The sequence below is a fragment of the Pteropus medius genome, unplaced genomic scaffold (assembly GCF_902729225.1).
Source record: "Pteropus medius unplaced genomic scaffold, Ma_sr-lr_union100, whole genome shotgun sequence".
NCBI classification, from domain to species: Eukaryota; Metazoa; Chordata; class Mammalia; order Chiroptera; family Pteropodidae; genus Pteropus; species Pteropus medius.
In genome coordinates, this window is record NW_024348533.1 from 5,977,580 (window position 1) to 6,040,905 (window position 63,326).

Here is a 63,326-nt window from a genome sequence, read left to right on the forward strand (position 1 = left end):
AGCCATATTTTCTTGTGTCTTGCTCGCTAGGCCAAGGTTTCATGACTTCGGCACTGCTGACATCTCATGTTCTATAATTTTCTGTTTGGAGCTGTCCCACGCAGGGGTGTGTCCCAGCTAGTGCCTGCAAATGCCAGTAGCACCCGCCCCCTCCGGACATTGCCAAGTGTCCCCAGGGGCAAAATTGCCCTCAGTCGAGAACTGCTGCAGTAGACTGTTGGGGGAGGAAACTTGCAGGAAGTTTTCCCATGTTTAGCCAACTCCTGGCTCATACCAGATTCTCGGGGCATATTAATTCAAGGTAGAATAAATGGCTAAGCGACAGGAGAGGAAATGAAACCTTCCCTCCTGTCCCAAGAGGCCAACCAAGGGGCCAGGGAGAAGGCGGTCACTCTCTCTGGCCTCTTACCCTTCTGTGTCTAGCTCGGGACTGGCTTGGGTACCCTGCCCTATTCTCTACCCTGTCAGAGTGGTGGAGAAAACTGGGCTGAAGATGCCAGTGAACCTGCCCCTCCGCAGCCCCTGGAGAGACCACACTGCTCCAATGAGCCCCCTCAAACTCTTGTCCTCAGGGTCCCAGTTCACCAAGTATGGCTGTCGCCGGAGGCTGGACCTCAAGATGGTACATCGAGGCTTCTGTGACACCCTCGTGAAACCCAAAGCCATCCGCCGGGCTTGCAACCCCCAGGAGTGCTCCCAGCCCGTGTGAGTGCCCATGGCTGTCTAGGGCCCCCGAGTGGTTCTGAGCCTCACACCTCCCGAGATGTTCGATGGGTTCTTTCTCGCTCACCACATTGCGTGGAGTCTAACATGATGCAGGCTGTATGCTACACCCCTGCTTCTGAGCTGCAAAACTGAAACAACACGGTGCACCTTAGAAATGGCAAGCGGTAATGCTCGGAAACTGAGGGGAAATTAAGGCCCAAGGAGTGCAGGGCTGGCTTCTGGTCCTATGGGAGACATTTCCCAGACAGTTCACTATAGCAGCTGCATCCTTGTCCCCCAGCCCCAGGGGTTGGCAGGGCTGTATTTCCAGACTCTGAACGGGGAAGATGGCTGGTAACTCTATGGGGGCATTTAGGGATGAGTGATGATGGAGTTCTCACTGCTGCCCGGAAGGATGGTGGTCATGTCAGCAGAAGCTGAGGCCAGAGGGCAGAGACACAGAAGGGACAGAGGCCAGCAGAGTCTCTCGGGCCTGGGTTGTCTGTGGCTACCCCCTCTAGGTCCCCAGCAGTGGACATGCATGGGGTCCCTCACCTCCAGGACCTTGGGCGGGGGTGTGGCAGGCCTACGGGGCACCTTCGTGCGCACAAGGAAGGCGGCACCTGGGGAAGCAGGCCGCCTTTGCTCTGTCCACCTGGGCCACAGGGGGACTGACGGTGTCATTCCGCCCTGGCAGGTGGGTCACGGGCGAATGGGAGCCATGCAGTCGGAGCTGTGGGCGGACGGGCACGCAGGCTCGCTGGGTGCGCTGCATTCAGAGGCTGCACAACAACACTACTCGCTCTGTGCACTCCAAGCACTGCAACGATGCCCGGCCTGAGGGCCGCCGGGCCTGCAACCGCGAGCTCTGTCCTGGGCAGTGGCGGGCCGGACCCTGGTCCCAGGTAAGTTGTTCCCCTAACCCCTGTGTTCTCGGCCCCCAAACTGAGCTTGGGCGAAACAGTGGTGGCCAGGGTGCCCCACCTTTATCTGGACTCAGTTCCTGCCCTGGGCCACATCTGGTAGTTCTTAGGGCACCAGAGCTGCTATGGGGTCAGTGCTCTGTGCGGAAACCCAGTGGAATGTGTGTCTTCACTTCTCAGGGCCAGGCTCTCACATGCTGCAGGGACCTGGGATCCCGAGAAACGCAGGGCAGCCTAGGGTCCAGGACCCAAGGGACAGCCTGGGTTTCCACTTCTGAGGGAGGAGGTGTGGTCTGGAAGGCTGGCCAAGCTTGCAGGAGGGGACACGAGCAAGGGCGGACTTGGACTGGGCTGGAAAGGGTGGTGAGGATGGTCTCAGGGACCAGAGGGGCAGTTTTGGGGACAGGGCAGAGCGGAAGTGACACATTCAGCTGCAGCCAAGAGCAGCCATGGGCTCCATGATTCGCTGGAAGGATCACAGGGCTCAGCAGTTGTGGCCCAGTCCAGAGGAAGCCGGGCACATGCCTCCAGGTGTCCCCTGGAGTAGAAGTCACCAGGGGTGTGCTTAATTCTCCCAACAATGATGTATGACAACACACATGAAGTGCTGCCAACCAGGGAGCACCCGAGCCTGGATGTCCAGGTTTTCTCTGGGGATCAGTCGTGTAGGCATAGATGCTTGCGTGGGTGATAACATCCGGTACTGAAGCTCCAGGCTTCCGGTGGGAAAGCAGGCGCTCATCAGAAATCACAGTGTTCCTGTAAACCGACTGGTGCAGTGTGACTCAGGCCTCAGGCATGAAAACCACTCATCCCAGACAGAACATCCCATAACTTGGTTGCCGGCTGCCGCCGAAGGGTCAGTCCCCAAAACAGGCATTTCCTGAGACTGGGGGGTTTGAGCAACCGCATCTGCTGAGTCAACGCTTTCCCACGCACAGGGTGAGGTTGTGGGAATTACCCTTAGGCAGGGCTGGGCCAGTTGTGAGCTAAGTCTGGGCGTGACTGCTTCTGCTGCCCCCTGGCCACCCCCCCGTCCCCGGTGGGTAAGGCAGAGGGGGCCGGGCTGGAGGGGCCAGCGAGGGTGCTGTTGATTTAGAGCCTTGTGGGAGGTTCAGGGGGAGAGGTCCTCTGCCAGAGCCTCCTGGGCTCACTTAGAACCTCCCCAGTGGCCCAGTGCACAGCAGGTTTCCCTGGGCCTTGGGCCACCTCCAGCCAGAGCACCCAGAAGTGCCAGGCCCTGTGTAGCTTCTCTCTTTAACTCACAGTGACTCAGAGACATAAGCATGTGTGTCCCCTCTTCAGAGCCCCAGGACATCGAGGCAGCCTCCCAAGGCTGAGGCAAGGCCGGACAGGCTTGTAGCCCACAGTGTCCCCTCTGCCCATTACCACCTCGCACGTGTTAGGGGGTCACATGCATGGGAGGTCTTCCAGGCCCAAACCAGCGTGAGAGGTGGCCCCTGACTACTGACTCTCCACCTGCAGTGCTCGGTGACCTGTGGGGACGGCATCCAGGAGCGGCCGGTGCTTTGCCGTACCGCGGACGACAGCTTCGGGGTCTGTCGGGAGGAGCGACCTGAGACGGCGAGGATCTGCGAGCTTGGCCCATGTCCCGGTAAGCCCTCTGCTGCCCTTCCCCCGGGCCGCAGCATGCGAGCCCCAGGACCAAGGGCAGGGCCAGGCCAATGCAGCTCTTCCCACAAGAGGCCGACTCAGCATCCCTAAGCTTGAAGGAGAAGCTGAGCCCTCTTAGGCCAGGTTGGGCCGTTCCTAGCAGGAGACGCAGGGCACTGCTCATCGCTGTCAGGCCAGGTCCATCCCTGCCTTCCTGACATCCCCTGTTGCTCTGGGAGATGGAACCAGACGCCCAGTGACAGCACAGAGGGGCTCAGCCAAACAGGCACCTGTGCCCAGCCCTGCCCAGAAAACAACTAGAACACTGGCTACATGCAGAGACACCTTGGCAAGTACCAAGCATGTGACCTCTTTGGTCCCCAAAACAGCTCAAGACATAGACCCCACTACAAGTGCTATCTACAGCAGGGATCCCCAACTGTGGCCTGTTAGGAACCAGGCCGCACAGCAAGAAGTGAGTGGTGGGCGAGAGAGCGAGCTTCATCTGTATTTACAGCCGCTCCCCAGGGCTAGCATCACCGCCTCAGCTCCACCTCAGATCCTTGGGCATTAGATTCTCATAGGAGCACTGGATCCTGATGCCAAAAAGGTTGAGGAGCAGTGGTCTACAGAGAAGGGAGATTGGGGTCGGGTGTGCCTGCCCCCTCAGCTGGGGGTTAGATCCAGGGTTCCCTTGGTCCCTGTGTTCCTGGAGAGGGCGGTGGGTGCCCTGCTCGGTAGGCCTAGGATGAGGTGTAGAAGAGCATCACACAGATCAGAGCTGTAGCTGCGCCGCAGCTGACACCCAGGATGCACGGTGCGGGGAGGCAGGAGGCTGGGGTCCACCTGTCACGAGGGAGAGCCTTGAGCAGCACGCTGAGAAGTTGGGCCCCTCCGTGGCCCCTTCCAGGATGCAGGGGCTGTAGAGCAGGGGCAGGGGCCTCGCCTGCTGCCCCAGCAGCCACAGCCCCCTTTCTCTTTTCTCTAGGAAACGTGTCTGACCCCTCCAAGAAGAGCTACGTGGTGCAGTGGCTGTCCCGACAGGACCCCGACTCGCCGGTCCAGACCTCGTCAAGTAACCGGCCCGTTTATAACTCTGCCTCTGCCCTCCAGTGCATGCCCTGCGCCCTGTGGAGCTTGCCGTGGGCTCCCCTCCTCTCTTTCTATGGAAAACTCCCCTGACTCCTCCTGAGGGCTCTTGGTTGAATCTGTTTTCTCTGGGCCTCTGTGCTCGACCATCTCCTTTGGAGCCACCTGGCTTACCTGGCCGGGAGGGCCAGCCTTGCAGAGGCATTGCCCGGGCATTCGCCTCTTGTGGGAGGCCAGGACCTGGTTGGTGATAGCTTGTAAAGGGTCAAAGATCTGTCATGGTGCTGGAGGGGCCAGAGGCCAAAGTGCAAATGTGACCACTTAGTGACCTGTTCGCGGGGCCACATCCCTCCAGGCTGGAGCTGCAGGTCGGAAGTTGAGGGGAAGCCTGCCCATCCCCTTTCAGACGCGCCCACCCCGAGGCAAGCGAGGCCACGGTGGTCTCCGGCATGCGGTTCTGCGCCGCCAAGCTAGGTGGCACAGTGCCGGGTGTCCAGCGGTGCATCGGGGGTTCCCGCTGCCTCTGCTGCTGCTGCTGCTGCTGCTGACCCTGTGCTGAGTGTGTCCTCCTGACTCGTGCTTCCTGTGGCCTTTGTGTCCTACTTACACAGCCCAAGCCCCCATGCCTGTCTCCTCGGGGAGTTCAGGTCAAATGGAGGAGGATGTATCCCTCCAGTGGGACATAGGGATACTCTACCACTCCCACTCTCTGTCCTTTAGCTCCAATGGCCTTTCCTCATTGTGTGCACCTGACCCCATCCAGGTGAGAGAGAGAGAGAGAGAGAGAGAGAGAGAGAGATTGAGAGAGAGATAGAGAGAGAGACTGTGATGTGGGTGCAGCCGCCTTCCAGTGTGAACAACTACAGAATTACCTCAATTTTTATTGCTTTTTTGCTTAGACAAAATTATGTAGAAAATGCCTTAAAGTTGAAAGGTAACAGAATTGGCTGCTAACTCCAGCTTCAGAGGGGGACTTGATCCAGGTAAGAGGCCGGTAGTGCAGGTCTAGGCAGGGGCGGTCCGAGTCACCCACCTCTGGCCAAGGATAAGGTTTCCCAATCACGTGGCTTGGCTCCCTGAGCCCCTTGGTCTGTGTGGTGACCAAGGCACTCTCTAGCCACCTGTGCAGTAAGATCGGTGACCAGTGGGCGCTGACTGTTGCAGGAGCCCTTGGAGGCTCCCACAGCACTGCCTTACACCAGAGGGCACATGCCTGGCCCCTCAAGTGACCTGTGTAGCACCCTGCGTCACTCCCACCACCTGCCCCAGTCCTATCCACCTGTGAATAGCATCCCTGCCAACTGCGCCAGCCTCCGGCACTAATTACTGTTATGTAAATACTTGGTGTGTAACACATACTAATTCTCATGACTGTTAACTTCCAACTTTGACGAGGCCATGTGAGTGACACGAGTGACTCTGGGAAGGTGCAATATGCTCTGGGCGTTGTGCTCTGTCTATATGCACTTTGGTTTATCAGGGATATTTTATTAGTGTTTTGTATGTATTTATGACGTATTATATAGGTTCCATTGTTGTCGCTTTTCTGGTTTTTTTTTTTATGAGACGTTAGTGTGTGCCAAAGTGACTGTGAAAATGATCTTTTATTCTTATTAACGCTGGAAAGACTTCCTGTCATGCAGCCCACAAATAAACTCAATAAAAGTTCAGTGAAACTGGGTGCTTGGGTTTCGCACGCTGCTGGCTGGCTCCTTCTCTTCACCTCCGTGGCTGACGGCACTGTGGACCCATGGGTGCCCTTCTGTCGCATTAGTTCCTTAGTTTCTAATTCAAATGACTTTACTGCCCCTCTTCCCCCTGCTCAACGTAGATGTTTAGGGTCCTTTCCCCACGGAGACATATACCACCTCCCCAGGCATTTTTCAAAATGTGACAGCAGCCTGAAGACAGTCCATCAGGATTTTGAGTTCTGAACCGTTCGTGCTAAACGAGCCGCTCCGGGAATGTCTGTTTCCCCGCCTGGTTGGAGGTTTTAATAGGAAAGGGGCCCAGGTGGATTTCTCCTATGGGGTGAGAATGTGGGGTCAGTATCCGAGACAGTGCTGGTCCAGGTCCCTCTACCCTGAACTGCCACCAGGCTGCTGCACTGGTGCTTGAGACAGCTGTCTGCTCCCTGTTCAGGGAGAGGAGGTGCCTATGTGCCCCAGGAGAGTCTGGGTCAGCAGAAGGGCAAAGGCAGCAGTGGTTCTGGGCACCTGGCCTGAGACATTCACAGGTGTATGCTCAGCCGAGCCTGCCCTCAGGAGCCACAGGGCCTGTGCATTTGCTCACCTTGCTAACAAGGACCAGACAGAAGGTCAGGGTCCAGCAGGGACCTCCTGATATGGGGCCTGAGAGGCGTTCTGTGGTGGGCATCTCCTTTTTCCCTTTCCTGGAAAGAGGTCCCATGCCAGGGAGGAGGGAGATCATGAGAAAGGATGGCACGGGGCCACCCTGCGTCATGGCTATGGGCTCCAGGGCACAGTACCATGCCCAGGTGTCGGTCAGTGGGGTGGGGGTCACGGTAGCTGCGGCTGAGTCCAGCCTGCCCAGAGCTCTGATCATTCAAGAATTCCAGCCCAAGACAGACAAGGAGACCAAGGCAACTTGTGTCTGACAGACCTGCATCCATCCAGCCCCTTCCCAGGAGAGGTCTCACCCAAAGGGCTCCTTGCTATGTGCTTGGGAACAGCCAAGGCAACAGAGGGTGCGTGGGTGGACAAGGGATGCCGACCTATCAAAGGCACAATGGCAAATGACGCTTGGCCAAGAAGAGAGAATGAAGTTTTCTTCACCCCGGTCCTTTCCAAAGTGTGGGGATGGAGGTGACTTAAGTGGCTCCTAAACGTGGCCTGAGTGCTACCGAGCAGCCCCTTCCTGTCTCGTTCTCCATCACGAGCGCCTGGGAAGGAAGCCTCGCTCCATGCGAGTTCTGGCATCTCTCTCACGCTTGCTCATATCTCTCCAGCTCAAATCTGTGCGGGCTGGGGTATCGCTCTCGAATTTGAGGAATTAAAATTGGACTTACAAATTGACATAAGAGGACTTAAACCTGTTCTTTGTATTCGTGTTTTGGGTCACCTTATTACTACATGAGTTTTCCAGGAACGGTAGTAGTATAAAATTTTCATCTAAAATAAATTTTAAGTTAAAAAAAAAAAGAGTTATAGGAAGAAACTATTAAGCAAATAGTAACATGGGTGGTGGTCAGATATAGCCATGATTGTGGGGATGGCACACAGACGACTTCAACTTATAAAATATGAGTTTACTGTCAATGGTCTGTTCATGAAAGGCAATAAATAGGTATTGCCCAGAGTTAATTGCTGCTGGAAATGGCTGAAGATCAAGTATTGTGAAACAGAAGTTTTTATCTTGGTAGAGAACCTGGGCCCATCAGCGCCTTAGGACGCATCGCTATCTCGGGCGGCTCTCTGCTTAGTGATACTACTAAAAAGTACACAACCTTTGACCTCTTTTTAAGAGTGGTGGTTAATGATTATTTTGAAATTTTTCTGGGCTGATATTAGCATAGCCAAGCTCTCGGTCAGTAACTTTCTCGATTATTTATTCATTCATGGAATTAATTTTTAAAAACCTTAAAGCAATGCAGTCCAATCAGACCCATATGTATGCCAGGTGAGGGGAGGGACCCTGGAGAAGGGAGGCTGGCCACAGGCTGTGGCCCGCCTGTCTGTGACACGAAGAAGGACTGCTCCTCACAATTCTTCCATTTGCTTAGCAACATGTGCCAAGTGCTGTCTGTGTCAAGCTCTGATCCAGGCACTGGGGACACTGCCAAGCACCTGACTGGAAGTCGGCAAACTTTTTCTCTCAAGGGCGACATAGTAAATGCTTTAGGTGTCAGGGGCCACGTAGCCTCCGTTACAACTACTCAGCTCTGCCTTTGTGATGGGAAAGCAGCAAGTACAATCTTACTTACAGAACTGGGTGGGGACCTACTTGGCCTGAGAGCATTGTTGGCTGACCCTCTGCCCTAGGCCACAGTGAGGGGTGCTCCTCAGCCAGGTAGGAGACAGTGAGGGAGGTGTTTAATACCCTTCTTGTTACGCTTGAAGGAAAAGGCTCAGGTGACAGGTGACAGGAGAGGGCGAAGCTATGTGGCAGGGGCTGCCCTCCTCCCATCAGCACTGCTAGGCAGGCTCTGCCCTGTTCTGTGCCGTTGCTCCTAGCAAGAGCACCCTTGCGTCAACCTGAGATCTGTGACCATTGGTTTTCACCCAGCTCGCCTCCGTGGCTGACAGTAAAGGAGGAGGGCCCAGGAATGGGGAAGGGAGCGTGGGGGCAGTTCTGAGCAACCCCACCTCCACCAGCTTCAAACAGGACTGTTCAGATTCCATCTGTCATATACTTTGGGCATCTGTGTCAGTTTTCATCTACCAGTTTTCAAACCCTGAAAGCCACATCTCTGGATCTGCCAGCTTGACTTCTGGATTCGGCCCTTGGCTCTCAGCTGCCTGCCCGCCCGCCTCTCTCCCCCAACGTCGTGAGCCTGTGGCTTGTTCTCAAGGTCAGGAAAACCAGGGCTTGTCCCGAACAGCCTGCTGGTGTTCATCTCTTCGAACCATGGGTCCTGCAGCCAGTCACACCTCCACCTGATTTTAGAAGCTCAGAGCCAAAGCCGAGTCCACCTCTGGTGGTAGGTGCGCCTCCGTGTGTTCTGGCCGGTGACGTTGCTATTTTAAAATCCACGATTTCCGTGTTTGTTATTCACATTTATATTTTTCATGTTTATTAATTTATGTGTTCTTTGATTCACTGTTTTAGGCTCTGAGGATAGAGGGAGGGTCCAAATATAGCTTGGGGCTCTGCCCTTCGGAGCTTTCAGAATAATGAAAAGTCAGGCATTAGTCACCTTATCCGACAATTAAATGTGAACCTGCCAACTGGGATGAAGTGCCGAGAAGGGGAGACACGTGGCAGCAGGTGGCCACATCCTGGTGGGATTGAATGTCCTGAGAGGGGTCAAGGAGTGTCTACCTGAGGAAAGCGTGTTTCAGCTGAGCCTGGAGGATGAGATGCGAGTGGCTGAGGAAGAAGGGAGGCACAGAATGTGCAAAGTCCCTGTGGCCAGCAGGAGCACAGTGCAGAGCATGTCCGAGACCTGTATGTGGCTGTTGAGGTGATGGGACAGGTCTTCCTTCTGAAAACAACAAGAGGTAATGCAAGGGCTTCAATCAGGACAGTGATGTGGTCACATCTCCAGCTGAAAAGCCACATTCTGACTGGAGCAGCATAGCTAGACAAGGAGGAAGGATGGAGATAGGCAGGCAGAGAGGAGGCTCTTAGCACAGTGCAGCCAAGACGCAAGGCAACTTGAGCCCGTGGGAGAGGATGTGGACGTATCTGGGAGGATCCAGGAGGACAAGCTGATGGACTTAGAGGTGACTGGATAGGGGATGCTGGGGTCTGGTGTGTGCACCTGAAAGGCTGTCCTCGGAGACACGTAGTGGCAGCACGAGTCACACCTGAGGAGAGTGAGGGAAAAGGAGGGTGCAGTGGAGGTTTGTGTGGGAGGTTTGGGGCCCTCCCTGTGGAGAGCAGTGTCAGACAAGAAACAGCAGGCAGAGCTGGGCCTGTGGAGACTGGGGATTGGGAATTTATAATCGACTAAATATCTCTGTTATGTGGCTCATTCTTTCATGCTGAATGAATTTTTGTACATCATCTAAGTGTTTGTATTGTGTATAGAATGAGGTGGTGGGGAAAACGGAAGAGGAATGGAAATTTGGGAAGACAATAGAGCGAAGCGGGGAGTGGGGGCAAGAGGATCTGGGTGGGTGGGATTAACACAGGTGCAGACAGAGTCGAGACAGCCTGGGAGAAGGCAGCCATGCGGAGAGAGAGCGGCAACGAGGGCTTCTGAGGAGAAAGTCAGGGCTCTCCATGTAAGCTGACCATGAATGACAATTTCTTGGGTGGGAAGGAGGTGGGGAATGCTGGGCACAATGGTTAGCCTATGTGAAGCTGTCAAGCTATGCAGCGGTTGGCTGGGAAACAGCTAGATGCTCAGATGGCAGGGCATGGGGCTCTCGGGTAAGTTGAAGCAAGTGGAAGAAAGCCCGGCCAAGCTCAGGTCATTTTTAATTTCCCTTAAGGCACTTTTCAGAAACGAAAATCACCTGGGCAGTGCGAGTGAGGACAGAAAGAAAACATGAAGGGTGTGGTGAGGACACAGCCGAGGCTCTGGAATCTGCTCCATTGGGTTTTAGGATTTGGTTCTTTTAGGTATAATTTTGTTCTAGTTACCGATTGTAGATTACTATAATCCAACTCTGCTACACAATTTCATTGGGGTTACCACGGGAATGTCTCATGTAAAGACCTGACGAAGTCCCATTTCTTAAGATGAGCTTGGAATCACAGACGGGCCTCGCTTCTGTCTCAAACTTTGAAAGATACCAAAAAATATGGACTCAGCTGGGGCCTGCTTGAGGCGGGGAGCACTGCTCACGGCTTGCACTCCAGGGCAAGGCTCCCAGGCGCCGCTGACAAGAAAGCCACACAGACTTATCGCGTGAGCTCGCTTGCCTCTGTGCTGTCTCTGGGCTCTTTCCAATGCCACCTGCAGCAAGCCACTCCTTGTGGGGGAAAAGAGTCCCCCTTACCTTGTCCTTTGGTTATTTGTCCCACTTTTCTCTTTCAGAGGGCCGCTGCCAAGGCGACAAGTCATTGTTCTGTAGGATGGAAGTCTTATCTCGCTATTGCTCCATCCCAGACTACAACAAGCTGTGCTGCAAGTCCTGTAACCTGCATGACAACCTCACTGATGTGGATGACAGGGCAGAGCCACCTCCTGGAAAGCATAACGACATCGAAGAGCTCACGCCCACCCTCCCCATACCCACTCTAGTCATGGAGGTGCAGCCTCAACCAGGCCCGCCCCTGGAGGTGCCTCTCAATGCCTCCAGCACCAATGCCACCAAGGACCATCCGGAAACCAACGCCGTGGATGTCCCCTACAAGATCCACAGCCTGGATGACGAAGTCCAGCCACCCAACCTAATCCCTCGACGGCCGAGCCGATATGAAAAGACCAGAAACCAAAGAATCCAAGAGCTCATGGATGAGATGAGGAAGAAGAAGATGCTCGGATAGTTGTAATAAAATGGAAAGGCAGCATCCATAGCAGTTTGTTCTTGCTTGTAGAGATATTCCATGGGATGGCGAATCCTGTGTCATGGAGATGAAGTCAAAATTTCTGATTCCAAAGGTTTTGAGAAAACAGAGGGAGGATGACATAAAAAATATATGTATATATATGGTCGTGAGCATGTGGCAACAAGGTGAGCACATGGGTCTCCCAGTCCTAGAATGTTCTAAGTCTCGTCCTGGGGCTTGGCATGGGCGGGATGGCCCACAACTCCCGGCAGTGTGGGTGGGCAGGAGGGCTAACTCGGAGAGCGAGAAACCATTGGCCTCAAGTTTCTGAGCAGTGACTGGGGATCTTCCTTTCCTCAGTGGTGACAACCGAGGACATTTCCTTCCAATCCCTGGGCCAAGGCACAAGCCTCATGGGGACTTGTAGGCGAAATGGTGACGTATTTACTAACTAATCAGTCACTAAGATGAGCAGAGTGATGCTGTGAACTCCAGTGCCCTTGAGAGCCAGGCAGGTGGCAAGGATGAGTGTGGTGGCCAGCTGGGTAACGGGACAACCTGAGAGCTTTGACTGTCAGCTCCAGCATTGCTGCCTTCGTGATAGCTGGGCCCTGTTACCAGATAACATGCTTTTCTGTAGAAGTCTAGATTTTTGTCTAAAAATTCTCAGTCCTTAAAGGTCACTTCTAAATATTAGAAGGAGGGCTAGGAGTCTGCTAGGGTCGAAGCCTCTGGTCCCCAGACTTGGCCTGACACGGGCTTGCAAGTTAAGGACTCGGGGAAAGCTCCGGCTGTGCTGAGCATCTCAGCCAGGTCTGTGCTGGAAAGCTGTCCACTTCTTCTGAGAAAGTACCGAGAACCCTGTAAGTGGGGCTTGAAGGTAGACCTGAACACTGGGCCACATTTCCTGCGGGAGGAGAAGTGGCCGGGTGCTCCAGGCCTTGTTCCTCTCCACAAACCGGCCATGCTTGTCCCCTCTGGCCAGCCTGGCCTCAGCCCTGCAGCTTCCCAAAGAGGCTCTCTCCTCTCCGAGTGCATCGGAAGGAGAGGCCTGCGCTCTGCTGGAAAGCCCAGTGAGTGATCAAGGCCCTGACTGTCCCAGAGGGGTGGGACTGAAGCCACCAGGGTGGCCACATCCAAAGGACCTGCGAAGGGGCTTGTGGTGGGTTTGCCCTGCCCCTACTTCCATCCTTTAGAAGTTTCAGCAGTGAGCCACAAGACCGTCCTCCGATGGGAGGCACCAGGTGGGGGTGGGGAGAGCTTGCTCTGTCTTTTGTTCTTTCCAAACTGTACTGACTTCTCTTTATGGCAGAATGGTGCTTTGTGAGCAAGATGTGAATGAGAGAGAAATAGGAAGGGAGTGGGGGTGGATGAGAAGACGATGGCTGATTTTTACCTCTTCCTGCATGGAGAGTAACAGGCCCCTTAAACATCTCCAAATTACAAGACCCGGGGGCACATTTGCTCCTTAGCTGGGCCTACCCTGACGCATAATTCTTGAGCTTTTCAGAAAAGTTCTAAAGCCTTTTTATTCTTGCCAGTCATAGATCTTAGAGAACTCTTTCTTATTTAAATCCCCGCTACATGGACAAGAATACTGAGGCTCAGGATGACACCGTGACAGCTACTTTATATCGAGTTTTGCGGTGCTAAATCTCTGTCTGAATCTGTGCATGTGTGTGGGTGTGTCTCTGTGTGTGGTCTAAGGGACAAAGTGAGGGTGTGGGACATAGTGAAAACCATCTCTGGAATGAGGCTTAATCTTCCAGCTGGGTGATACCCAGCACCTCCTCCCCTGGCATACCTGCCTCCCTCCCCTCTGCCTCCACGTCAAACACGTGCTCTTACGTGCTCCAGGGTCTCAAAAAACTTGCTGGCTCCTAAGAACCAAATCAGCTCCTTTTGGAAAAAACATTTTTGAACATTTCTCACAGTAGCACTCCTTCCTTAATAAGACGTGGTCAAAGCACTTTTACAAACCTGCCTCTATAATGAGGTACGGGTCTCTCTGCTTTCCCTCTTCATTTGAGCCCCTGACAACTGGTGCTATTCACAGCCTGAAGGACTGGCGGCTCTTGCTTGGGTCCGTCCTAGAATGTAAAAAAGTCCGGGTGACAAACCCTGGCCAGAGAGTACCACTCAGTTTACCCAGCCTGGGGGCATTGGGATGGGAACACGCCATTCCCCAATCCCTGCAAAACAGGGCTGCGTGTCTGGGGCTGGAGGTCTTCGGGAAACCCCAGGGAGACGTTGCCAGGGGTACCTGTCATTTGCTGGAGGAAGAGAGATGCCCTCTTGGAGCTGTAGGCCAGTGTGGCTATAGCCCCACATGCCATACTCTGTGCCTTGGACCATACAGCCGTAGAACTCTCCAGAACTAGACGGTCCTCAGAGGTCTATCTGTCCTAGGAACACAGTGCTCACCCCGCTCCGAGGAGCTACAAGCCTCCACTGAGCTTGGTACAATGGAGAGCAGACTTAACAGCAGTCCTGAGCTTCCAGACACAGCACTTGTCCGTGTCCCTGGGCTCCTGCCTCCTGGGGGGCGGCACAAGCACACGAGACTCAGATGTTATCTGTCCACACTTCTGATAAAATCAGCCAAGATGCCTGAGAGTCACTTTATGTTCATGGGGAGACTTGTGCCAGAGTTTAGGGACATGGCTCTCTGATCTGCTCCTTTTGGAAAACCAATGGAATCTCACACATAAGCCTTTCATTTGTATTTTAAGGGTTTTTGTTTGCTTCTTTGTTTGGAGTCTATAAATGGTGCTCAATAGCAAAGTCTTTATCAGATGAAGCATTATGACTATGCACTCCTGGATGACAGGCGGCCACCACAGGAATCACCATGGTGCTGGAATCAAATTACACTTTATCTTACTGATCGCAGCAATCAATACATTTATTTTCTGTATAGTAAAATTTGGTTCCTTGATTTTATAACTTATTAAAGTCAAACGTCTGTGTTTTAGCACATTATGCCTGTGTTTATGTTCTTACCTCGACTGCACTCATCCCCCATCCCAACTCGAACTTGAGCAGATGAAAGGATGCACTGCCCTCATGAGGCCAGGGGAGGGGGCACCAGTAGGCACTGAGCAAGGACCCTGTAAAAAGTGAGAGGTACCCGGAAAGACCCAGCCCTCTCCTAGCTACTCATGGAGCTGGCTCTCCACGTGACTGACTCAGCCCACAGCTCCCAAGGAAACCTTTAGTTCAGAGAGGATATGAAGAATCTCCAGGCACTTCCTCTTCCTCCCTGGTGACAATTCTCTTCCAGAGTTAGGGCTTCTGAAAAAAATACTAGTGCTGAGTTTAATTTTAATTTCAGAGAAACGACAAAAAGTTTTTTAGTATAAGTATGTCTTGTTTTTATACTAAAAGGTTTTTTGTTGTTTCTCCGAAATTCAAATCTAACTAAGAATCTTGTATTTTTCTTTGCTAAATTTGGTAACCCTACCCATAATCGGTGTTTCGCTTTTAAAGACAAGTCCATTCACTCTGGCCCTCTTTGATATTAGTGGGTGCTGGGAAAGAGGGAGCTTGAGGTTGGAGGAGGAGATGTCTCCTGTTACCCCAGGCTGAGGAGGAGGCAGATGCTGTGTCAGTGCTGGAGAAAAGGAACAATCAGAAATCTTACTCATTTGTACGGAGACTGGAGGTGGCTTGGGAATGCACTGGATCTTTCATCTTATTCATGGTAATTTGTTTTGACTTCATCTTTATAACACAGTTAGTTCTTAACAACGGAGGAAAGGAAGTTGGAATAGGTGTGTGTGAGTCTGTGTATTCGGAGTTGGGGAGGGAGTGCAGCTTGGTAAGCAGAACCGGCTTGAGATGAAATATTTGCAAAGGTCATTCATAACTGAATAGTCTGGATAGGTTATTTCAGAAAACAGGCCTGGGTTATAGAGGAAGTAGGAAGGAAGCCCCAACCTGTGCTTTCTGAAGAATGTGGATAAATGGTTAAGAGGAGCCAAATGATGTAATTACAGAGGTTGTGGCTACCATGCCCTCCTCTGTGTATTTTGTAAGTTCCTGAACAGTCACACCATGATCATACCCATTAGCTTATACCCCATCCCAGGGGAACACAATACACTCCTATCCTTAGAGGCCACGGGGCCACTTCCTTCTGTACCTCATGGCCCCACACAGTTGTTTCTTTTCTTGTGATATTAGATATTGCTAAGCCATACTCCCATTACTGTACATTCAAATACTTGTCTGCACACCCCAAATCATGCATGTCTTAGAGGGTCTTTTCTTACACTCTTAACTTTCGCACATAGGAGCTTTCACATTCATGACCAAGTGGAGACTGGATAAGAAGTGCTTGCCTGTCAGAGTAAGACTTCCATATCGTTCCCTGTGTGTGTGTGTGGGGGGGCCACCCCAGGACTGTTGAAGCTCAAGTACATATAAAGATACACAAAACAGTGTGTGACTCCCCATGGTGCATTGAAGCTACCAATGCCTTGGTTCAACTAAGGTTCTTCTAGTTTCTTTAAGTGAACACTTAGATCACTGATTTTCAACCTTTTTAGTTCTATGCATTTGTGGCTATAAATTTCCCTCTAAGCACTGCTTTAGCTATACCCCCTCCCCAATTTTGATATTTCACATATTTATTATCATTCCATTCTAAATATTTTCCTACTTTCCTTGTGACTTCTTCTTTGACCTGAGGATCATTTTAAAGATGTTACTTAATTTCCAAACGTTAGGGGATTTTCTAGTTATGAATTGTTACAGATTTCTAGCTTAGTATATTGTGGTCAGAAAACATTTTCTGAAAGATTTCAACCTTTTGAAATTTGTTGTAGCTGGATTTATGGTCCAGCAGGTGGTCAATTTTTGTAAGTATTGTGCGTTGCTTGAAAAGAATATTGGCAATTATTGGTTATACTATCTTATTCATTATTTCGAGTTTGTTAATTCGTTATTCAAATCTTTTATATCTTGATTTTTGTGTCTTCTTGTTCTATTAATCTGATAAAAAGTAATTTTAATACCTCCCACTGATTGTGGGTTTTTCTACTCCTTGCAGTTTTATATTTTCCAATCTTAAAAAAAAAAAAAAAAGCTATTTTACTATTTTGAGGCCATATTAATGGGAGCATACAAATTTCTAATTATATCTTTCTTGGTAATATTATTATTTTACATTTATGAATTAACCAATTTTATTTGCAGAAATAATTTGTCTTGAAACATTTCTCCCTGTTAATATAGCTATATCAGCTGTATCAGTTTTCTTTCGGTTAATGGCTTCACAATATAACATCTTCCATTCCTTTACTTTCAAATTGTCTATGTCCTATGTGTTCTATTTGTAGTTTGTAAACATAATATTTAATATAGTCTAACATTTTAATATTTTGATTAGATCATTTAGTCCATTACATTTACTATCATCACTGATACTGGTGCTCTTATATCTACCTTTTTCTGTGCTGTTTATCCTGACTATTCTGTATGGTTTTTTTCCTCATCTTTCTTGCTTTCTTTTGGATTGGGTGCTTTTTTCCCCATTCTATTTTAGCCCTCAGTTAGTTTCGAAGCCACATAGTGCTTTTCTCTTATTTCAATGAGTACTCAAGAAATTTCAACATGCATTCTTAACTTATCAAAATCTATCATGACTCTTAAAGTAACCATCTCTCCAATAATGCAACAGAATAGTCTTCTCAAACTATCTGTACTAAAATAAACTTTTAACATTTTCATTTCATTGTGGACTAATAAAATATAAAAGAATTAATAGATTAATAAAGCAGAAAAGCAAAGACATACAAAATACACACTAGAAAACAGAAACTTAATCATAAGATTATAGAATGCTTCCCCTCCCCAACACCTGACCACCACAGCAACAAGGCTCCAGGATGAAAGCAGTGGATTACAACTAAGAGAGCTGTAAGACAAAACTATTTAAAAAGGAATTCTTAGGTAACCCAAAGACAATAGGAAAGTGAAAAACTAATTCACACATACACACACAGAGAAATGAGAGGAAAGCGAAGCTTCTGGCACCTATGGCTACAACAAACATTAAACACTGCCCAAGTCTTAAAGATTAATACGAAAGCTCACAGTCAAAGCCTGAGTACCCCACTTCCTGTGACCAGATACATCACGTTCAGCTTTCAAAAAAATGTTACAAGGCCTGCTAAAAAGTAAGGAAAAGACACTGCGAAGAGACAAAGCAAGCATCAGAATCTGACTCAGATATAACACCAAGTTATCAGATAGGGAATTTAAAACAACTCCGATTAGTATGTTAAGGGCTCTAACGGACAGTAGACAACATGCATTAATATAAGCAGATATATGGAAAGTCTAAAAAGAGAATAAAAGGAAGTGCTGAAATCGAAACCACTGCAACAGAAATGAAGAATGCCTTTGATGGGCTCATCAGTAGACTGGACGGAGCCAACAATGATATGTGATCCTGAAGCTACGTCAATAGAAACTTCCAAACTGAAATGCAAAGGAAAAAAAGAACGAAAAAGATGGGATAAGTTTTGCATCTCCATTGCCCCAAGATTCCTGTCTAATGGTACTTATTCAAGAAAGTACATTCTGACCTCATATGTGCCCTGGAGTAGTTACAACTCTTTGATCAATGATTTTGTGATTGTCTAATTTTCTTTGATAACATTTACCAAAATTGTACTTTAAGAATTTTTTCTGTACATGAACACCACCATCCATAATTAAGAAAGTGTTAATAAACTAGCCTTTCTGAGGTAAAGAAACCATATATCTACAAAATTATTTTTTTTTTCAGATTTTGGACAACAGACAACACACAACTCTAATTCCTGAGTGAAAATAACAAAAGTGAGTCCTTAATACCTCAACTTTCTACCTGGAGGCACTTTACAGAACATGGTTAAGAAAAGAGGAGCCCAGTCAGAACACAACAGTCTTTCTGAGGTGAAAAGACATAAATCAAAGTTTGCAGCTGCTGGAATGTCTGGAATGTCTGGTACAAACTACAAGAATAGAAGGTAGCTGCTCAGAGAAGTAGCTCTGGAAATCTGCAGGATTATCCTTGAATTTTAGGCTGAATAAACTGCAAATATGCAGTGAAAAAAGTGTCTGTGGAAGGGCAAAGAACAAATATCTGGGAACTGTGAAAAGAACAAAGATTCTAGAGTTGACACGAGGTTGAACGCACTGAAGTTCCAGACAGTCAGAGGGAAGAGATCTTTATGAGGGCCCAAGCCTTCAGGTGATGGCCTAGAAAGGCTACACCTAAGGAGGCAGGTACTCCTAGTCCTGGAGTAAATGGTACTCTACATCTACATGCCTATAGATTAAACGTTTGTGTCCCCCAAAATTCATGTTGAAATCTCGTCCCCAATGTGACAGTATTTTTGGAAGTATGTAAGTAATCCCTAATGAATGGGATTCATGCCCTTTCATGAAGAGGTCCCAGAGAGCTTCCCTATCCCCTTCTACTATATGAGGACATATCAAGAAGATTGCCATTAATGAGCCAGAAAGTGGGCCCTTACCAGACGCTGAAGCTGCTGGTAACTTGATCTTGGGCTCTCAGTCACTAGAATTGTGAGGAATAAATTTCTACTGTTTATAAGCCCCCCAGTCTATGATATTTTGTTATAGCAGCTCGGATAGACTAAGGCACACACTAACAGAGCTTGAAAACAAACCTCTCTAAAGGACAGAGGCATAAATCAATGGACTAGCATGGGGTCCAGAAATAGAACCACATATACATAATCAACTGGTTTTTTTTTAAAGATGAAAAAGCGAGTCAATGTAGAAAGGATGGTCCTTTTCAAAGAATGGTGCTGAAACAGCTGGATGTCCACATGCAAAAAAGAAAAACTAAACTAAACTAAACTAAAAAATAATAAAGCAAAAGACAAACAAAAGAAGCCTTATCCTATACTTCACACCTTATACGAAAATTAACTCGAGGTGGATCATAGATTTAAATGCAAAACATATAATTTAAAAACTTCCAGAAGAAAGCATAGGTGAAAATCTTTGTAGTATTGGGTTAGGCAAAGATTTCTTAGACATGATCTATAAAATCTTTTTAAAAAATTAATGGACTTCTAATATCAGCTCCATATTTACCACATAGCACAATACATTTTAGATTCTGAAGTATTAGAGAGCATGTTTATTATCAATTCTTATGGATTTTTGGAATATTTAGGCATACACACACAGTGGATTACTTTTGTTTTCTAAAGACACTGTTAAAACATAGGAAGTGAAGCCACATAACTGGGGCAAGATATTTTCAAATTACTTAGTTCACAAGAGACTTGTATACAGACTGCATAAAAACTCTTGAGTCTCAGCAATAAACAAAGAAACCCCTTCCCTCAAACAGTTGAAGATTTGAACAGACACTTCACTAAAGAAAATGAGTGAATGGCAAGTAAGCACATGAAAGATGATCAAAATCACTAGTCATTGGAAAAATGCTTTTTAAAACCACAATGGGATAACATTACTAACCTGTTATTATGATTAAAGTGGAAAACAAACAGATAATCAAAATAAACCTTGACAACACCAAGTGCTGGTAAGGACACAGAGCAAGGGGAACTCTGACATACTGTTCCTGGTAATAAAAATTGGAACAAACAGTTTGACAAACAGTTGGACAGCATCCCACAAACTTAAAAATTTACTTTCCATGCGACCCAGCAATCCTATTCTGAAGATTTACCCAATAAAAATAAAAATAAACACATACACAAATGGAACAGGAGATCTAAGACAAAAAGTTTGATATGTCATAATGGGAATACCAGAAGAAGAAAGAATGGAGCAGAAGAAATATTTGAAGTAGTAATGGCTGAGAATTTTCCAAAATCAAATAACCAATACCAAATCACAGTCCAAGGAAGCTCAGAGAACAATAAACAGGATCAATACCCTCAAAATGAACAAACTGCAAAAAAAAAAAAAAGAGAAAAATTTTAAAAAGATGCCAAAAGGGAAAAAAAAAACTTACTTATCCAGGAACAATAAAATTTATGTCAAACTTCTCATAACAAACCGTGCAAGCAAGAAGAGTTGAGTGAAATATTAAAAATGTTAAAAGAAAAAAATCCCACCAACCTTATCCTTTACAAGTGAAGCAGTCTTTTTCATAACAGGTTTGCCGCCAGAACACAGGTGTCGTAAATATCAATGCTATGTCTAAGCCAAAATGAGAAAAGAAAAGACTCATATCACATCACTGTCATTGGACACATAGATTCCGGCAAGTCTACCACAAATGGTCACCTGATTTACAAATATGGTGGGATTGACAAAAGAACCATAGAAAAATTTGAGAAGGAGGCTGCTGAGGTGGGGAAGGGCTCCTTCAAGTATGCCTGGGTCTTGGATAAATTAAAAGCTGAATGTGAGTGTGGTACCACCATTGATATCTCCCTGTGGAAATTCAAGACCAGAAAGTATTATGTAACCATCATTGATGCCCCAGGACACAAAGACTTAATCAAAAACATGATTACAGGCACATTACAGGCTGACTGTGCTGTCCTGATTATTGCTGCCGATGTTGGTGAATTTGAAGCAGGTAACTCCAAGAACAGGCAAACCCATGGGGTATGCCCTTCTGGCTTATACACTGGGTGCGAAACAACTAATTGTTGGTGTTAAGATGGATTCCACTGACCCGCCTTACAGCCAGAAGAGATACAAGGAAATCATTAACGAAGTCAGCACCTACATTAAGAAAATTGGCCACAACTCTGACACAGCAGCATCTGTGCCAATTTCTGGTTGGAATAGTGACAATATGCTAGAGCCAAGTGCTAATATGCCTTGGTTCAAGGGATGGAAAGTCACCAGTAAAGATGGCAGTGCAAGTGGAACCACACTGCTTAAAGCTCTGGATTGTATCTTGCCACCAACTCATCAACTGACAAGCCTTTGCATCTGCCACTCTAGGATGTCTACAAAATTGGTGATATAGGTACTGTCCCTGTGGGCCGAATGGAGACTGGTGTTCTCAAACCCAGCATGGTGATCACTTTTGCTCCAGTCAATGGAACAACTGAAGTAAAATCTGTTGAAATGCACATGAAGCTTTGAGTGAAGCTCTTCCTGGGGAAAATGTGGGCTTCACTGTCAAGAATATGTCTGTCAAAGACATATTCATTGTGGCAATGTTGCTGGCGACAGCAAAAATGACCCATCATCAAAGGAAGCAGCTGGCTTCACTGCTCAGGTGATTATCCTGAGCCACCCAGGCCAAATCAATGCCGGATATGCACCTGTGCTGGATTGTCACACAGTTCATATAGCTTGCAAATTTGTTGAGCTTAAAGAGAAGATTGATTGTTGTTCTGGGAAAAACCTAGAAGATGTCCCGAAGTTTTGAAATCTGGTCATGCTGCCATCGTTGACATGGTTCCTGGCAAGCTCGTGTGTGTTAAGAGCTTCTCTGACTATCCTCCTCTGGGCTGTTTTACTGTTCATGACATGAGACAGACAGTTGCTGTGGGTGTCATCAAAGCAGTGGACAAGAAGGCAGCTGGAGCTGGCAAGGTCACCAAGTCTGCCCAGAAAGCTCAGAAGGCTAAATGAATATTACCCCCAAAACCTGCCCCAGACTTAATCAATGGTGGAAGAACGTTCTCAGAACTATTTGTCTCAATTGGCCATTTAAGTTTAATAGTAAGTTAATGGTAATAGTTAATGATCACAATGCATCATAAAACCTTCAGAAGGAAAGGAGAATGTTTGTGGACCATTTTGTGTGTGTGTGTGTGTGTGTGTGTGTGTGTGTCAGTTTTTAAGTTATTAGTTTTTAAAATCAGTACTTTTTAAAGGAAACAACTTGACCAAAAATCTGTCACAGCATTTCGAGACCCCATTAAAACAAAGTTTAATGAGAAAAAAAAGTGAAGGAGAAATACAGACTTTCTCAGACAAATAAAAATTGAGGGGATCTTGGGGGTGGCTCCATAGTGTAGTGGTTGGCACGTCTGCTTTGCACGCAGAAGGTCCTGGGTTCGCACCCCAGGTGGAGCCATGGGTCATACCCCGGGTGCACCAGGCCCCTGGTGCACCAGGCCGGGGTGCATGCCTCGAGCGTGTGGGAGGGGATGCCCTGCCTCCAGAGATCCAGTTCTTAAGGGGCAACAGCAACATCTATGGGTCAAGGGTGGAAGTGTGTGTGGGGGGAAATAAATAAATAAATAAAAGCTATTTTTAAAAATATTGAGGGGTTATGTCCTCAGGAAATCTGCCTTGCACAGAATGTTAAAAGAAGTTCTCCAGAGAGAAGGAAGATGATATAGGTCAGAAACTCTAAACTACATAACAAAAGGCAGAGCCTCAAAGAAGAAATAAATGACAGTAAAATAAAATTTCTTATTTTTCTTATTCTTAATTAATCTAATAGATAACTAATTGTCCAAAGTAACAAGAGCAACAATGTATTGAGTGGTTATTGCCTCTGAATAAGTAAAATAAATGGCAGCAATGCAATAAGGGGTGGGAAGGAAGAATTGAGAAGACTCTTTTTTAAGGTCCCTGTACTACATGTGAAGCAGTATAGTATTATTTGAAAGTGGACATAGATTAGTTGTAAATGTATATTGCCAACTCTGGGGCAAGCACTAAAATTTTTTTAAAAGAAATATATTGATATGCCAAGAGAGGAGAAAATGGAATCATATCAAATTCTCAATTAAAATCAGAGAAGACAGAAAAAGAGGGAAAATAAGGAATAAAGAACAAGTACAACGAATAGCAAGTAGTTATAAACCTGGTAGATATTAACCTAGTGGTATCAATAATCACTTTCAATGGGAATAGTCTAAATACACTAATTAAAAGATAGAAACTGCATAATGGATAAAAAACAAGACCCACCTATATATTGTCTACAAGAAACCCACTTTAATTATAAACACACAGATCGATTAAAAATAAAAGAATGCAGTAAGATATATCATGCTAGCGCTAATCAGAAGAGCTGGAGTAACTATATTAATTTCAGACAAAGTATACTTCAGAACAAAGAAAATTATCAGAAATACAGAGAGGCATTACATGATAAAGGGGTCGAGTCTCAAAGCAAACACAACAATCCTTAATGTGTATACACTTAACAATAAGAGCTTCAAAATAGTTGAAGCAAAACATGATAGAACAGCAAAGAGAAATAGACAAATACACTATTAATAGCTGCAGATTTAACCTCTCTTGTCAGTGACAGACCCAGCAGACAGAAATCCAGTCGGCACACAGCTGAATACAGCAGAACCACCAATCCAATGAGCTAGCTGACATAAAAGGTTTCATTCAAAAACAGCAGAATATGTTTCATTCAAAAACATATTCTTTTCAAGCTCACATAAAATATTCACCAAGATAGACCACATTCTAGCCATAAAACAGACCTTAACAAATTTAAAAGAATAGAAATCATATAAAGTATGTAGTCAGACTAAACTGAATTACTCTAGAAATTCATCATAGAAATATAGATGGGAATTCCCCCAAATATTGGAAATTAAACAACATACTTTTAAATAACACAGGGTCAAAGAAAAAGTCTCAAGAGAAACTAAAAATATTTTTAATTCAATGAAAATACGATTTATCAAAATCTCTGGGATGCAGTAAAAGAAGCGTTTGGAGGGAAATTTATAGCATTCCATGCAAAAATTAGAAAAGAAGAAGAACCTAAAATCAATAATTCAAGGTCTTACCATAGGAAACTGGAGAATGAAGAACAATATAAATCTATATTGCAGAAGGAAAAAATAAGTAAAATAAACAATAAAAATTGGAGCATAAGTCAATAAAATTGAAAATAGCAAATCAGTAAAGAAAATAAACAAAACCAAAAGCTGGTTCTTTGAAAAGATCAATAAAATTGAACTTCTAGCAAGGCTAAGCAAGAAAAAAGAAAGAAGACACAGTATCCCTGCTCACAGGTAAACAATAGAGAGAAAATTTGGAAAATATAAAATGGAATTTCTCATCATAGCATAATTCACAATAATTAAAAACTTAAAACAAGGCTACAACCAAAGTAAGTTTCTGAGTGCATCACTTGTTGGCTAAGCAAGGAAATCTGTTTACTGATGGTAAATTAATTGTGTTTGACAGCAGCAGCCAAAGGAATACATTCAGAGAAAATAAATTTACCTTTCAATGAGAACAATTGTTCCAAGAGTTGAGGGCATTGTGAGCAATATCAAGTCATTGAAGAATAAGGCAGATGATTTGAAATGGTTTTCCTTGGCTTTCGATGAATAAACAGATGTTAATAATAGCATTCAGTTGTTGTTTATTGATGAGTCAATATCCACTTTAAAATGACTTAAAAATTAGCCTTTATAAATATCCTGTATGGAACAACTACAAACAAAAATATTTTTAAGGAAGTTGAAATAACACTCAGTATAACCCGAAGTGGAACCTGCTAAGATGTGTTTCAACAGATGGTAAAAATATGTAGAGAGCCGAAGAGGCTTAGTTGAACGACGTACAAAGCTTGTGAAAATGTAAGGTGTTTTAAACCTGTGGTTATTTATTGGTGACGATATTTGAGTCTATTATGTCTTATTGAACAATAAGTGTCAACGGTGAACCTCCTTTGCTCTTGTGGACCTAACTGTTGTCAGTTCTGTGAGGTGTTTTGTTTTGTTTTGTTTTTGTTTTGTTTTTAGAAATAGAAGCTGACTTGCTCTGCTGCACAGCAGTTCAATGACTTAGCAGTAGTAAAGTTTTACTGCACTTTTTAAAACCCAAGGCTGATAACGAAATTTTTCTGAATGAAAATAACGAAATTTTTCTGAACAAGAACTGTGTTGGACCACAATGATTAAGCATAAGGTGGCTTTGGAAATTAGCTTTTGCTGCAAACTTAATCAATGTTTCTTAATGACTTCAACCTAAAATTAAGAGGCAAATCAGAGCTTCTATGCAAAATTTATTCTGCTATAAAATCATTTCAATGACAACTAACATTTAAATCACAAGTAATGTCAAGATGCTTTATACGCATCCCACACTGTTAAAATTTAAAACAAGAAATGATATCTCCATTCCCACAAATATTTTCTGCAGATATAGATTCTGAGTACAAACTTAAGTTCCATCAGCAGTTTTTTGGATCTCAATGCAAGAGCAAAGGTAATTTCCATACAGCTGCTCCTTGACTCAGGATGGGGTTACGTCTCAATAAACCCATCATACATTGAAAATGTCATAAATCAAAAATGCATTTAATTCACGTAACCTACCGAAGAACATCATAGCCTAGTCAGCCTACCTCAAATGTGCTCAGAACGCTCGCATTAGCCTATAGTTGGACAATTATCTTAGTTTCATCTCAAGAGTCACTGCCTTCCTCTTCTTCTCACCAGAAGCAGAAGATGCTGATGGGTGTTCTGTAGACATGATGGGATTCAAAAATATAAAACATGATATCAAAAAAATGCTGACAACACAGTACACTGTAGAGTATCAGTTGTTTACCCTGGTGATTGCATGGCTGACTGGGAGCTGTGGCTTGCTGCTGCCTCCCAGCATCACAAGAATCATATTGCATATTGCTAGCCTGGAAAATTATCAAAATTCAAAATTCGAAGTACTGTTTATATTGACTGGATATTGCTCTCACACCATCGTGAAGTGAAGGGACCATTTGTATTTCAAATTCCATTTAACAATATGATGGAGAAGCATCCACCTAACCTTCCTTTGGAAATGATGAATCTGTAATGTAATGCTATGCTAAAAGGAAAATATCAAAAGAATAATCTAATGGAATTCTATAAATGACTTCCAAGCAACGAATATGCTCAATTAAAATCATATGTTCATGGACTGGCAATGCTTAGCTGTGCGAAAAAATATTTTCAAAGATGAAACACATAAAATTACATTACAGATCAGCTTTAACAGATAAGCAGTTGTTAACAGGTTTTTTACAACTTTTCTGAGCTAGAATTCACATACCACATAATCCGCCCATTTAAAGTGTAAAATCCAAAGTTTCTTAGTATATTTACAGAGTAGTGTAACCATTAACACAATCAATTTTAGAACATTTTCATCACCCAAAAAAGAAACTCCATTAATAGTCACCTCACATCTTCCCCATCCCTCCAAGCCCTTGGCAACCAATAATCTTCCTTTTGTTTCTATGGATTTGCCTATTCTGAACATCATATGTAAAGGGAACTATATAATACGTGGTCCTTTGCAACTGGCTTCCTTTACTTAGCACAGTGTTGTCAAAGTTGGTCCGTACTATAGCATTTGTGTTTTTTACTGCCATATAGTATTTCTTTTATTGCCATATAGTATTCCATTGTATGAATATATCACATTTTACTTATTAACTGATTATTAACTGATTAACTGATTAACTGATGAACATCGGTTGTTTCCACATTTTGCCTATTATGGATAATACAGCTATGAACATTCATGTACAAGTTTTTGTATAAATGTAGGTTTTCATTTCTTTTGGGTATATACTTAGGAGTGGAATTACTGAATCATATGGTAACTCTACATTTAGACTTTTTAGGAAATGTCAGATTATATTCCAAAGAGGCTGCACCATTTTAGAGTCCCACCTGCAGTGTATGAGTTCCAATTTTTCTACATGTTTGTCAACTTATTGTCTTTTTTATTACAGCCATACTAGTGGGTATGAAGTGGGCGTGTCCTTGTGGTTTTGATTTGCATTTCCTTGATGGTTAATGAAGTTGAGTATCTTTTCATGTGTTTTTTGGTCATTTGTATATCTTCTTTGGAGAAGTGTCTATTCGGATCCTTTGTCCACTTTTATTTGGGTTATTTATCTTTTTATTACTAAGTTGCAATAGTTCTTTGTATATTCTAGATAGTATATTATAAGATATATAATTTGCAAAATTTCTCCTCCATTCTGTGGATTGTCTTTGTACTTTCTTGATGATGTCCTTTGGTTCACCAAAGTTTTGAATTCGGTCATGTCTAAAGGATGCATTTTTTTCTTGCTTGTGATTTTGGTATCATATCTGTGAAACCATTTGTGAAACCATCACAAAGATTTATGCCTGTTTTCTTCTAAGAGTTTTATCATTTTAGCTCTTACATCTAGGTCTTTGATCCATCTTTAATTAATTTTGTATATGGTGTGAGGTAAGGATCCAACTTTATTCTTTTGCATCATTGTCTCAGCTCCATTTGTTGACAGACTCTTCCCATGGATTATCGTGGTACAATCAATTGTAATGATAAGGAATGCTAACCTTAAGCAAAATAGTTATCATCCCAGTCATGAAAATATTCCTGTTATTCTCATTAGTAGGATTGTACTACAAAAATTAGTACTCAATTGTTATATTTTGAATGTCATCATTAAAAATTTGTGAATTTTTTTTCTTGCTTACAAGTACCTAACATTCTTGATTGTGCCTCTTGGTCCACAAAGCTTAAAATATTTACTATCTAGGCCCAAAACATTTGCCGATTCCTGCTTTAGATCATAATACCATGTCTTTTAAGTGAATCTAAAATCAATTACATTCATTAGGAAATTAATATATAACTTTTAAGTCACAACTGATTGACAATTTTAGAAATAGCTTGTATCAGCATTAGTAAATACTTAGTATGACATAAATGTCATTCATTATAGCACAGCTATCACCATCAGTTTTGGAGCTTTGGTTCAAAGCCATCCACATTTTGAAACAAGAGCAGTCTTCACGTAGATGCTGTCTTGAGGACCAAGACACACCTGCCTTGCTTGGAACAATCTTATACTTTTTGCTGTGCTGGAGTCTCAGACCCAGGGTGGGTAATATTGCCTTTCTTTTCCTCTGAGATCAAAGTCCCTGAGTTCCACTATGCTTGCCATCTCTCTATGGGTTGTAGGTGGGGGCAGGTCGCTTTTTTGTCCTATGGGGCAACGTTGTTATGACTCTAAGAAACCAGTTTCCTTTCTAGAGGGAGCCACCTTTTCCAAGATGAACATGGATTTCCCCTGCCTTTTAAAGGCACTTCAACTTTTATCCCAGTCTAGGTTTTCAGGATTTATCTCATTTCAACCCCTTCATCACTAGAAACCTTTGTTAAACATATTGAACAAAGAAAGTCCTTTAAAATATCTGTTAATTCCGGTGTGGGAAATGTGATTTCTGTGGTTAAAGAAAAAACTGAAACACACGGGTGGAGCAGCAGAGCGCAGTATACATTGATCATAACAATGTCACAAACATACGGAGCAAACTGATCTTTCCACAATTTAGTCTCCCAAAAAGACAGAATATTAAAAGCCACCAGCAGACTTTTTGGGTGTACACACAAATTTTTTCATCTTTTATACTAGGACTTTCTAGGTATAGATTATAGGGTTGGGAGAAAGAGATGTTTTCACTCTGCATTTATCCTGAAAAGGTTTAATTTCTCTTATTGTGCCACAGTCCCCTTTATCTTCCTTTAAGAGGGAAGAGCGATTGGGTTATGGAAGGGGAGAGCAAGTTCACTGGCATCACAAGTGAATTCTATACCATTGTACTTCACTTTCCATCAGCTGTGAATGTTGACATGAATTCAGACTATGTTTGTTCTCTTGGCTGCTTCTGTCATATTAACATAGGTACTATGTTCACGTTTTTGGCCTTGAAAAGCTTCTCATGATAGGCAGGCAGGCAGGCAGACACAAAATTTTTAAAAATTTAAAAAATTTACATACAATAAACTTGACTTTGCTTGATGCAGTTACATGAGATTTAACATTGTATAGATCTGTGTGACCACCACTAATCTGGATTCATAACAGCTCGGTCACCCACAAAACTCTCTTGTGCCGTTCTTTTGTAGCCAAACCCTCTCTTTGCCCTTAGTCCCTGGCAACCACATATCTAGTCCCCATGCTTATAGTTTTTGCCTTTTCCAGAGAGCTGTATAAATGGAATCATGTGGGATATAAGCTTTTGTGATATTCTTCTCTCACATAGCCTACTGCCTTTGACACTCATCTGTGCTGTATAATGTAATCAAAAGTCCATATATTTTTTTTTTATCACCGAATATAGCATTCTACTATATGGACACACTGCAGTCTGTTTATCCATTCATCCAATGAAGGTCATTTGGGTTGTTTCCAGTTTGGGGAGATTATGAATAAGGCTTGTATAAACATGCATGTACAGGTTTCTGTATGAATACAAGCTCTCATTTTTTAGAATGAATGCCTAGAAATGGGATTGCTGGGTCACCTGTATGTTTAACTTTATACAAACTGGCAAAATGGTGTAAATTTATAGAAACTGACAAAATGGCATAACTTTATTCATTTCCACCAGCAATGTTTGACAGTTCCAATAGCTATGCATTCCTCACCAACACTTCATACTGTCATTTTACAAAATTCTATTCTAGCTATTCCGTAGTGGTACCTTGTGGTGGTTTAAATATGCATTTCTCTAAAGACTAACGACATTATCTTTTTATGTACTTTATCTGCCATTTAAATATCTTCTTTAGTGAAGTGTCTGTGAAACCTTTTGCCCATTTCCTTATTGGGTTATTTTTTAATTGAGTTTTTGAGTGTTCTTTATAATTCTGGATACAAATTCTTTGTCAAATATTTGATTTAAAAACATTTTCTCCCAGGCTGTAGCTTGTCTCATCATTCTTTTAACAGTGTCTCTCAAGGAGAAAAAAAAATACTTTCGATAAAAGCCAATTAACTGTTTTTTTCTTTGACAGAATATGTTTTTGGTGCCATCTAAGGGCCCTTGCTAAACCCAAGTTCATAGATTTTCTCCTGTTTTCTTCTAAAAGCATTATAATTTTACATTTTACATATAGATCTGATGCATTTTTAGTTAATTTTTGCAAGAGATGTCAGTTTTAATTTGAAGTTAATTTTTTTTTTGCATGATCAATTGTTCCAACATCACTTCTTGAAAAGACTATTGTTTCTCCACTGAGCTGTTTTTGCATGTGTAAAAAATCAATTGGCCATATTTGTGTGGATTTCTTTCTATATTCTGTACTCAGATCTTGGTTTGTAAATAACATTCTCCAATAAAAAGAACCAGGGGTCCCTGGAAAAATGGACAGCACTGGAGTTGGGATAACTTTAAAGAGCAGGGGAAATATAATGTAAGCCTGAGGCATCTGATAGCACCAGAAAATAAAAGCTAAAAGAAAAAAATAATGGAGGCATGAAAAAAGGATACAGGTGCCAGACTGAAAAAATCTCCCAATGGCCAAACATATAAAAATCTGAGTAACAACAACAAAAGTTTTTCAGGCAATGCCCTAAATTTGATCCTTGCTTGGAAGCCATTTCTTAATTTTAGGATATCCTGCTGTCTTGGTGAGGCTGAGTCTCCAAAACCATTAAGTGCTGGCTCTTTATTTCAGTCTTCCTATAGCTTCTCCTTCACACATTTTACTATAAGCAGTGAGAAACCAGGTGGCTCCTTGAATACTCTGCTTGGAAAGCTTCTTAGGTCATATCAGGCACATGTTTTACTTTCCATACCACGGAAGGTGACACTTTTGCTAAACCTTCTACCACTGAACAAAGGGTCTTTCTTCCTCCAGTTTCCAATAACACTCACCTGACTTTTCTGCAAGTCTTCACCTGCAGCTTTGTCAAAGACCGTGTGGTTTCTATTAATAGTTTCTTCAGAGCACTTTAGGTTTTTACTAGTACATACCCACTTAGCTCAGTACCCACTGCCTAGTTCCAAAACCATACCCACATCTTAGGTTTTCATTATGACAGCACTCCACTTCCAGGCACCAAAATATCCATTAGTTATTACTGCTGTACAACAAATTAACCCCAAACTAAGCAAGTCAAAAGAACATTTACTGACCCACAATTTCTGAAGGTTAGAAATCCAGGAGTGGTTTAGCCAGGTGTTTCTAGCTCATTGTGTCATAGAAGGTTGCAGGCAAGCTTTTGGCTGTAGTCTTATTTGAAGGCCAAAGTGAAGGAGGATCCACTTCCAGGCTCATTCACATGATTGTCAGAAGGCTACGGTTCTTTGCTGGCTGTTGGCCAAGACATCCAGTTCCAAACCACATGGATCTCTCTATAGACTGAGTATCCTCAGATATGGCAACTGGCTTCCCAAAGGACAGACGATCCAAGAGAGCACATGCCCAATACAGAAGCCACAGTTTTTTTTTATAACCAAACATTTTAAGTGACATACTATTATTCCTACCATATTCTATTCAATAGAAGTGAGTCACTAAGTCCACATTTGAGAGTAGGGCATTAAGTTTCATTGCTTGGAGGAAAGCCTAGCAAAGAATTTCAGGAAATAATTTTGATACCACAAGTTTATTTCTGGACTGTTTCATTAATCTACATGTCTATTCCTTCTCTTATATCAGTGTCTTTATTAACTGTAGCTTTTTAATAAGACTTAACTAGTTGAATAGTTTGAGTCCTTCAAATTTATTGTGCTTTAAATTTATAATTTTTGGCTACTCCACTTGCTTTGTCTTTCCACATATATTTTAGAGTCAGCTTGTCTATATCCATAAAAATTCCTACTGAAGTTTTTATGGGTATTGTGTTAAATCTGTAGATTAAATTGATGAGAACAGACATCTTAAATGCATTGTCTTCCAATCCATAAATATGGTATGTCTATTTAGATCTTCTTTGATGTCATTCAACATTTTGTCATTTTTCAGCATAAAGATCCTGCACATTTGCTAGATTCAGATCTATTGATTTCTTTCCTTTTGGAGTCACTGCAAATGGAGTACATTGTTCAAATTCATTTTCTAGTTGTTAGTATGTAGGTTAATTTTTGCATGTTAACTTAATGCCTTGTGACCTTACTAACCTCATTAGTTCCAAGAGCTTTATCATTGATGCCTTGGAATTTTCTAAGTGAACAATCATGTCATCTTTGAATATAGACCATTTTATTTCTTCCTTAAAAAGTGAATGTTTTGGGGATTTTTTTTTGGCCTAACTGAATTAGCAAGAACTTCCAGTATGAGGTTGAATAGGAGTGTTCGGAGTGGACATCATGATTTGTTCCTATCTTAACATCATTCACTTGATCACCATCAAGCATTATGTTCGTTGTGAGTTTTATTAATTTCTTTTCTAATTTTTTGAGATATTATCATGAATAATCAAATGTTTTTCTTCATCAATTAATATGATCATGTATTCTTTTTCTTATTCGATTTGGATATGAGTCAGTTTATCTTCTAGTTTATTTTTTTCTCTGTTATCTCTATTCTGCTACTGAGTCCCTCCAACAATTTTTGGTAAATTTTGTTATTGTAGTTTTTAGTTCTAAAATGTCCATATGGTTCCTTTTTATGTATTATCTATTTTCCTGCTGAGAATTTTGAAGTTTCCATCAAGAATGGTCACACTTTTGAAACACTGTTGCAACACTAACTTCAAAATTCCAACATCTGTGTTATCTTGGGACAGTGTCTGTTTTCTTTTTTCCTTACGGATTGCTGACATTTCTGATTTTATACTTTGTGTAATATTGCACTAAAGCCTAACCATTTTGGATGTTATGAGACTCTGGATCCTCATCAGGTCTGAGTCTAGGATTACATATAAGATTAGTAGATTGCTTTCTTGAGTTTCCTCTTCTCTGTCACCACCCTGACACATTCTACTCCTGACAGCCACTTCCTTTTCCCGGTCTTCTGGTTAAAAATCCAAGGCTTTAAGTTCTCCTCTCTGCTACACACCTCATGGATATTTCTACCTCTGGATCCAAGCATCACGAAGATAATGAGACAAGAAATGGGGATTCCCCAACCTTTTGGCCCACAGCTCCTCTGACGAGAGACAGGATCCCTAAGAGGTTCTGATGCCTGCTCAACCACCACTGTCCTCACCACAGGAAAGTCTAGGAGTGCTGGACTTGTCTTCGAACTCTGCTTTCCTTCCTGAATCTGCCTGCTACCATTACTTTTCAAGGTCCTCAGATGGCTGCTCCATACAGTCTCTCCAAGGTTTTTAATTATATTCAGTGGGAGAGATAAGGTGGTGCATGCTTACTCCATTTAAGGCAGAATCAGAACCAACCAAAAGTTATTTTATTTCCAGTGATTACATTCCTGGAGAATAAACTCTCATAGAAAATTTACAAGTATAAAGGAAGAAGTCTGACTGGAAGCTTCATATTCATCACTTTTTCCAATCACATTTTGCCTCAATATTTTATTAAAATTTTAAACATACAGAAAAAGTTTTATAAATGACCAATGAACATCTCTATATCCTCCACAAAGTTTCAATTAACAGCTGACAAAATTTTTTACATATATTAAAACATGCTGCAAACATTATGACTTTTCAAACTGAAAACTTCTGCATGCATCTCCCAAGAATAAAGGCATTGTCCTATATACCTAAATAACATTATCTCTTCTAGGAAAATTGAACCTACCACATTATCTAATACCTATTCCATCCTATTACACCACGTCCCCCCAAATGTCCTTCATAGTTGTTTTTTTCTGAAACAGAAGGCAATTAATCATATCTTGGTTCTCTTGAGTGCCTTAATCTACATGAGTCCACTTGTTTTATTATATTGGCTTTTGAAAAGTCCAGACCAGTTGTTCTTGTACAACGTCTCAAACTCTGGGCTTGTCTATTTCCTGTGTAATTGAACTTGTTCCTCTATTCCTTGTATTTCTTGTAAACAAGAAAAGCTTAGATGAGAGATTTAGATTTTCATGAAACATTTTTGACAAGACTACATCACAGATGATCATGTGTGCATGAGGTGTCTGCCACATGTCTGCTTGTGCACCAGCAGTGAAACTCAATTTGGCAGCCAGCTCTTCCTTATGAAGGCATATCTTTCCTTTGCAGTTGGCATCTCTGATTTTTGGACACCATGTACAATAATGTTCCTTAATTTTCTTTCATCTAAATTTTTATCATCCATTGACTATGCCCAATTTAATGACATTAAGGGCTGGAAAATCGTGATTTTTTCTTAATCCATCACTACATTTACAATTAATATATGAAATTCTTCAAATAATTTTATAAAGAGCTTTTCTTCCTCTACTTTTCCCTTTATGGGCTTATTTATCCTAACTTAGCATGTTATAACCAATTACAGTGATTATTCTGATGTTCATGTTGTACTAAATTTGACCAGTAGGATACACCTTCAATTTGTCTCCTGTGTCCTTCTGACATTAGTTTTGAATGCTCTTTTTTTATTTCATAAAGATACTAGTCACGCCTTACATTTTCCCTGGAGTAATCAACCATTACTCCAAGGAGCCCTGGTTCCTTATAGTGGGGAATGACATTTAGAAACCAAAATCTGGGTACTAAGCATGGTCAGTACTATTGGGTAATGAAATGTTTTTATCTAGAATATCTTGCAAATGGCTCTACAATGTTAAATATTGAGGTATCTTTAAAGGTTTCATTTTCCTTGTAAATATACTTAAACATATAAAAAGATACTTTCTAATGAACTAAGAGATATACAATGCTGAACATTTCAGTTTAATTCTAAAACCTTTCTCATATAAAAGGTTCTAATTTTATTAGAACTTTCTAAATGATACCAATTGTAAAAATGAAATATAAAACTGGAGGACAAAGGCCTGGGGGAAATGAAATCTTTCTTAAAAACATGGAAAATGTTTGGATAACTAACTTAAACTTATGACTAGAATGTTTAATAAAATGTACACATGACTTTACACAAAAGAATTCCTGAAACACATGCAACAAAAACAAACGAGACAATCTTGTACTCCATCTGGGTTTGGGGATTTATGTAGTTATTATAAAATCAGGTATAATTAGGGGCACATTAGAAAATGAACATGATTTTAAGTCAATTATTAAGATTAACGTGAGGTGGAATATTAAAAATAAAACTGATTAAATTATTGCAATTGTGCCTCACCTATTTACAAAACAACTTACTCTTGGGACTTGAGGTTGTAAATGAACCTATGATTATCACAGAAAACCAGAGCTGAAAGGCCTAGATTCTAGTCTTGACTCTGCCCAATAAGCTTGATTTTTTCCCTTAGTAAAACAAAAGGGTATAAATAGACTAAATTAAAATTTCTCCTGGCTCTAATGAACTACCTGCTGTATAGTCACAGATTCTGCAAATATATACCTTCACAACTGATGAGAGTATTTGCATGACAGCCTCTGTACTTGCCCCAGTTTACTCATCTTCTCTAGTACTGTAATAAAACCCTCCGGTAATGTAGAATCATATCAAATTAAGAAATAATGTAGAAAAGGAAATGGAAGACTCCATTTGGGCAAAATTTTAATTTTCAAACTAAATTTGGAATTGATAAAACCAGTTTTTAATCATCAAAGGTTTTTGGAAAAAATATACATATATTCCCAAACTGTGTGTATATACGTATGTGCATGTGTGTATGTGCATGTGTATATATGTATGTATATATATATATATACATATAACTTGCTTGTGAGGCAGTTCACAAAAGGTGAGCTTATTTCCATGTGAAAATTAGACTTCAAATAATTCTTATCTTTAGCTTCTCTTTATGAAAAAAGAGTATATCCTACGTCTCCCTGACATTTTAGAAAATAAGGTCCCACATTACTACTCAATGACTGCTTTTAATTTGTATTGAAGCTTATTTTTGAAAGGAAATAAAGTCTAATGAAAGAAACAGAATTAATATTTCATTATTTTCATTTTTTTAAAAGTTAGGCTTTTACATTTTTCTATGAATTTAAAAAATTTTACATGTTTTGTAAACTTTAGAACTTAATGGTTCTTATAAAATTTGACAAGTCAGTGCTCATCATGTTTTCGTTGATAAATTTTACCACGACTTAGTGGTAACTAGCACATTTTCTCCAAGAGAAGTAAAGAAGACCATCAGAAGTCTGCCTTATTATTCTCCTGATTATTCTCCAGTGAGAAGTCTTGAATTATTTGAGAGAAAAATTAAACCTCACGGGACTTAACTCCTCTAAGAAATCTCTGATCCCATATTCCTTCCATTTATAGAGTTTTTCTTTATTGTGAACTTTTCTGTGCCTACAAAGGTTTGATCTATAACTGTAAGCTTTCCCACATTCCATACATTTATAGAGTTTCTCTCCAGTATGGATTCTTTCATGTTCAGTTAGGAATGAAAACTGGCTGAAAGATTTTCCACACTGATTACACTGATAGGGTTTCTCCCCAGTATGAATTCTCTGATGCCTATAAAGGTTGGATTTGCACCCAAAGGCTTTCCCACATTCTCCACACGTATAAAGTTTTTCCCCAGTATGAATTTTCCGATGTTCATTAAAGGATGAATACTGGTTGAAGGTTTTCCCACATTCGTTACACTGGTAGGGTTTCTGTCCAGTATGAATTCGCTGATGTTCGATAAGGGTTGCGATGCGTGTGAAAGTTCTGCCACATTCCATGCATTTACACAGTTGTTCTCCAGTATGAAGCCTCTGATGTTCAGCCAGGGATGTAAGCTGACTGTAACCTTTCCCACAGTCACTACATTTATAAGGTTTCTCACCTGTATGGATTCTTTGATGTCTATGGAGTTTTGCTCTACAACTGAAGGCCTTCTCACACTCACCACATTTATAGAGTTTCTCTCCAGTATGAATTCTCTGATGTACAGTGAGGGTTGAACACTGGCTAAAGGCTTTACCACAATCTTTACATTGATAGGGTTTCTCTCCAGTATGCACTCTCACATGTTTGGTCAGAGTCGAGCTGCTGCTAAATGCTTTCTCACATTCATTACATTTATAAGGTTTCTCTCCAGTATGAATTCTCTGGTGGGCAAGAAGGGATGATCTATGGCTGAACGTTTTCCCACATTCGTTACATTTGTAGGGTTTCTCACAAGTATGAATTCTCTGGTGATCAATAAGCTGAAGACTTTGACTGAAGCTTTTCCCACATCCATTACAAATATGAGTTTTATCTCCTGGATAAATTTGGAAGCATTTCAGCAGATCAAAATCCTGTTTAAAATCTTTCCCAAAAGTATAACATATATTGGGTATCCTTTCTACAGGAACACTCTGCTGTGTAACCAGAACTGTATTTACAAATAACCTTTTCCCTAATTCAAGACTTATATGGTTCCATCACCACAGATGGTTTTCTTGTGTGAGGCTAACATCTGCCTAAAAGGCATCTTCTGTTGTTCCTGTTCTGTTCTATTCTGAAATTCCAAAGCTTCTCTAAGCTTGATGCCCCAGTGACCGAACTTAGTGGATTTTTTTGTTATTATTCCCTGAGATGCTTCTTCTATAAAAATGTCCTGTCTGGGAGGCAATGCTTCTATTTCAGGCCATGTCTTGAAATCTGGAATGAATCAGAAGAATTAATGCCTCCTCTGCCTGAAGAGACAAACATCCATTAGTGGGACACTGAAATTGGGACTAATACATATAAAAGAGGTTTGATACCATTAGATCTCAAATATGGACTCGAATCTGGAGAAAAGAGGATGGAATGGAAGAGGTAATTAGGTTAAGGAGTAGTATAGGGGGATACACTGGACAAATTAACACTGAAAATGAAGAGACTGCTACTTGAGAGAAGTAAAGAATGACATAGAAGAACTGGTTAAGCAGAAGGTATGAGACACAGAAAAATGACAGCTGACAAGCTCAAGCTGAATATGATGGGAAACCCCAGTTTATCTTTGTTTCCTGCTCTGAATATGCTAGGCAACAAGGCAGGTACTTTGTTTTTACTTTCTCCATTCTACTTACATGTTGCTTTTATTACACTTTCCCCCATGTTCTTGCTGAAACTCTGTACACAGAAATTTAAAAATATTTGTAATGTTTTTCTTAAAGTTTGTGATTTTTTATGTGAATATCATTTCATATCATACTCTGTAAAGGGAAAAACAGTCTATTAAAAAGAGGAAGTTCAAGTTTTATAACTCACAACAGCCTTGAAGCATCGCTGTGTTGATGGTATCTGATCTAAGTTCAAGATGCTAATTAAAAGAAGAGGAAAATATGGAGTAAATCAGCCATGTGCAACAATCTATCCCTTGTGACTGGAAGAATAACAATTTTTTCATATTATCCTGCCACCACTTTTCCATTTGATCATGAGGAGCAATATATTCATTTCTTCTTCTAGGCTACAACCAGAAGATTGAACTCCCTTTGTAGGAATCTTTTGAGATTAATAAATGTCTGTAAAAGATGTGAAATCATATGTCCTGAAGTTCTGAAATACACCCAAGCCTCAACCTCATATCTGATTCTAAGTGAAAAGATTTAGCTTCAGCTGATTCTAAGAAGCTCTGCGTTAAAACTTGGCTTTCCTTAATTAATCCATTATTGAAAATAGATTAAAATTAGATCACTGTAATTAGGTAACCGTATGCACTGAAACTATGCAACTTAAAATATAATTGGATTTATGTTTAAAAATGCTTCCAATTTACTGAATTTAAATAATAAGAGAAACAAGAAAATGTGGGCTGTAAATTTCTATAAAAATACATATTTGTCTTAGTTAATGATGTCTTGGGGAAACCAAACAGTTGGATTTTCAAGGATCAACCAGGGTCCCTTCCCTGTTTTTATCCTGTGCCATGATAAGGCCTTCCCTGCCCATCCATAAACTTATCCTGCTATTCTGATCCCATTTTTCTACAGAAACTTAATTATTTAAGCCTAAATTCACCATCTCTTTCTTCTAATTTCAAAACATATTTTACTTACACATTCTATCACTTAACTTACAAAGATAAAAAGTTTGTGAAAATAATTCAAGTATTTGTTCAAGGAGAAGAGCAGATAGGTCTTATGATTTTCTGTTAATTCCTTATTGCCTACAGGACAAGTACACAATCAAAATGTCTTAAGTTGAAAAATAATCAACGAATACGAGGATTAAGTTGGAAAAATTCTGAAGTGCTTCTCTCATACTGGACTCCTGAGACTCAATCAGTCATTTACTGAACAAATATTGAATAATCAGCAATGAGAATATCATATAAATAAACAACCAAACAGTAACAGTTCATTTCTCCATGATGTGAGAAGCCTCGAATGTGTAATGCAGGTTTCAAGTTAAGAGAATGAAGACACCGACATCAACTTCACTAGTAAAGAATGGTTATCTGAAGCAAGTTGGACAATGAAGATGGGGTGAATTTCGATAGAAAAAGAGAATTCTGTGAGCCAGAAAGCAAGCCCAATTAAAGTCACCTGTGAGGAAATAAACCTATTTAAGGGAGGCTTATTGACTAAAGAAGGAAATCCAAGTTGGATTAGTTTAAAATGTTGTTAAACAAGGTGAAGCTAAACAGAGAGTTCTCGAACAACTGGCAGAGGGATTTAGAATAGTAAAATAGATAACAGAAGGAATAAGTTTTTAGGCAGATAACTTTAAGAAAAAAATGGTCATTTTTAGTGGGCAGATTGGATCAGAGGAAGGATAGGATGGAATCTGAAAAACAATGTAGCTGCAATGAGCTGGCTGGACTGAGTATGCGATTTTCAGCCTCAATGGCATTGAGTCAATCACAGAGGCAATTCAATTAAATTAAAAAAATATTAACTAAATGCGATATTTTAGACGCTAGAGGTAAAGAATTCACAATTCAAAGGCCCGATCTCTCCCTAAATACATGTAATATAATTAGGAAAATAAGTAATAACACAAGAACTATAATTCATTACAATAGATACTGTAATTAATATGTTCGAGGTATGTAGAAAGTGCTAGATACACACACAAATGATTGAAAATTCATGCTGAATGGGAAGAGGAAAGATATGGAAAACCTATATAAAAAGGGTGGTTTTTTAGACAGATGGATCCTGAAGGATAAGTAGTTTTCCAGTGGATGAGATGGAAGCAGCAATTCAAGCTGAAGAAATAACTCACAAATGTTAATGAAGGTGAAGGTCTGCCTAGACCATGAACTTGAAATGTAGGTAGACACTGATGAGACTAAAAGGAATATAGAGACAGGCTATGAAGTAGGTTTAATGTCACATTAAGGAAATTTACTTTACTTCACAGAAAATTGAGAAACAATGAAGTCTCTTAAGGTTCAAAATCTCTGAGGTTCAAAAAAATCCCTCTGCTGGTGGCATGGAAGGTGGCTGGAAAAAACAAGGCTTGCAGAGGAAAGGTCACATTCCCACAGCACCTAAGACTTGTTGGGAGTGGTAGGGGAACTGAAACCAGGGACGTCTACATTAAAACTGTGATCTTAAATGCTGCACTGTACTGCCTACTAATTCTTTGTTTGGAGAAAACTGTATTTTAATAAAGGTGAAAAGTATCTGTAGAGAGAATAAGCAAAAGGAAAAAAAGATGTCAATGAAGGCAAGAGCCACAAAGACAGATGCAAAATATTACATATCTATGTCACATGGTAACTAGAAATGACCCTGGAGATACAGGTTTATGCCATAGCATTTCAGCTTTCTAGCTCTGTCGTCAAAGAATTTTAAAATCTCTGATGCTGTGTTTCTTTAGATATAAAAAGTGGTATCTAAATTCGATCACCTTTAAGTGATCCTTCAGATCTAACAACCTAAAGTTTTATGATAATGACCAACCAGATCAGCCTGGGCTAGAAGAGCAGTTGGCAAACTACAGGTCCCTGGGCCCAGTCGGCTGTCACCTGTTGCTGTGGAGTTCTCCCAGAGCACAGCCACACCTGTTCCTTTGAGTAGTGTCTCTGGCTGCTTTTGTACCACACACCACAATGGGAGAGTTAAATGGTTGCAATACAGATCACAGGGCCCCCAAAGCCAAACAGATTTGTTGTCTGTCGCTTTATAGACAAGCCTGCTGACTCTTGGACCAGAAAGGCTGCGTGGCTATGTGAATGAGAGCTGGCTGAATACGACAGAGATAGTAACCAGTCTGCAAGGAGATGAAAAGGAAACACTGAGCTAAGATATTAGAGACAAAGGAGCATTGGTAATATTTTGAAATACGTGGCTGGTGAACGAAATGAAAAAAATTATAAAGAACTCAAAATATGGCAGCAGCAGATGGATTTAAAATCAGTCAGACATGAACCTGCACAAATGCAGACAAAAGAAAACCACTGAGAGCAAGAGGCCAAAGGTGGCAGAAGCAGCAAGTGAGGCTGCAAGAACAGGAAAGGGTAGGGAGCGTGTAAGGAGAAGGACGTCAGGATAGGGACCTTCGTGATGCAGAGAAAATCTTCACCCTCCACACTTCCACGGAGCTCAGCCTTCCCAGGCTTTTCCAGAGCTGCCTGCTACGGACCTGCTCACGTGTGCAGACTCCCTTGCCTGTCCTGCCGGTCACTCACCCTGACAGGCGCCTTGACAAGCCTCTCCTTCCACCAGGCAGGGATCTTTTCCTCGCTGCAACTGGCAGATCACCTTTGGCGTTGAGAGCGGAATCCCTGCTCATGAGGAAGGAAACACAGTTAGAATGAATGGCATGAGGGGGATCCCAGGACCACACTGCAGAACCTGAGGCACGGGGCTGAGAAGACAATGCAAGCACCTCTGAGGGGCTGGGCTTCCAGGGCTGTCCCAGTAGGTAGTCTTGGTTCGGAAACAACGTAAGGCCCTGGCTCTAGTGCCTCTGCTAGGGGAGACATACGTGCTTTCCAGAATCTAAACTGGGGTCTAATCATTGGCGGGAGAGGAAACCCTGATGGGGCAGGAGGAAAGCGCAGGAAGGGGAGGAGGAGGCATGAAGGGCAGGAGGAGGCATGAAAGGCATCGCAACAAAAATGGCCACTGTCAAGTCTGCAGACTCGTCCTTTCCCAGGGGCGCAGGGGGGTGGAAATCTGCAGACGCTGCAACCCAGAGGTAGCTCTAAGGCAGTTGCCCGGAAGTCTTCATTAAAGCAAACCTCCTCACCCAGTGACACCAGGGAGCTGTAGTTCTCCAGCATCACCTCCCGGTACAAGGCTCTCTGTGCGGGGTCCAAGCAAGCACAGCCACTCGTCCCGGCTGAAGAGCACGGCCACATCCCTGAACGTCACGGACTCCTGTAAAGGCAAACCCACTTCTGCTTGCCCAGGACCATCTTCTCCATTGAAAGGCTCAGTAAGAAGGTGACACTGGGATGTGTAGCAACCAATTCTGAAAATGTGACAGGACTCTAAGTATTTCAAATGAACTATCTGTTATTTTTAAAACTACCCATCATCTATTAAATATTTATTGAGTACCCAGTGACACATGCCACCTGCTGCGAGGGGGTGGGGGAAGTTCCTGGCAACAGGGAATTTAAATCCAGCTTGGAATCTGTCAAAGTAACTGAGCACATACATTTACTTCTTCCCTCCCACTCAAAATGCAAATTAAAATAAAGAAAAAAAATTATAACACATTCAGAGCAATGCTGGAAAGCCGGAGAAAGTACCATCGGCAGAACAGAAACAAAGGAATCTGAGACGATAAAAAGAATACCAGTTAATATTTATTGAACATCTTAGGGACTATGATAGACACTTCATATAGTATATCTGAGTTTCATAGACATCTAATGAGGAAGAAACTATGATTAAGTCACTTTCCAGATGATGACATGGTTCAGAAAGGTTAAGTAACCTTCCCAAGGTACTGTTAGAAAGTGGTGAATCTCAGATTTGAATTCAGGGAAAAAGACCTCTGAGCCATACTGTCAGATGGATTTCCACTGACTTTGAAAATTAAACAAACAAAGGACTGCGTCAGACACTATAGGTGCAAGAGGGAACTGCTGAGAAAGTAAGTTCTTTCAAAAGAACCCCAGTTAGCTCCAAAATGTGAGAAACCAGACTTTGGGCAGACAGCAACTCTTGCAGGAAAGAGCTGAAGGAAGTACAAAACGGTAAAATGCTTTTGATGGGTATTCTGTTGAGAATCTATCAAAATGTAATAGGCACATCATTCTGCACTGGCAATTCTACTCTGAGGATTCTACTACCAGAAATAATCACACAACTGGGGAGAGATATTTAAGGATCTTTACTGAAATATAACTTACAGGTTCATGATTGTAACAGGCTGAGTAATGAACCTGTGACATATATGACAAAAGGGCCTAAAAGATCTGTTTAAATTAAGGATTCTGAGGTGGGAAGATTAGCCTGGATTATGATCCAGGTGAGTTCAATGTAATCAAGTGATCCTTATAAGGACCCAAGAGTAATCAAAAGCAGAAGAGGAGAAGGCAAGGTGGTGACAGGAGCAGAGACTACAGCAATGCTCTCTGAAGACTGCTGAAAGGGCCACAAGCCAAGGAATACAGGTGGCCACTAGAAGGTGAAAATAAAGTCAGGAAACAGATTTTCCCCTCCGAGCATCTAGGAAGGACCAGCTCTGCTGAGAGCTTGACCTTAAGCCAAGGAAAGAAACTGATTCCAGACTTCTAGCCTCCCAAACTGGAAAAGGATAAATTTATGTTGTTTTAAGCTACTGAGTTTGTGGTAATTTGTTACAGCAGCCATAGGAAACTAATACAATGGTAAAAAAAAAAAAAAAATGCAGACAATGGTGAAAATTGAAGGCAATCTATCAATAAGGGAATAGATAAGCAAATTATAGTACATTTATTCCACAGAATGTTAGACGGCCATTAAATAAAGAAGATTTATATGCCTGACATTAGAATTTGATCTTGACATTTTGTTAATTCATATGAAAAAGCAAGCTGAAAAACAACCTACAGTTGCTAAAAAAAAACTCTTTATGTATATATACACGTGCATACAAAAATATCTGGAAGAATACAAGTTGTCCTCCTGATGATTCTCTGATATTTGCGAAGAGGGGCAGAAAAGCAAGCTTTCACTTATGACTTTTTACCCTTTCCATTAAGCTTACATTGTTTACTGTGTATTTGTTTTGAATTTTTTTAGATTCCATTTCAATTTATATATTGACTTTTTAGCTCTACCTCTTTGCAATTTTAGTGGCTTCTCTGAGAATTGTAGTATATATTCTTAGATCTTTATATTCTATTTAGAGCTAACATCTGACTTCACATAGAATTCAAGAACCCTGGCAAATATATGGGACCAGCACCATCCCTCTTCACGCTACGGTTGTTATACTTTACCAGTTCAGATGGCTGACAGAACTCACCACACTGCACCAGGCATGCTCACAGATGGCAAAAGGTACAGTACAGCAAGACAGAGAGGGTACAGGGAAACACTGGATGTCCAAGAGACATTCCATGCACAATCCCTTTAGTTGACCATAGACTCTGCTGTGTCTGAATCGGTTTGAGGGAGCTCAAAGGAGAAACTATCAGCAGGGGCCTTTTGTGTGTCAAGTACGGCTTGTCAAACCATGTAGGTCAGCTACAAATCATCTGTGAAGGATGACCCTGGGGGTGGCCAGTGGAATTTAGATCTTAAACAGTAATCCACCACCCTTACATTGGCCAGGAGTCAAAGATCAGTCATCAGGCACCCCCAGAGACAAAGATAGAGCTTTTCCAGTCCAGATATAAATGAATCCCATATCCACAACTGTTGCGTGCATTATACCTACCTACATCACAAACCCTGCAATGCAATATTATATTTTTGCTTTAAATAATCATATGCATTTTAGGAAACTGGGCGGGGGGGAATATTTCATATTTATCCAGATAACCACCATTTCTAATGTTCTTCATTCCCTTCCCAAGATAAGAGTTCCCATTTGGCATTACTTCCTTTTAGCCCAAAGAAACTTCCTTTAGCACATCTCGATGAGATCCAAAATAATTCATGTCAACAATTCCAGGAACTGAAAAAACTACTATATCAGCAGAATGGTTTTTTTAGCAAGGTGATTGAAACCCTCAAAAAGAACCAAATAGAACTTCTGGAGATGAAGCACACACTGAAAGAGATGAAGAATGAAATAGCAAGCTTGGGAAATAGAGTCGAACAAATGGAGGAAAGGATCGGTGAAATCGAAGACAAAAATCTAGAAATAAATCAGAAGGAAGAAGAGAAAAAACAAAGACTTAAAAATAATGAAAGAGAAATATAAGAACTAGCTGATACCATCAGGAGAGGAAACATAAGAATAATGGGCATTTAGTTATATAAATGTCTAATCACTATGTTGTACACCTGAAACTAATATAATATTTTATGTCAACTACAATTAAAATTTTTTTTAAATTAAGAATAATGGACAACCTCAAAGGGGAAGAAAAGGAGCAGGGATTAGAAAGCATTTTCAGACAAATGGATAACAAGAATTTCCCCAATCTAAGGAATGAACTGGAGCTTGGAATTCAAGAAGTCAACAGAACATCCAATTATCTCAATTCAAAAGGCTTTCTCCAAGACACATTATATTAAAATTATCAAAAATTAATGACACAGAAAGAATTCTTGAGGCAGCTAGGGAAAAGAAGACAGTAGCCCATAAGGGAAAACCCATTAGATTATCATCGGACTTCTCAGCACAGACCGTATAAGCCAGAAAGGAATGGAATCAAATATTTAAACTATTAAGTGAAAGGAACTACCAGCCTAGAATAATGATTAAGTCACTTTGATCCAGCTAAGCTCTCCTTTAGATATGAAGGAGAAATTAAGACCTTTTCAGACATACAAAAATTGAAGGAATTCTCCACTATGAGGCCTACATTACAGGAAATACTGAAAGGGGTCAGCTCACCTAAAGAAAAATGACAAAAAAATATATAACTATGAGTAAGGCGACTAGCAGGCAGATAGAAGCAGAGGAGTGCAACCCTTATTAAGAACAGGGCATTATAAGCTTAAACAATAAGAAGAGATTTGCATAGCAAGATAGTAATGAACGTTCAGAGGGACAAACTGAACGTTCAGAGGGACAAACTGAACGTTCAGAGGGACAAACTGAAACAATAATGACAGAAAAAGAGACGATTCAAAGATCCAAATTCACAAAGGGGAATGGAGATATGACACATGCTGAAGAAAATAGACTAATACATACACACACACACACACACACACACACACACACATAACTATCCTTTACATATTTGCAATGGTAATCACATGCCAAAGATTCAGAACTGAAGTATACAACATAAAACAAGAAGGACCAGAGGGAAAATCCATAAAACCCAAACGAACAAACAAACAAACAAACAAACAAAAACACACAAGGACAAGGAAGCAATGGAAATACTGAACTACTACAAAGCAAAAGATAAAATGGCTATAGGAAAATCTCATATTTCAATAATCACCCTAAATATAAATGGACTGAACTCACCAATAAAAAGGCAAAGAGTTGCAGATTGGATCAAAAAACAAAACTCATATGCTGCCTCCAGGAGATATATCTCAGCTCCAAAGACAAATATAGACTCAAAAAAAAAAAGGGTGGAAAATGATATTTCAAGAAAATGCCATTCAGAGAAAAGCGGGAGTAGCAGTACTAGAATGATATAGCGGTACTAATATCGTGCAAAATAGACTTCAAAATAAGAAAAGTAAAGAAAGATACTGAGGGACACTTCATAATGATAAAGGTGATCATACACCAGGAAGACATAACACTTATTAATATCTATGCTCCCAATCAGGGAGCCCCAAAATATATAAGGCAATTACTAACAGAACTAAAGGGAGAAACAGACCAAAATACTATCGTAGTAGAAGACCTATATACTTCACTGTCGGATATGGACAGATCATCCAAACAGAAAATCCATAAGGAGGTAACATCCTTAAATGACACAACAGACCAACTGGACATAATTGACATTTACACAGCCTTCCATCCCAAAACAGCTGCTTATACATTCTTCTCTAGTGCACATGGAACATTCTCAAGAATTGACCACGTACTGGGACACAAGATAGCCACAACAAATATAAGAGGGTTGAAAACATACGAACCATATTCTCTGCTCATAATGCTTTGAAGCTGGAAATCAACTGTAAAAAGAAAGAGGGAAGAACCGCAAATAATGGAGGTTAAACAACATACTACTGAAGAAAAACTGGGTCAGAGAAGAAATGAGATCAAGATATACGTAGAAACCAATGATAACGATAGTACAACATACCAAAACTTTTGGGACATGGCAAAAGCAGTAACAAAAGGAAAGTTCATATCATTACAGGCCTATCCAAAAAACAAGAACGAGCTCAAAGAAACAACTCAACGCTTCATCTTTTAAAACTAGAAAAGGAAGAACAAATGAAGCCTAAAGTCAGCAGAAAGAAAGAAAAAATCAAAATTAGAGCAGAATTAAATGAAATTGAAAACAAAAAAAAACAATAGAAAAAATAAATGCAACAAAGAGCTGGTTCTTCGCGAAGGTTAATAAAATTGACAAAAGAGAAAAGACAAACAAAATCATGGATGAAAGAAGAGAAATTATGACAGACACTGCAGAAATACAAAGGATCATACAAGAATACTATGAAAAAGTATATACCACCAAATTTGATAATCTAGAAGAAATGGACAAGTACTTAGAAAGATACAACTTTCCTAGATTGAATCAAGAAGAACTGGAAAATCTAAATAGACCCATGAGCAGTATGGAAATTGAAACAATCATCAAAAACCTACCAAAAAGTAAAAGTCCAGGACCAGATGGCTTCACCAGTGAATTTTACCAAACATTCAAAGAAGATTTAATACCTATTCTAAACTCTTGAAAAAAATTGAAGAGAAAGCAATACTTCCTAACTCATTTTATGAGGCCCTGATACCAAAACTTGGTAAAGATAACACGAAAAAGAAAACTACAGAGCAATATCTCTCATGAACACAGATGCAAAAATCCTAAATAAGATACTAGTAAACTGACTTCAGCAACATTTTTAAAAGATTAGACACCATGATCATCCCAGGGGACAAGGGATAGTTCAACATATACAAATCAATTAATGTGCTACACCACATAAATTAAAAAATAAGAATCATATGATCATATCAATAGATGCAGAAAAAGCCTTCGACATGATACAGCATCCATTTATGATCAAAACACTTAACAAAATCGGTATAGAAGGAAAGTACCTTAACATAATAAAGGCCATATATGACAAACCCTCAGCCAACATTATACTTAATGGTGAAAAACTAAAAACCTTCCCTCTAAGATCAAGCACAAGACTAGGTTGTCCACAATCACCACTCTTATTCAATATAACATAAGAGGTCCTAGTGAGTGCAATCAGGCAAGAGAAAAATATAAAAGGCCTCCAAATTGAAAATGAAGAAGTCAAACTGTCACTATTTGCCAATGACATGATTCTCTATATAGAAAACCCTAAAAACTCCACAAGAACACTACTAGAAACAGTAAGCAAATACAATAAAGTTTCTGGATACAAAATCAATGTTCAAAAATCCATAGTGTTCCTATATTCTAATAATGAAATATCAGAAAAAGTGGAAAAAATAATTTCTTTTGCAATTGCAACAAAAAGAATAAAATGCCTAGAAATAAATCTAAAAAAACATGTGAAGGACCTATATGGTGAAAATTGTAAGACGCTATTTTAAGAAACTGAAGAAGATACAAAGAAATGGAAAGATATTCCGTGTTTTCGGATGGGAAGAATCAACATAGTTAAAATGACCTTATTACCTAAAGCATTATCCAGATTTAATGCAATCCCCATCAAAATCCCATAGGCATTTTTTAAAGAAGTAGAACAAAAAATCATCAGATTTGTATAGAAGTACAAAAGACCATGAATCATCAAAGCCATCCAAAGAAAAAAGAACAAGGCTAGAGGCATCACTCTGCCTGACTTCACATTATAGTACAAAACGACAATAATCAAAACAGCATGGTATTGGCAGAAAAAAAAAGACATACAGACCAGAGGAACAGAATCGAGAATTGAGAAATAAACTCATGTTTATACGGGCAAATAATTTTTGACAAAAAGCCAAAAACATACAGTGGAGAAAGGAAAGCCTCTTCAATAAATAGTGCTGGGAAAACTAGAAAGTCACCTACAAAAGAATGAAACTAGACTGTTGTCTATCACCACACACCAAAATTAACTCAAAATGGATTAAGGACCTGAATGTAAGACCTGAAATAATAAATTGCATAGGAACTAAACTCATGGACCTTAGACTTAAAGGGGATTTTATGAATTTGACCTCAAAGGCAAGGGGAGTAAAAGCAAAAATAAGTGAATGGGACTGTATCAAACTAAAAAGCTTCTGCTCAGCAAAAGAAACTGTCAATAAGGTAAAGAGACAACTATCCGAATGGGAAAATATATTTGCAAGCAATGCCTCAGATAAGTGCCTAATATCCAAAATATACAAAGAACTCATAGAACTCAATAACAGAAAAACAAATGATCTAATTAAAAAATGGGTGGAGGATCTGAACAGACACTTCTCCCAGGACGACATACAAATGGCCAATAAATATATGAAAATATACTCAGCATCATTAGCTATTAGGGAAATGCAAGTCAACACTACAATGAGGTACCATCTCATATCTGTTAGAATAGCTGTTATCAACAGAACAAGTAATAACAAGTGTTGGAGAGGATGCGGAGAAAAAGGAACCCTCATACACTGCTGGCGGGACTGCAAATTGGTACAGTCACTATGGAAAACAGTATGGAAGTTCCTCAATCCCCCTACTGAATATTTCCCCCCAAAACTTGAAAACATATATCTGAAAATATATTTGAATATTGATGTTCATAGCAGCATTATTCACAGTGGCCAGAACATGGAAGCAATTGAAGTGTCCTACAATAGAGGACTGGATAAAGAAGCTGCGGTACATATATACAATGGAATATTACTTAGCTATAAGACGAGGCCTCCCATTTGCGACAACGTGGATGGCCCTTGAGATAATCATGCTAAGTGAAATAAGCCAGACAGAAAAAGTTGAAAACCACATGATATCACTTATATGTGGATATAAACCTAAAAGCAACAAACAAATAGGACAAACAAGCAGAGACTTATAGACATGGACAACTGACTAGTGGTTATGAGAGGGTAGGTGGAGAGGGGGGAGGCAGATGGGGTAAAAGGGGTCAAATACGTAGTGACAGAAGGAAATCTATACTATGGGTGGTGAACACATAATGCAATATATATATGCCTCGCTGTTGAATTGTACACCTGAAACTTACTGAATTTCATCAACCAATGTCACCATTAAAAAAAAAAAAAAAAAAAGAACAGCAACAAGAAAAAAATAATCCAAAAAAACGAAGATAGTTTAAGAAACCTCTGGGACAACATTATGCGTACCAACATTCACATCATAGGAGTACCAGAAGGAGAAGAGAGAGAGAGCAAAGAATTGAAGATCTATCTGAAGAAATAATGACAGAAAACTTCCATAACCTGGTGAAGGAAATACACATACAACCCCAGGAAGTTTGGAGTCCCAAACAAGATGATCCCAAAGACACATCATAATTAAAATGCCAAAGGTTAAATTCAAAGATAAAATCTTAAAAGCAGCAAGAGAAAAGCAGTTAGTTACCTACATGGAAGTGCCCATGAGACTGTCAGCTGATTTCTCAACAGAACCTTTACAGGCCAGAAGGGCCTGGCAGGAAATATTCAAAGTGATGAAAATCCAGGAACTACGACCAAGATTACTTTACCTAGGAAAGCTATTATGTAGAATTGAAGGACAGATAAAGAGCATCCCAGACAAGAAAAAGCTAAAGGAGTTCATCATCACCAAATCAGTATTGCAGGAAATGTTGGAAAGACTTCTTTAAAAAGAAGAAAAAAATATGTATCAAAAATCTAAAGAAGGGCAATAACTACATATCTATCAATAAGTTCTTCAAATGAAAAAGAATTAGATGCTCCAGTCAAAAGATAGGGTGACTGAATAAGTAAGAAAACAAGACCCCTGTATTTGCCGCCTTAACGAGACTCACTTCAGATTAAAATACATACACAGACTAAAAGTAATGGGATGGAAAAGATATTTCATGATGGATCTAGAGGGTATTGTGCTGAGTGGAATAAGTCAGATAGAAGAAGGAAATGCCATATGACTGCATGTATAAGTGGAATCTAAAGAACAAAATAAACAAACAAAAAAACAGAAACAAACTCATAGATATAGAGAACATTTTGAGGGTTACCAGATGGGAGGGAGATTGGGGGCGGTCAGTGAAAAAGGGGGAAGGGATTAAGAAGTACAAATTGGTAGTTACAAAACAGTCATGGAGATATAAAATATGGCATAAGGAATATAGACAATAATATTGTAATAACTATGTCTGGTGTTGGAGGGGAACTAGACTTAGTGGGGTGATCACTTTGTGAGTTATATAGATGTCTAATCACTATGTTGTACACCTGAAACTAATATATTATATGACAACTATAACTGAAAAATAAATTATTAAAAAAAAGAAAACCCATCAGACAAGTCACAATAGAGGAACGGTCTACAAAACACCTAACCAACACTCTTCAAAACTGTTACGGTCACCAAAATGAGAGAATGAGAGCCTGAGGAGCAGCCTGAGGAGCAGCCTGAGGAGACGCAGGACTAAATGTAACGTAGTGTCTTGGATGGGATCCTGGTGCAGAAAAAGGACATTAGATAAAAACTAAGAAAAGCTGAATAAAGTACAGACTTTAGTTAATAATAATGTATCAATACTGGTTCATTAACTATAACAAATGTATCATAATAATATAAGATGCTAATAATAGGGAAAAATGGGTGCGGGGTATACTGTAACTATAGTATTATCTTTGCAGTTTTTCTCTAAAACTGCTCTTAAAAAAAATAAAATTGTTTATTTAAAAAAACAGCAACAATACCAAAAATAAGTACTGATTTACTGCCCCCAAAAAGATATAATAAACACACTATGATTATTAAGTAATCAATACCATGTTGCATGTGTCTTTTTCCCACAAGATAAAATATATATTACATGGAAACCAAATAGGATAAGGAATATTTGTAAAATCTGCAAAGATCCTGCTTTTCCAAAGATCATGATTTTTTGCTGTAGAAATTTGCTTCTCAGTACCCTGAATAAGGAAAGAAGTTAAGATTGGATATTGCCATTGAACAGGCTCAAATAGGGTAATAAGACCTATGACTGGGTCACCTTGGGTCTTCAAGAGACTTAATAATCAAACCAGTTAGACACTGAATTAGCGGTACACAGAAACTGGCTCTGAGTTACAAACACACTCCTCCACAGCTTCTCTTAGCTTAAAATAAGTCAGTCTCTGAAGCTTGGGGGTATAGAAGCTTGGACAGTGAAGTCTCACCTCCAGGCATCGGGGAGCCCAGGTAAAGGTGAGTAACTACTTTGCACTGCAGTTTGGTTTCCTGCATACACCCACCGTCTTGTAATGAAAGTATCAAAGTCAAGTCCAGCCTGTTAAGGAGAGACATACCAAATTTGGCAGGTTGTAAAATAATGCTGCTGTTGCTGATACGAACAGTAGCAATGGCGAGGCACTGTTCTAAGCACTTCACATATACTTTATCAGAGCTTACAGTTAACTGTACAGACTGTCTAGTCTGGGTTCAAAAGCTAGCTGTGCAGTCCGATCAAGTTATTGGCTTCTCTATGCCTCAGTTTCCTCATCCGTGAAATGCAGACATTAACAGCCCTCTTGTAAACATTCAATGAAGTATGTACATTATTTACCCCACTTACAAGTGAGGAACAGGGCACAAAGAGATACCATAACTTGCCCAAGGTCACAGCAGTAGCTTGGATGTGAACTCATGAAAAAAGTTCCAGGGTTCACATTTTTCACTTAGGGGTTACCACCACTTTTTTGAAAAGTAGCCAATGACAAACAGGTTTTGGGTGCGGTAGAAAAGAAAATGAGCTGAAAGAAAGGGAGCTAGTGTCGGGAGAAAGATGGGACTTCCTTGTGGATATGTCTACTAAGAGAATGAGAAGGACAGGTGGGCTTCAAGGGAAACATTCGAGCCTGAGGACAGAGATGTGGGAGAGATCTTTAGAAAGGTGATGGTCAAAGTGATGAAAATAGATCTCAGAGCAGAAAGAGCAAGAAAAAGGGCCCAGGAGGGGTCTGAAGTAGCAGAGGAAAATGAATCAGAGGAGACAGAGGCATCAGTCAGAAAGACGAGGACACTTGGAGATCAGTTGCAGAAGGCACTCTTAAGAAAGAGGGTGGATCTCTGGGAAAGGCCCGGCCCCCACCCACCCCAGTGCCAGCCTCAGAAACCAAGCCAAGCTGAACTTCTGCATGCCCACCGATATCACTCCTGACTTTGGGGACTGCTCAGTGCTAGGATCTTGTCTCTGCCTCTTGGTGGACGTTTAATCATTTCCTGAGGTCATGACCATGAACTCCTTGGAAACAAATAACATCTTTCCCCTTTGTATCCCCAGTGCTCTGCTAAGTGTCCTGTACATAGTTGGTGCTCAACAGATGTTTGCTGAAGGTGGCCCTTCCATGTATGTCTCTGCACCAAGTGAGATTATATTCTCTGTAAAGACAAGGACTGCCTGGACCCTATACTCCTCGCCCAGTGCATATTGTAGACTGAAGTATATGTCCAGAGCTGACCCGATCTTTGGTCAGGAAGTGAGTTTGGGTGAATTAAAAGTGACCTCAGGACAGAGGGTGCACATTTCTCAGCAACCCCTCAGTCCACCCAAGCATCCTGGGGAAAACTTACAGGGCTCTGGATTCTCCATAGATTTCACTGGAAAGAAAACCTGAACCCAGAAGGCAAGTCATGAAAAAGACAAACTTAACTTACTGTCACCTGAGCAGGCAGCAAATCCACAGCCATTCTTTCCTTCTTAGTTTTCCAGCCAAAGGAGAGCAGAACACTGCTAACGTCAATCTGCAGAGGAAAAGGGTGTCACGAGGAACTCTGGTGTCAAAGATGGCTTAGAGAGAGGAAGTTACAACCACCCGGAATGACCATCGGGTCCCAGCAAAGCCACTCCACATAAATGATGCAAACCAAGTAAAAAGGTGTGCTTACCAAGCCAATGAAGCTCTAAAATAATGTCAATCTCCTCCTCTCTGCATTAACCATACTTCTGATTTCTGTAAATTGATGCTTTAACATCCACTGAGGGTCTATTACCAAATTGTGACTCACGCACAGATATCTGGAGTCTTCAGGTGGCTTTAATCTATACACTCTAACAGTTACAGAGAACATGGATTGCCCAGGCTGCCCCGCTCAAACACAGCCAGGCAATCCCAACCTTGCCTTCCTTGCCTATCCTTTTTCCTTTCTGAAGAAACCACAATAAAGGTGCTTACCCACATTTCCCCTCTCTCTCGGCCTCATGACCCACCAGGTGCTTCCCCTGAGTGGCCTCCCTGGAGTGCTGTGTTCTTCCCAGGGAACTGTGAGTAAACTCTAACCTGCTGTCTTATCGTGTGTCTATCTCTCTGCATCTACCTTAGCATACCTCACCCAAGGTAACATGGTGAAAACACTCCCTCTCAAACGAGATGCACGCCAGACTGCTGCTCGTTTTCCCCTAAACGCAAATTCCACAGTTGCCTCCTCTTACAGCATCCAAAGCTGGAAACGGCCCTCAGCCTCTCACACACAAACCCCAATTGGCAGAGCAAGAAAGGAGGTGCCTGGAGCAGCCAGACGAGTGTCCAGAGAAGAGCCTTGGCCCTAGCTGCTGCACTGGCTGCCTAGTTTGCAGGGGGCTTATGGGGTACAGCAAATGGAGTGAGACCTCAACAGGCTGAGTATCGAGTGTAACCTGGGGCTGGCGCACCTCAGCCAGCACGAAGGCAGCAGCGGTTAAGTGATCATAGATACTCTATGATGCACACTTTCACCGCACCAGGAATCTTGAGTGCTTTTCATGTATTATTTTTAATCCTCACAACAATTATTAAAAAATAAGTATTGCTACCTCATTTTACGGATGTGAAAGCGTGAGAACTTGGGTGCTTGGTGACTTGTCTAAAGAATCAAGAATGGTTAAGAATCAGAGGCAGGAAGGGGATACTGCTCCAACATCTCAGTTAAACGTGGCAAGGTGCCTGGCCACTCTGTGCCTCAGTTTCTTTACCTGTAAAATGGGGACAGTGTGCAGCCAACCTACGTGTTATTAAAAGATGAAGAATTAATTCATCTAGACTAGTGCCTGGCACACAAAGTTCTCCTTACGTATTAGCTATTGTGTTTATTATTTGTTCCCCCTATAAGGCTCAGAAAAATCAGCCACAAAATACCCCCACCCACAGCAGTCCCGGGCACGCCCAGCACGCCCGCCACAGAGCACTGCCGCTTAGGCCGTGCGGACAGGCCTCGGGACCCCGGCGCGCGGCGTCTCCCTGGTGCCCACGCCCAGCCCCGCCAACCCCGCACACACCCCACTCACACGAAGATAGGCGCTGGCACCGCCCGCCGCCCTGAAGAGGCAGGGGAGCTCCTCAGTCCCAGGAAGGCCACCCTAACGAAGCTGGGACCGTCCGCGCCACCAGCCCCAAAAAGGCAGCAAGCGAGCAGTCCCAGCAACCCAACAAACCCCAAGAAAACTACGACTCCCGGCATGCCCAGGGCCTGCGCAGACTGCACTTCCCAGAGGGCGCCGCGGCGCGGCCACTTCCGTGAGGTGAACACTCCTGCGGGAGCGCGCGGGCTCCGGCGCCTGCTGTGCGCTTGGAGGCCGCCCTGCGAGGGCGTATGCACGGCGCTGGCTTCCAAGTGCTGGCTGGCCAAATCGGCCTGCGAACTTGTTTTGTTGGGTAGGCAAAATGATTTGAAAAGACAAAACCTGAAGTTAGGACACCTTTAAGAGGATCAGTGCATAACTAGCTCCCACCAGCTTATGATTATTTTTAATTATTTTAATGTGTATCATATAATATAATGTATGCATAGGTACAGATTAAGAATTATAAAACGAACACCCACATACCCAACACTCTACTTACAAAAAAGAACTTGACCAGAATTTTGGAAGCCTTGTCCATGATGCTCCCCATTCATTTTCTGAATTGTGTTAAATATTCCTTTGCTTAGCTTGATGGGTACTTCATGTGTATGTGTCCCTAAACAATAAGTGTTTACTTTTGCAAGGCTGTGATCTTTATATAAACAGAATCTGCTGTATGTTCTTCTGTGATTAATATGCTCAACATGAACCTTTAGATTCATCTATCTTGATACATGCAAAGTTCATTTTCACTGCTGTGTAAGATTCTACTATTCATTCTGTAGCAGAATGTCCAAACCTATAGAAAAATTTTATAAGTTTATTTGAGCCAAAAAAAAGGATATACCTGAAAGGAAAATCTTAACAGACTGAGAAAATGCTCTGGAGAATGACCATTTTGCGGTTCCTTTTACACATCTAGAATCAGAGGAGAAAACGTCAGGAAGGTTACATGAAATCTGCTAGTAGATTAAGGAGGTGGGGAAAGCAAAGCGGGGAAATCTTTAGAATTGGATAAAAAAGCAAAATGGAGAGAGACATCTTTTCTTACATTGGTGGGTACAGGACAGTTAACATTTAGCATGTGTATACAGAGATGGTATTCAAGCAACAAGATAACAGTGAGGAGTTTCTTGGTCTCCTGATATGGTGCCAGTGGTTGTGCCTCCAAAGGGTCTGGAAAAGAAAATTATTGACCTTTCAAAGGTATGTCATCCTAGATGCATAAGAACAATGGACAGAGCTCACTCAAGGTAAAAGTTGACCTTTACTAAAAAAGAACTAGGCCTGGGACTTGACTATCCACCATGACCTGCCCAGTTAGGAATTTGTGATCAGACCATTCTGTATGGCTACTTTCAGTGACTGAGCTTGTCAGACTTGCCATGTAGCCCTCTGAACCTGTCAGGTCTGCTGTGTAGCCCCCTTTTCACAATTCATTCAACAAAAATGCATATTCAACTCCTATTTTGCACTTGGCATCCATCTAGATGCTAGAAACATACTAGTAAACAAAATTGTCAAAACATCTGCATTCATGCTAATGTAGGGAGGAGGCAAGATAATTAAAAATGTTAATCAAGCCACATTCAGAGACTGCAATGTGCTGATTAGCCCTGCAGCCAGGCCAGGAGGACACCTTCAGAACAAAGAAAGATTTCTGCTGGATTACTAACAACCCATTCACCACACCTGTGAAGGGGAAACAGGAACCAAGAGTCATTCACTATGGCTAAAACCATGGGGACTATATGGCTTGAAGGCTAGGAACTGCCAGCAGGTCTTCCACTCTATATATTCTTACCTTTTCATTCTACATACTCTTCTGCTTCCTCACTGTATGCTCATATCAAAGGAAATGGGTTAAAGTCTTTTAAACAATAACTCACAGGAAGTAAAAAATGACATATAAACTGAGTTCCCTGAACACTCGGCCCCTACTCACTCTTTCCACGTCTCTCTTTGGCCCTTTCAGTGCCTTTACTCTGTTTCTCGCACTGTTCCTCTCTACTCTCAGCCTCTGAGAGGAGACCACACTCTTGTCTGTGGGATGTTACCCCTTTTCCAATAAACTTTCCTTTTGACATTAACTTTGGCGTGTCGAATTCTTTCTGCACTCTCCACCAAAGGACCCTCTTCTTCTCTCGGTGCAGGGCTTGGTCTCCCCCTCACTTGAGGAAATTTGCCGTGCATCAATGTGGCTTAAATTCTTCTGGGAGAGGGGAGAAGAAAGGTAATAAACAAGAACAATAAATGGTATGTTTTTAGATCATGATGATTTGCTGACAAGAACAAGAAAGGGCAACAGGATCTCCGGTGGAGGTTGGGGAGGACTGTTGCAATTTTACACAAAATGGTTAAGAAGCATTTGACTAAGAAGGTGGTGTGACAGGCTGATGCTGCCTGACCATTTCCTACTCAAATGAGTTAGTTCCTGACTGCACCCCGCCTTCCCAGGACTCTCCAACTGACGCAGCAGTCCAAAAACCTGCTTAAACAATTGAGCCTGTTTCCTTATAGTCTGGCAGCCAATCAATGTTCTCCTTATGTTCTCCTTCCTTATATGGAATATCTATAGCTGTGTAGGAATGCGGAAGTACAGATGGTATAAAACTGCTCACCATGTTACAACCAGGGCTCAGCCTTTGGATAAGAATCCGCTGAGCTGGTGCTAGCATCAATAAAAGCTGCTTCCTGCTTATAGCCTCCGTGTCCTGTCTCTCCGTTGGAGAATCCCGCAACAGTGGCATTTGAAGAAGGATCTGCAGAAGATGTGGAGTGAGCCAAGTTAAATATCTAGGGGAAAGCTTTCTGGATGACTGAAAATCTGATGCCCTGAGGCAGGAGCATGCCTGGCCTGTTCAAGGAACAAGAATATTATTGCTACAGCAGAAAAAAGAGAGAGAGAAAGTAGATCGAGGTAAGAGGACTAGAATGTGTAGACTCTTATTAGTCTTCATCACTGGATTTTACTCTGAAGGAGAATAATAATCTGAGAAGTGGAGAGACCTGCTCTGACTTGCATTTTTAAATGGTCACTCCAACTGCTGTGCTGAGAACAAACTACATAGGGTCAAAGGAAGAAGCAGAGAGGCTGAGACTAGTTAGAAGGCTATTGTAGTAATCTCTGAGAGAAGACCACAGTTTAAACTGAGTAGAAGTTATGAGAAATGGCTGAAAAGCTCAAAATTCAAAACATGGAAAAGATCCTCATCTTTGAATATAATGTTTTTCAGCTACGAAGTATATCTATTCTTTTTAAATAGTTCCAGTAATTATATTACATTTTTAAAGATATTTTTATGCTCTATTTTTTGGATTATAAAAATTAAGAATTATTTTATCTTTTGACTTCATTTATACGTTAAATCCAATACAAATTTATTTTACTTTGTTCCATTTGGGATTTTAATAATATGAGCTAATCGGCCATGACTACTAGTATCTAATTTTAATACTTTCATATTACATTTTCCCTCTCAACTATGAATTTTGGCGATTTCCTTAAGTTTTATAATTTACATTTATCTTTAATTAAATTTATGCTTAACTTGTTTCTTTATTGGCCATGTCTATACAACTGCTTTCCTAATTTTCATTTTTGGTCTTCCTATGTCCATTCCTTTTTCACACTGTCACCATCTAGTTTTTATCTGTGCCCTGTCAGTTATGCCACAGTCCTCTTAGCTTTCTGGAGAAGTCTGAAGCCAATCTGATTTTTCTCTTGCAGGTAGCCTTTTTTTGTTCATTTCTCTACACTGATTTTTATAAATCTTTTTTTCCTCTTGTTTCCTGTATCTAAGTATTTCTTTGTTTCCTGTATCTAGCAATAATTTTTTTTTCATTATTTTTATCTGGGACACACAAAAAATATTAAGACTTTGTTCTCTCTCTTTTTTTTGGCAATCTTCATTAGTAACATATTAAACTTTTATTCTTGATATCTGGCTTTCATATCTCTGATAATCTCGCATTTTAATTCTTTGTCCTTTCCTTTATTTTCTGGACAGACTCTTCACATTTATATTCTAAGCTTACAGAATCCAATTTATAAAGTTATTATTCTCCCACTTTCTCTTTCTAATGTAGTTTATTCTTTTTTAAAAATGACCATCCACTTTATGTGTACAAGTTCACAGTGGACACAGCACCCATGCAGTAGAACTGGCAGCTTTTAGACCTTTGCCACCAGCATGACAAGGGTGTACTCTGTTTTAAGCACTGTCAAATTGCTTAGCTACAGCACACAATAAGCATTAAAGAATGTTTTTTAAATAAAGAGAAATAAAAATGGTGTACGAGTAATATGTTGTTATTCAAATAGCTAACAACAATGTTTCTTCAGGTAATTCTTATAGAAGAAGTAGTGATGGTGGTAGATTTAAAACCCCCGTTGTATCCTTTATAAAAACCAATAAAAGATGTGGGAGAGAAAAGAGAGGAGACAGTGGTGTTCCTAAAATTGATATAAAATCACCACTAAAAAGACGAAGTGTAAAAATAGGCAAAAGTGTACTGGTATATAAGAGAATTAAATCGAATAAGTGCTTAAAAGTATATGTAGGATATATAAACAACTCCTATAACTCAAAACAATCTTAATTCAAAAGTGGGCAAAGATCTAAATAAACATCTCTTCAAATAATATATAAATGGCCAATAAGTACATAAAAAGATGCTCAACATCATTAGTCATTAGAGAAATGAAAATCATAACCATAATGAGATACCACTTCACATCGTTAGGATGGATATTAAAATATGGACATAACAAGTGTTGGTTAGGACATGGAGAACCCCACATTGGAACTGGAAACCTTGTGCTGCCACTGTGGAGAGCCTTTGGGCAGTGACTTAAAGTTAAATATCCACTTCTTATATGACTATGCAACCCCATTCTTAGGTATTTACCCCAAAGAAATGAAAGCTTATGTTCATACAAAACCATGTGTGCAAATGTTTTTAGCAGCTTTATTCATAACCATTCCAAATTAGAAATAACCCAAATGTTGCTCAAATGGAGAATAGATAGAAAAACAGTGGTATATTCATATAATGGAATACTACTCAGCAGTAAAAAAAGTAAAAAATATTTATACACACAACAACGTGGGTGTATAAAACATGCACTATGCTAAGATAAAGAAGCCAGATTCAAAGACACATATCTCACTACATACTCTATGCTTATATTTATATGATATTCCATAAAAGGCAAAACTATAAAGACAGTAATTAAAAGCAGGGGGCCAAAAGGATACTTGTACAGCAGCATTCATTACATTATTCACAATAGTTAAAGAATGCAGCAACCCAAATGTCCACTGATAGATGAATGGATAAACAAAATGTGGTCTATACATACAATGCAATATCATTCAGCCTTAAGAAAGAAGAGAATTCTGATACATGTTACAAGATAGATGAAGACATTATGCTAAGTAAAATAAACCAGACACAAAAGTAAAAAGACTGCATGATTCCACTTACATGAACTACCTGTAGTCAAATTAATGGAGACAGAAAGAATACAGGTTCCTAGGGGTTGGGGGAGGGGTAAAGGGGTATTTACTGCTTAATGGGACAGAATGTTTGAGATTATGAAAAAGTTCTGGAAATATTTTGGTGACGGTTATACTACATTGTGAATGTAGTCAATGACACTAAATTGTACACTTAAAATGGTTTAAATGGCAAAATTTGTTATAGTTTACTACAATCTTTTCAAAAAGTTCATGCAGAATAAGAGGAGGCATCAGTGAGAGGGTAATGCTTCAGGGGAAGATTAACAGAAAGACAGACATGGAGAAAGCATGTGTCAAGGAGGAAAGCAGCAAGAGGAGGAAATACAAGATCCAGCAGAAAAAAAATTCCCGCAAATGTTTTTGACCTCACCATCCTTCCCCACAACCACCAAGTCATTGAGTCAAGAAACCAAAATTGGCTACACAGGCGGAAGTGGCTATACTTGAATTGCAAACCTTTGAGACAATTGCAAGCCTGTTGTGACAGAAAGCAGCTTGAAGGAGCTCTCAGGGGCCAAGACTGGGGCTATTTCAACATCGAAATAATGATACCAGATCACAGTGCATTGAAAATAAGAAACCAAAAGAGAGAAGACAAAACTCTCCCTGAAAGTAGAAAGCCAATTAATAAGTATAAAAAGAAATGATGGAATTATAAAATCTCCATTTGAAAACCATTATAATGATAATTGATTAGAGCAAGGGTCATCAAGAGATGTTATAACTAGTGGAGGAGAGTTTTACTAGTGTAGAGATTCATGACCAGTCATTTTGAGCTAAAGGCAACCAAGATGCTGTGGAGATAACCCACCCCTCACTTAACTACATAGAAGAATTTAAATTAGGGGCCTTGCCCATAATAAAATATTATCAGGTGTAATCTTTCTTGACCTATCTACTGAGCAGGGCAAACTACTGATCACTGAACTTCTCTTCCTGCAATGACCTCACTCCAATCTGAGGCCCCAAGGCATCTTACCTCATCTTCCCTTTCTGTTTCTGAACCTCTCATATGTATGTGGGGTCTCTGACTTTCTCATGCATGAGAGGTTTCATGTTCATGGAATGAAATTTGATTTTCTTTTGTCAATCTGTCTCATGTTGATTTGATTATTCAACCAGCCAAAAGAACCAGAAGGAAAGGGACAGTCCCCCACTAGTAAAACTATATATGTGTACATTCATAGAGGATTTCCTCTCAAGATACTAATGATTACAAAGAGAAAAATATTGACTGTACAGTGGGAAACCAGGCACATACCATCTAAACCAAGAGAGCAAAGCTAAAATTAGCAGCAATGGGACAAGTCAACATCACAAGCCTTCTAGTGTACTAATATGACTAACTGAGGAGAATACAATATTGTTTTTTTCCCCTTGAAAAGCATAGCATAAACCTAATCATGAGAAAACATCTGACAAGTCCAATGGAGGGACAGTCTAGAAAAACAGCCTATTCATTTCACAGATCTCTTCATGAGAAAGTACCTGTGTGATAATGCAACGGCCAATGAAGTAATAGCCAAAACCACCTAAAAAGATAAATGGACATTTAAAATGACTTAATTACTTTGCATACTATAAATACATTATGTCAGGCATATCAACCACATTATAAGAGTTAAAGCATATTTTCCTGAAGGTTGCTTTGAAAATAACCTATCAAAAAACTATGACAATGTAAATTTTCTCTCAAACAATTCTAATAAGAGAATTTTGGCAAAAAAAAAAAAATCTGTTGACAACTTAATGGTTGTTATTTCTCTACCTAGTTCTCTTATGGTACATATATTTGGTTTACTGTCTTTCCTTTTCTTGGGATAGAAACCAATAGTCTCTTCCTCTGGTGAGCTAGGGAGATGAATGGGAAGGGAAAGTGCAGACAAGAGAGGGAGGTGTCAACAGTTTTGTTAATGAGACACGTTTAAGTTCAACAGTGGCCTGCACAATGTTGACCTTGGGATGACCCTTTGGTACAAC

General features: G+C 41.2%; 2 protein-coding genes and 1 pseudogene across 2 annotated transcripts in view; 2 read left to right on the plus strand and 1 right to left on the minus strand.

Annotated features, from left to right (window-relative positions):
- Positions 1-14,435, plus strand: part of ADAMTS2 (ADAM metallopeptidase with thrombospondin type 1 motif 2) — a 204,940-nt gene extending 190,505 nt beyond the window's left edge. Inside the window, 5 exon segments of the mRNA XM_039880269.1 lie at positions 573-705; positions 1,403-1,610; positions 3,114-3,243; positions 4,231-4,317; positions 10,999-14,435. Of these exon segments, the coding sequence (XP_039736203.1) occupies positions 573-705; positions 1,403-1,610; positions 3,114-3,243; positions 4,231-4,317; positions 10,999-11,450 (1,010 nt within the window). The 3' untranslated portion in view covers positions 11,451-14,435.
- A 6,226-nt stretch (positions 14,436-20,661) lies between these two features.
- On the plus strand, positions 20,662-22,065 carry LOC120616638 (elongation factor 1-alpha 1-like; annotated as a pseudogene).
- An 11,452-nt stretch (positions 22,066-33,517) lies between these two features.
- On the minus strand, positions 33,518-55,923 carry ZNF354C (zinc finger protein 354C). Its single transcript, XM_039880293.1, is given in 7 exon segments — positions 33,518-37,577; positions 37,580-37,804; positions 41,772-41,867; positions 42,335-42,407; positions 42,409-42,465; positions 54,165-54,245; positions 55,765-55,923. Coding segments are annotated over 6 exon segments (1,647 nt in total). The 5' UTR covers positions 54,192-54,245; positions 55,765-55,923; the 3' UTR covers positions 33,518-36,408.
- Positions 55,924-63,326: the final 7,403 nt, after the last annotated feature.